Raw genomic sequence first — 72089 nt, 5'->3', positions numbered from 1 at the left:
GTTCTACTTTCTAGAATTTGGCAATATGTTACTTTACATGTTAAAAGAGATTTGGCAAGTGTGATTAAATTCAGGAAGTGAATTTTTCAAGTAAATCTCAAAGTGAGAAATTATCCCTGGATTATCCAGGTAGGTCCATTGTAATCACCAGTGGGAGGCTAGGGAAAAAAAAAAAAAAAGTGTGAGGATGGAAACAGAGGTTGGAGTGGTACACTTTGAAGATGGAGGGAAGGGACCACAAGCCTAAGAATGCAAGTGACCTCTGGAAACTGGAAAAGGCAAAGAAATGAATTCTCCCCTGAAAACTCCAGAAGGAATGCAGCACTAGTGACTCCTTGATTTTACACTTCAGTATTTGATTTTACCTCCAGTATTGCAAGAGAATAAATTTGTGTTGCTTTAAGTCACTAAATTTGTGGTAATTTATTATATCATTAATAGACATATGGTAGGGAAGGAGAATGCTGATATTTCAGAATTAGATGTGTTTATAAAATGTAAAGCCAGAAATTGTTTAATTCTTGCCCTACATTTAAAACAAAGCAAAATGTGAACATGCTCACACACATTCCTGTCGATGGCTTAAGCAACATATCTCATTTGTCCTATAAAAAAATGACCTTAGTTTTGCTGTGTTTAGCAGATACTATTTAACACAAAGAAATTGTTATATGATTCCCTCCAGGACACCAAATAAATTAAGGACAAATAAAATCCTTTTCCAGACTTCCCTAGAGGTCTAGTAGTTAATAGAATGAGCTTCCAATGCAGGGAGAGTGGGTTCAATTCCTGTTCAGGGAACAAAGATCCCATATGCCTTAGGGTTCAGCCAAAAAATAATAATAATAATTTTTTTAAAAAAGATTCTTTTCTACCCAGAATTGCACTCAGACAAACAAACGCGAAGGGAACGTTTACTAATACAAAGTCATTTTAGGGCTTGAGTGGAGACAAATAATGGTTTAAAAACCAGTTGGAGGTTCTGATCATTTATGTCCATAATTTTCTGCTCCAATTTTCAAATTTTCCACGTTTATCTCCATAATACATTCAGACTTCTCAGATACGGATTTCTGATTCAGAATAAAACCATTCTTAATTCTCTGAAAGTAAGCATTGAACTACCTCAGGAGTTTATAAAAGGGTGTATGGGAATAAATCTTCCTGAAAATTCGCTTAACATTTGTTTGAGCCAACCTCTGGCTTTGAGAGTGACCTCCTGCTCCATTGCCCTAAGCATGAGTTTCTTGGTCATTCCAGTCCTGTGTTAACAGACAGTGACATCATCCGCAGCCGAGAGATGGCTCTCAGGTTACCATACAGATTGACTTAAGCTCCAGAGAGGATTACAGGGCAGACCTTGGCTAAGTGTGCAGATGCTGTTACAGCTAAATCAAAGGTAACTGTGAGGTCTCTGGCAGCCACCTGTCAACAGGTAAGGGAAGGAGGAGCCCATAAAGGAACCTTGAGTCATGATGACATTCTCCAAGCTTTATTTTTATTTCAGGTTAAAGGGTCAGACAGAAAAGCCATTCGCAGTGGTCTTTATTTATGGTTCTCAGAGGCCTGGTTGGTGAAGCATCTTGAAGAAGAAGGATGGCTCAGGTGGGAGCCCTGTTTCCCCACCCACCTGATGACAGACTGGGGGCCTCGCACTTTGTGAAAGCCCAGCTTTTTATGAATGAGCATTAATGTTTGCAGGCACAACACGAGAGCCATCCTCTCTCCTGTGCAGAGAGCTGTGTTTTCCCTCTGTCCTCCCTTCCTGGCCACCTGAAAAGATGCATTCCTATCACCTGTCACTGGCCTTTGAAGGCCAGGTAAGGAGATACAAGCATCCCTGGCTGGCAAGCTTGGCTGGGGGAGATTCTCACATTCTTCTCCAATGCTCAAAAGCCAGTGCAAGACTTCCCTCATGGTCTGGTGCTTAAGAATACACGTGCAAATGCAGAGGACATGGGTTCGGATCCCTGGTTTGGGAAGATTCCACATGCTGTGGGGCAAATAGACTTGTGTGTTGCAACAACTGAGCCTGCACCCCCTAGAGCCTGTGTTCCACAAAAAGAAAGCCACCACAATAAGTCCTCACAGCACAACTAGAGACTAGCCCCTGCTCACCACAGCTAGAGAAAGCCTGTGTGCAGCAATGAAGACCCAGTGCAGACAAAAATAATTACATTAAAAAAAATACAGTGCAAATGTTTTATTTGTGCCTTCTCTTGATGCAAGAATAAGATTCCAATCTTTGCAGAGGTCATCTTCCCTGAGTAGGTGCAGCACTCAGAGAAAATGGCCAGAGAGAAGCAGAGAGGGAAGGAGACCCCTTACCCTGTTGCTCTGGGTCCCCTCTACCTCCTTCTCATCCTTTAAGGTTCAATTTGGACCTCTCCCCCACCTCCCAGTCTGATGGCATGGTCCTCTACACTGATGTCCAACTGACGCAGTGGGTTGGCAGACAGAAAGTGGAGGGGGCGGGGTGGGGCTGAATGTCTTCTTTGCCAACTGAAGGCTTCAGGACCTCAACTTCTGGGAGCTAGATTCGTCCTCTGTGAAGGAAATTTGATAAAGTCAGCCTCCAATGCAGTGTGTTGAAAAATACCTTTTCCTCAACTCATTGCCTGGCTGTCTCATTCTCATCCTTCAGCGAGAGGCCTACTCTTCACCTTCCCCCTCATCCACCCTTCCAGAAAAAGCGAAGGAACCTCTTCTGTATTGTTCCATAAACCTGGCCCACAGAAGCTGCTCAAAAAGTATTTGCTGAATGATGCAGGCTTAGCCAGCCTCATGGGCTGTATCATTCAAGACAGTCAAAAATGTGCCCATCACGGCTCATGTAACCCTCCCATCTAACATATTTTACCAAGAAAAGAAGAGCTGCCTTAATATTCAATTAATGGTAGGACTTCCCTAGTGGTTAAGAATCTGCCTTGCCCTGCCTGGGTTTGATCCCTGATTGAGAAACTAAGATCCCACACGCCAATGAACAATAAGCCCACTCACCACAACTAACATCTCATATAGCTACTTTAAAAATACTCAGTTAATGGCACTAAAGGGGTAGACTGACAGAAGAGTGATCTGCGATGGATCAAGTCTGGCAAATATATGAGGAATTGGGTCTGAAACATCTTTCTGCTTTTCTCAAGAGACCAAGAGCTGGCCAGGGGTGGGTGACGGCTTGTTCACCCCTGTATTCCTGCACCTGGCAAAATACCTGTATCCAGTTATTATTATCCTGTATCATTTAAGCAAAATGATAGGGAGATAAATGAATCAAAGATTTTTGAAATGTCTTTACATGCACGGACAAATACGAGATATAGTGTTCTCTTTGTTACCTCCACTGCAAGTAGAGCTTGTGCCTTCCCCACATGCGTGCCTTGACCCCTTCCTTGGTCACCTGGAAAGACTTGTTTCCATTGTCATAACTGGCCTGTCAAGGGCAGGTGAGTAGGTACAAGCACCCATGATTGACAATCTTGGGTCTGGGAGATTCTTATATATCATAAGGCAGCTAAACCCTGGTAACAGTATTAACTGATAACTGATATGTTAGTTAATAATAAAGTATACCCTTTCCAAAAGACACTGCCATTTAGTCTGATGATTCTCTTTCTTTCTGCAGCTTCTCTGGGTTTTCTGTTGCTGTGTGGGCTTTCTCTAGTTGTGCTGCTCTTCTTTGGTACTCTCTGGCTTCTCATTGTGGCGGCTTTTCTTTTTGCGGAGCACAGGCTCTAGGCACGTGGGCTTCAGTGTTTGCAGCGCATGGGTTCTAGAGCGTGGGCTCAGTAGTTGTAGCACGCGGGCTTAGCTGCTGTGCGGCATGTAGAATCTTCCCAGACCAGGTATTGATCCTGTGTCCCCTGCAACGGCAGGTGGATTCTTACCCACTGTACCATGAGAGAAGTCTTACTTTGATGATTCTTGAAAACAAGAGATTTTAGCACACAAAACAGCAAAGTTGTCACAGACAGATGAGTAGAAATGATACTTTGGAACACAGAACAGCCTCAAGACACCAGTTGAAACAATTTTCATCATTCCAAAAGAAATTCCATACCCATTAGCAGTCACTTCCATTTCCTGCCTCCCTCCACCTTATAAATGGAATCTTACAATATATGGTCTTTTGTAATTAACTTCTTAGCATCATGTTTTCAAGGTTGATCCATGTTGTAGCATGTATCAGTATCTCATTTCTTTTTATTGCCAAATATACGCCCTTGTATTGCTATCCAACTTTTCCACATCTACTCATCAGTTAATAGACCCCTGGGTTGTTTCCCATTTTTGGCTGTTTCTCCTGAAGACACTTCTATATTTCTCCAGTTATCCAGTTATCATTGCTATCTAATGCAATCCTTTGTGTGTGACTTTGGACTTTTACTGTCATAACTTTCAGAATATTCTCACCATTCCTAATGCAGAAATTTCATGATGATGTGCCTTGGTGGAATTTGAATTTATCATTCAATGCCCTGATCGCTCAATGGAACTTTTTAACTGAGATACCTGAGGCTTCAAAACTGGGAAGTTTTCTTGTATGATTTCTTTATACTTTGCTTTCTTCCATTTTCTTGACTATTTTTTTAATTCATATGACTGGATGTTGGATCTTCTGGCTTGATACTTTCTTATCCTCTCCTACTTTTCATTTCCTTTGTTTTAATTATAGTTTCTAGAACATTCTTTTAACTTCATTTTCTAACCTTTCTGTTAAAGTAGCATGTATGTGTGTTTTTATATAAAAATGGTCATCTAAATGACACATCTGAGTATTTTGTTCTAACAGAAAATGTGATCATTACTCACTCAGTAAGCTTCAAAATAAAATTTTAAAGGAAAATTAAAAGCTCATTTTCACATGTAAAGGATCTCTTATTGCATGTTATAGTGTAGGCACCTTCTGCTAAAAAACCCATCTCATGTGTAATCAGTTGCAATGTGTTTGTTCTTTTACACTTGGCTGTTTTATGGTTTGGGCTTCCCAGGTGGCGCTAGTGGTAAAGTTTCCACTTGCCAATTCAGGAGACTAAGAGACACAAGTTTGATCCCTGGGTCAGGAAGATACCTTGGAGGAGGGCATGGCAACTCACTCCAGTATTCTTGCCTGGAGAATTCCATGGACAGAGTTGCCTGGGCGGCTACAGTCCTTGAGGTCTCAAAAGAGTCAGACACAACTGAAGTGACCTAGCATGCACACATTTGTGATCTGGGTAAGTTGGTTCCTTGGGCAGAGGACAAAAGGATACCATGAGAAGGGGTCTTCATTTTTGTCTCGTCTTCTATGCTATTTTGTGGGAAATGATGGTAAAGCTATAGAGTAAAATGTCTTTTCGGGGTGACATGTGGCTCATATACCTTCCTCTTGCTGACCATCCCTGAAGCCTTTCACCTTCTTGGGAAACAAAAGAGTATGTGGTTTAGTACATACATTCTGAACCCCGAGAGACTCGCTTTAAAAACACTGACCTTGACCGTACAAGCCACAGGATCTTGGCTTTGAAATCCTTCTGTCTCAGTTTCTTCATCTGTAAAATGCAGTTAGTAATAACAGCCACTCATGGCGTGAGGGAGCTCTGTTGCTTTGTGGGAAGAAGCACTTAGAATAGAATCCAGCCGAGCAGTGCTTTTAACCCCTGTCCTCTGTATTGGTTTTCCATTGCTGCTGAGCGGCCTAAAAAACCACAGATTTGTGATCTTACAGTTCTGGGGGTCAGAAGTCCTAAAATCAAAGTCTCAACAGGGCTACATTCCTTTTAGAAGCGTCAGGGGAGAGTTTCACCCATTGCCTTGCCTGTTCCAGCTCACCTATGTTCCCTGGCTCATGGCTCCTTCCTTCATCTTCAAAGCACATCAATTCGGCTTCAGCTTCTGCTGTCACATCTCGGACTCTGATCTTCCTGCCTCCCTTTTATTTATGTTTATATTTATTTATTTGGCTGCTTTGGGTCTTCGTCACAACATGCGAGATCTTAGTTGTGGTGCATGGGCTCTGGAGCAGGAGATTCAGTAGTTGTGGTGTTCCAGCTTAGTTGCTGCATGGCATGTGAGATCTTAGTTCCCAGTGTGTGCGTGTGTGTTAATTTCTCAGTCATGTCTAACTCTTTGCAACCTCATGGACTGTAGGCCCCGCCAGGCTCCTCGGTCTACGGGACTTCCCAGGCAAGAATACTGGAGTGGTTGGCCATTCCCTTCTTCAGGGGACTTTCCTGACCCAGGGTCGAACCCAGGTCTCCTGCATGCCCATTCTGACTGTCTGAGCCACCAGGGAAGTCTTTTATTTCCCAGACCAGGGGTCCAACCAGCGCCCCCTGCAGTGGAAGCTCAGAGTCTTAACCACTGGACTGCCAGGGAATTCCTTGCAAAGTTCGTTTTACCGAGTGAGGAAACACAGTCACAGTTCCAGGTAATCTGGGGATATCTGTATCTTTGGAGCAGCATTCTTTTGCCTGCCACAGCTGTCTTGCAAGTTGGTGGAAACACTGTCCCTCTGTGTGTTATACAGGGCTTCCCTGGTGGCTCAGTAGGTAAAGAATCTGACTTCAAAGCAGGAGACTCAGGTTCGATCTCTGGGTTGGGAAGATCCCCTAGAGTAGGAAATGGCAACCCACTCCAATATTCTTGCCTGGAGAATCCTGGACAGAGGAGCCTGGTGGCTACAGTCCATGGGGTCGCAAAGAGTCAGACACAACTAAGCGCGGACCTCCACCACCAGGTATGAGTAAAGAGAGTAGCTCTGGCCTTGAGAAGAGGATTAGCGGGAATGGAAGGCCTGTGTTGTGAGAATGTATGTACAACAACAACAAGAAGAACAAATCCCACTTGTAGCTGTGGGCATGAGACTCCTTTCCTTCCCAAAATTAAAAGAATAAGGCTTTGGAGGCCAGGGGAACAGTGCCGTGAAAGCAAGGGATTCGGACCAGGCCAGGGGGGCCAGCTATAAGGAAGCAGCACTCAGCTGTTGTAAAGGATGGATTAGACACACACTCCAGGTGTTTTGAGATAACTCTCCCAAAGCACTCAGCTCTCTGCATTCCTTTCCACGACTCTCTAAGAAAAGTGTCTCTTCTGGCTTAGGAAGAATAAAAAAATTGCCACTCCGACACCCTCATCTTAATCCCTTGCCATTTGGAGAACAATAGAGAAAGCACACCTGACAAAGGTGCCGGGCTCCTGTCCAGGGCTGCTCTGCTTTGTGAAGGGCTCACAGGGAAGCTTCATCCCACGCTTCCTCCAAGGCTGGAGGCACAGACCAAGACAAGGCCCTGATTTCAGTTTCTTTAGGAAATGTGTTAAGGAAAGATTGGAAAGATGGCTTTGGGAGTCATCATCTGAGGCTGGTGCTTCTAGCCCTGGGGCTCCCAGACATTACCTCCACAATTTAAATTTGAAATTAGGGGGCCTTCCTGGTGGTCCAGTGATTAAGATGCTGTGTTCCCACTATAGGAGGCACAGGTTCAATCTCTGGTTGGGGACGATACCACGTGCCGTGGCACAGCTAAAAGAAAAAATCATAAACTCTTGTCAGACCTAACTTTTTCACCAGACAAGAATTAAAAATGTCAGGACACTGAGATGCATTTTCAAATGCTTGGTAGAAGGGACATCACCTACTGTAAAGCAGCTGCAATGTAAATGTTCTCCCAGCGACTACTCAGCAAACAGTACCAAAGCATCTCTGGATATTGTTGCTGTTCACTTGCTAAGTGGTGTCCGACTCTTTGTGACCCCATGGACTGCAGCATGCCAGGATTCCCTGTCCATCACCATCTCCCAGAGATTGCTCAGACTCATGTCCATTTAGCCAATGATGCCATCCAACCATCTTATCCTCTGCTGCCCCCTTCTCCTTTTGCCTTCAATCATTTCCAGCATCAGGTCTTTTCCAGTGAGACGGCTCTTCGCATCAGGTGGCCAAGGTATTGGAGCTTTAGCTTCAGCATCAGTCCTTCCAATGAATATTCAGGGTTGATTTCCTTTAGAATTGACTGATTTGATCTCGTTACTGTCTGAGGGACTCTTAAGAGTCTTCCTCAACACCACAATTGAAAAGCATATCACTGGATATAAGGAACATGAAAGTCTTTTTTCAAATGCCTTTCCTCCAAGTACTCTCCTTTAATACTGTCCACAATAAAAATGGACTAATTTCAGGCAATAAAACCAAGCAGATGTGTCATATGGGAAAGTCAGAATCATCTCTCTCTCTTCTAATAGTTTTTGCAGGAGCCATCGCTGCGTGGAGTGCAACAGAACAGACTGACAATTGAGGGGCTGCGATTCTTCTCTGCTGCTTTTCCCCCGCACTTCCTTGAAGCTGAGATCATCTGCAAGGAGCACACCTGAACAATGGGCAGGAAGGCGGTTTATTATAAAGTGCTTTCAGGGCTTCCCTGATGGCTCAGTGGTAAAGAGTCTGCCTGCCAATGCAGGACACATGGATTTGATCCCTGATCCAGGAAGATCCCTCATGCTACAGAGCAACTCAGCCCATGGACTACAACTACTGAGCCCACATGTCACAGCTGCTGAAGCCTGAACGCCCTAGAGCCTGGGCTCCACAATAAGAGAAGCTATTGCAATGAGAAGCTTGCACAACTCAGCTAGAGCAACCCCTACTCATTGCAACTAGAGAAAGCCTCCGTGCAGCAACGAAGACCCAGCCCAGTCAAAAATAAATAAATAAAATTATAGAAAAAAAAATGAAGTGCTTTCATATTTCAAAAATAAAGTGCAAAAATTCTTCATTGGTCATTAATAGATAGATCCCTGGATGTAGGGAGGCATTTTCACAGAGTAGGTTGCAACGGGCTCTGCACACTCCATGGTGATAGTGAGAGATGGAAATGAGACTAAGGAAGAGAAGATCAAGAAATTACCAGGCTTGGACTTCCCTGGTGGTCCAGTGGTTAAGACTCTGTGCTACCAATGCCAGGGGGTATGGGTTCAATCCCTGATCAGGGAACTAAGAGTACACATGCCCTGAGGCGAGGCCAAAAGATCTTTTTAAAAAGAGGAAAGAAAAAAAGAAACCACCATAGTATAACCCCAAACCTCTGATTCTCCAGAAGTCTTCTTGACTGCATGCCTCGCTGTTATTTTCCTGAGTCATCAAATGAGAAATTTCAAAAAGCAGAAGACTGAAAGTACACTTTTTCAGATTCTCTGTGGTTTCATTTTATAAGTGATTCAACATCAACTACCTTTATGGCATGCTTTCCAAGTGTTCCACTGGCTATAATATTTTTCATATTAATTAATTAATTAATCATTTAATTACTTTATTATTGAAGTGTAGTTGACTTATAATATTGTACTAGCATCAAGTGAATAGCAAAGCGATTTGGCTATACGTATATATATATATATATGTATCTATGTTCTTTTTTATGTTTCCTGCATTGGCAGGCAAGTTCTTTACCACTAGCGCCACCTGGGAAGCCCCCTCTATATTCTTTTTAAAAATTCTTTTCCATTATAGTTTATTATAAGATACTGAATGTGGTTCCCTGTGCTAGGCAGTCAACCTTTGCTGTTTTCTTCTTAATGTTTAATTAAAATATTTGCTCATAGAGGACTTACCATTCCTACAAAAGAGGCAGAAACTTTGAGTAATCTAGGTTTTAAAAAAAGATAGATACACAGATATATCATATGTAATGTAGCTCACATCTATATCTCAGAAGTTTAGTTTGATAGTCAATAGGCTATATACCTTTCTGACTAGGACACTTGTCAAATGTCAATAATAGCATCAAAAAGTATACCAACAATAGGAAACCATGGAATCCTAATTACCTTTGTTTTGCCACCACTCCTATTACAGATTTTCCTTAAATGTCAGTGTCGTGGGAGAAGGAAAGGGTGGGATGATTTGAGAGAATAGCATTGAAATATATACATTACTATATGTAAGATAGATGACTTCCCTGTAGCTCTTAAGTTAAAGAATCTGCCTGCAATGCAGGAGACCCAGGTTTGATCCCTGGGTTGGGAAGATCCCCTGGAGGAGGGCATGGCAACCCACTCCAGTATTCTTTCCTGGAGAATTCCAGGGACAGAGGAGCCTGGTGGCTACAGTCCATGTGGTCGTAAGGAGTCAGACACGACTGAGCAATTAACATTGCTACAACTTAATAAAATACATACCAGTGAGAGTTCGATGTATGACACAGAGCACCCAAAGCGGGTGCTCTGTGATGACTTGGAGGGATGGGGTGGGAAGGCAGGTGAGAGGAAGGGTTCAGGATGGAGGGGACACCTGTATGCCTACGGCAGAAGCCATCACAATATTGTAAACTAATATCTTCCAATTAAAATAAATAAATTTTTTTTTAAATTAAAAGGCAGAAAAGAAATGTCAGTGTCACTTTTGGACTAAATAGCCAATTGTATAAACGAGTCTCTGACTGAGAATTAAGCTTCCTTCCAAAAACAATGAATGAAGTTATAGAATAAGTAATTTTATTTCACAGAAAAGGCTAGGAAAATTCCCATACATAATGTTTTATTAATTCAACAGTTTTTAAGGGTCCAAGCCTCTGCTGGATGGAGGCACAGAAGCCTCAACCCTCGCACCAGAGTTGAGCAAGCATTTCTCATCAGCACTCACTTGCCGAGGAAGGGAGTTCACCTTCTCAGCCTTGCATGTGGACAATTTTGAACCAGAGTGCAGAACTGGAACTCATCAAACTGGTGACCGATAGGTTTGCCCCTTCCCCAAGTTCAGCCCTTCCCCTCTGCCAGGTCACTCATTACAAGATGTCAGCTACTTCTTTCTCTGCCTCCTTCCTCTCTCTCACAGCTCCACTGCCTTCCTCTCTCAACATTCATTCATTTATCCAGCAAATATTTATGGAGCTCCATCTCTGGAGGTGAGCGCAATAGATATGGCTCCTGCCCTGGGAAGTCCAGAGTCCAACACTGCAAGGACATATCAACCAAACAGTCACACAATTACACACTAGTTACCAGCTGTGAAAGTACTATGAATACAAGTAATATGAGCGCTTTCCTGGTGGCTCAGTGGTGAAGAATCCACCGGCCATTGCCGGAGATATGGGTTCAATCCCTGCTCTGGGAAGATCCCACATGGCTTGGAGCAACTAAGCCCGTGCACCACAACTATGGCGCCTGTGCTCAACAGCCCGGGAGCCGCAATTACTGAAGCCTGCATGCCTTACAGGGCATGATCCACAGCAAGAGAAGCCACCGCAATGAGAAGCCTGTGCACAGCAGCTAGAGAGTAGCTCCTGCCCATCACAGCTAGAGAAAAACCCGCGCAGCAACAAAGACCCAGCACAGCCAAAAACAAATAAATAAAATGGGAAAAAAAGTAACATGAGATGATTATAAAGGAGCCCTCACCTACATTGGGAGGGAGAGGGGGGAAGGAGCTAGAGCTGCTTTTCTGAGGATGAAGCTTTGAGCTGGCATCTGAAGAACAGGTAGCAATTAACTGGCTGAAAGACGGGAAAGTGGTCCAGGCCCAGGAAGGAGAATTTGCCAAGACCCTCAGGAGGCAAGGCGTATTATTTCTCTTTTCTTTTCCTAACTCTGAGTTACCTCTTATAATTATCCCCAACAAAAGAGCGTGGAGGTGGGGGGCAGGAGGTGGGGGGAACTACATCTATAAGAATTGAAATTCTTGCTGCTGAACAAAAGTTATCCAGAAGTAAGTTCAGGATGAAACTTAGTGGCTCAGTCATGTCCGACTCTTTGTGACCCCATGGACTATAGCCTGCCAGGCTCCTCTGTCCATGGGATTCCCTAGGTGAGAATACTGGAGTGGGTAGTTATTCCCTTCTCCAGGGGATCTTTCTGACCCAGGGATAGAACCCAGGTCTCCTACATTGCAGGCAGATTCTTTACCAGTGGGTTTAATGTATGAGGATGTAGGACTTGGGGAGGTGTGATCCTGACTACCAACTATACGCTGGTACCCTTTCCTTCTCTCTTTTTAGCACAAGAGCTATGCCCCTGCCCACTGGATCTGTTGTTTTAGCAGGGCACAGACCTCCCATAGACTACAGTTCCCAGCTTCCTTTGCAGCCATGGGGTGTCCATCTAAGTTCCAATGGGATTTCAGTGGAAATAGAAGTTGCTTCCTTTAAGGGAGATTGCTTGTTTTCCCTCCCCATGGCCACATTCTTAACCAGCGGATCACGAGGGAAGTAAGGTCTACCATGCTCTCTTCTGACAGAGAAAGTTCCTGGGTCACTGGGAAGGTTCTGGTGCATAGTCACACCCCAGGTCAGGACTGTTCCATGAGACAGAAGTTCACTGTAATATTGCATTTGGGGGTTTCCTTAAGTTAGCCTGTCCCCCAATTAACAGTGAAGTGGTTGTCTAACTTAATCATTTGGTCTTCATAATGCCAACCAAGACAAAAGTCATCACCAAAATCATGATGGAAAAGACGAAGAAATTTGATTATCTAAGAGTTTTGTAGGTTAGCAAACACAAGTCAAATCAAATGTCAAATGCCAAAACTGGAAAACAGTATTTGCAACACAGGATAGATGAAAGACTAACATCACATGCTTTTTGTTCTGGCTGCGCCTCTTGACTTGCAGGATCTTTAGTTCCCCGACCAGGGACTGAACCTAGGCCCTGGCAGTGAAAGTGCCAAGTCCTAACCACTGGACTGCCAGGGGTTTCCACATACATTTTATTAAGTATTAACTACTTATCAGGCATTGTGCTGAGTGCTTTATAAGGACTGTCCTGATTAAGACTAACTATAGGGACTTCCCTGGTGGCTCAGTAGCTAAGACTCCATGCTCCCAACTCAGGGGACCCACGTTCAACCCCTGGTCAGGGAATTAGATCTCACAGGCTGCAACTGAAGATCTCGAAAGCTGCAACAAAGATGAAAGTGCCACAACTAACACCTGGTGCACCTAAATAAATAAATATTAAAAAAAAAAAAGACTATAACCTGGCGTGAAGGTGCAATGCAACACAGTGATTAATCATGGACTCCAAATTCATCACCAACTTGCTGTGCGGCTTTGGGGAAGTGACCTAAAATGGGGATAATAATAGTACCTTCTTCCTAGGGTTTATGAAAATTAGATGCTACAACATTGCTATGAACAGTGGGGCGGGCAGGTGGTGCCCTGTATGAGGACAAACTAGTAAGGCAATAATTAGGTCTGATACCCAGTGCCTGCTCTCCAAGTCAGGTGCCTTAGTGCAGGGTGATGCCAGCCCCATAAAGGAGTGCCTTTTTCTAATTTTCACAAAGATGCCTTAAGGACTAGTGGCCCTGAAATGAGATGCTAGGAAATGCTCCCTGGGAAGACCAAGCAGTCAGCAGGGGAGCAGGGGCTGCTCGGGACAAGTTAACAACTATCACTAACATTGTTCTCATTCTTCTGATGAGAAAACAGGCTTAGGGAGGCTAAGTGATTTCTCTACCACAGAATTCAGACAGTCTTATAGATGCATAACAAAAAGACAAACAATCCAACAGAAATATGTAAAGGACACACCCTTCACAGAAAAAAATAATACACGTACGAAAAGACATACAAAATTACTCATAATTAAAGAACAGAAATTTGGACTTCCCTGGTGGTGCAGTGGATAAGAATCTGCCTGCCAAAGCAGGGGACACAGGTTTGATCTCTGGTCTGGGTTCCACACGCCTCAGAGCTACTCAAGCCTGTGTGCCAGCCACAGCTACTGAGCTCCCAGTGCTGCAGCTACTGAAGCCCGGCACCTAAAGCCTATCCTCCACAACAGGAGAAGCCACTGCAATGAGAAGCCCGAGAACTTCAATGAAGAGCAGCCATCGTTCACTGCAACTAGAGAAAGCCCGCACGCAGCAAGGCAGACCCAACCAGCAAGACCAGAAATGAATGAATAAAATAAAGGAGTGAAAGTTGAAACAGTAAACGAGACATTTTTCATCTCTTAGATTAGTAAACGTGGGTTACATTCAGTCTTGAATAAAACTGTGAGGAAACAGTCTCTTGCACCATTGATGGGCCCGTAAGTTATCCTGGGAGGCTTCTTTCTATCCCAAGTTTCATAACTAATCATTGAATTCCAATCCCTTAAATACTCAGGGTTTCTGATCTAGGATAATGGTCAGCTGATCCTGGACATGGGCAAGCTTTTGCTGGTCAGTGGCTCGTCACTACAAGGTTTTCTCCAAGGTTTTCATATTTAAGTTTAGAGACTGTGCTATGCCTAGTCGCTCAGTCGTGTCCAACTCTTTGCAACCCCATGGACTGCAGCCCGTCAGGCTCCTCTGTCCATGGGGATTCTCCAGGCAATGATACTGGAGTGGGTTGCCATGCCCTCCTCCAGGAAGTTTAGATACTAAGAAATTTTTATTGTTTCAGAGCTTTAAAAAAAGAATGCTTCAGGACTTCTCCGGTGGTTCAGTGGCTGAGACGCCTCAATTCCAAGGCAGGGGGCCCAAGTTTGACCCCTGGTCAGGGAACTAGATCCCATATGCCACAACTAGAGATCCTGTAAACTGAAACGAAGATCAAAGATCCTGAGTGCCAAAACTAAGACCTAGCAAAGCCAAATAAATAACTATTAAACAAAGTAGAGATTAAAATTTGTTTCCTTTTTTTTTAAAAAAAAAAAAGAGTGCTTCATTGTATACTTTGCACTGAATTTATCTTGGCTTTGGGTCAATAAGATGTAAACTTCTGAAATAATTGCCTTTGGAAAGGCAACAAAATGGGAATCCTCCGGTGGTCCAGTGGTTGGAAGTCTCTACATCTCCACTGGAGGAGACGTGGGTTCAACCGCTGGCCTGGGAACTAAGATGAGATGGTTGGCTATGCTCAGTCGCTTCCGTCATGTCCGACTCTTTGTGACCCCATGGACTGCAGCCCAACAGGCTCCTCTGTCCATAGGCTTCTCCAGGCAAGAATACTGGAGTGGGTTGTCATTTCCTACTCCAGGGGATCTTCTCTACCCAGGGACTGAACCAGCGTCTCTAATGTCTCTTGCATTGACAGGTGGGTTCTTTACCACTAGCGCCACCTGGGAAGCCCAAGATGGTGGAGGGGGAGGCAACAAAACAAAAAATGTTAACATGAGTGTTTACAATTATTCTGTATAAATCATTCCTCTTCTTGCCTCTTGACAGAGACTATACAATGTTATTCACTCTTTACTGAAGACTCAGGGTCATCATTATTGAAACTCAACATCAAACTGTTTTATATTTACCTACAGGCCCAAATAAATTAAGGGGAATATTCAATAAATGATGTTGGGACATCCAAGTGCCCTTCCGGAAAAAATAGAAGAAAAAATTATTTTGTATTCTCAGAATAGGGAAGAACTGACAGCTATGACATGAAATTTAGATGTCCTTAAAGAAGATATTGACATTCGATGACATAAAAATGACACCTGAATGGTAAAAGACAAAACAAAAATCAAAAAAATAACTGAAACAAAGTCAAAAGACAATATGAGAAAAAACACTGTAACTCATATTATAGACAAGGGGCTCAGGTTCCCCAAAACAAATGGAGTACTTAGAAATCAATAAGAAAGTTATTAATATCTTAGACGAAAGTATTATCACAACTCCCACAGATTCAACCTAATCACTTCCCTTTTTTTGCCTGTTTTTCTTAGCCAAGGGTAACTTGAGGGCAGAAACTCTATTTCTTATGCCTTGTCCAGACCCTGGCACATCTTTGTCAGTTCATTCAGTTCAGTTCAGTCGCTCAGTCGTGTCCGACTCTTTGCGACCCCATGAATCACAGCACACCAGGCCTGCCTGTCCATCACCAACTCCCAGAGGTCACTCAGACTCACGTCCATCGAGTCCGTGATGCCATCCAGCCATCTCATCCTCTGTCGTCCCCTTCTCCTCGGGCCCCCAATCCCTCCCAGCATCAGAGTCTTTTCCAATGAGTCAACTCTTCGCATGAGGTGGCTGACGTACTGGAGTTTGAGCTTTAGCATCATTCCTTCCAAAGAAATCCCAGGGCTGATCTCCTTCAGAATGGACTGGTTGAATCTCCTTGCAGTCCAAGGGACTCTCAAGAGTCTTCTCCAACACCACAGTTCAAAAGCATCAATTCTTCAGTGCTCAGCCTTCTTCACAGTCCAACTCTCACATCCATACATGACCACAGGTAAAACCATAGCCTTGACTAGACGGACCTTAGTCGGCAAAGAAATGTCACTTTATTAGGGTTTTGTTTTCCCCCTAAATTAAAAAGTTTCATAAGTTATATACTGTATTTGCCACCATTTGGCCAGATACTGTCTCCCCTAATAAAGTGAAACTGAAATTTGCTCAGTTATGTCTAACTCTTTGCAACCCATGGACTATATAAGTCCATGGAATTCTCCAGGCCAGAATATTAGAGTGGGTAGCCTTTCCCTTCTCCAAGGGATCTTCCCAACCCAGGGATTGAAACTAGGTCTCCTGCATTAAGATTGGTCCAAATAATGCTCTACAAGGGGGAAACCTCATATTGTAATTTTTCTAGGGGACTTCCCTGGTGCTCCACTAGCTAAGACTCCACGTACCCAATGCAGGGGACTCTAGTCAGGGAACTAGATCCCATATGCCACAACTAAGATCCAGCACAGCCAAATAAAAAAACAATATTAAAAAAATTTGTCCAGCAGGGAAGTGTCCATTGATCTTTACTTTGTATTTTTGAGCTGTGTCTTATCCATGATCAAAGGCAGTGCACTTCATTCCCAGATTTATCAATTCAGAAAATAAAAAAAAATAGGTAATGGTAAAAACTACCACTTATTGACTGCTTAGTATTTTACACACAATCCTTGGAAAGATTTTATTTAAAAAAATAATCTATGCATTTATTTATTTATTTTTGGTTGCACTGGGTCTTGGCTGCTGCACACAGGCTTTCTCTAGTTTCAGCTAGTGGGGGCTACTTTTCGTTTCGGTTCCTGGACTTCTCATTGCAGTGGCTTCTCTTCTTGCGGAGCACAGGCTCTCTTCTCTTGTTGTGGAGTGTCTGGGCTTCCAAAGTGGCAGCACTCGGACTCCGTAGTTGTGGTTTGTGGGCCCTAGAGCACAGAGGCTTCAGTAGTGGTGGCACATGGGCTTAGTTGTTCCACAGCATGTGAAATCTTCCCCGACCCTAGATCCAACCTGTGTCTCCTGCATTGGCAGGCAGATTCTTATCCACTGGACCACTAGGGAAGTCCTTGGAATGATTTTAGTATTGTCATCTACATCTTATACCTGGGAAACTCAAGATTCAGAGCTTCAAGTAGTTCTTTAACTGATGGTACCACTCTCTAAGCTTAATAAACTGCTAAGTTGAGACCAGAACTGAGGTCTCTCAGGCTACAGAAACCAGAGAGATGAAACATTCTGCTCTGTCACCAAAAAAGCTTCTGAGGCCCTTTATCAGAGGTTCTCGAGAGGCTCTGCCTTAGAGGGGCAGATGCAGCTAGCATCGCACCACGGCCATTGCCCTCGTATCCAAGTTCACTCCACTCTCACCTCTCAGGTCTATCTGGGAGATTTCCTTTCCTTCTGAGACCACCTCTTTCCCCTCACCCCAAATTTATGTAGAAATAGACCCATGCTGCTGCTGCTGCTGCTGCTAAGTCGCTTCAGTCGTGTCCGACTCTGTGCGACCCCATAGACAGCAGCCCACCAGGCTCCCCCGTCCCTGGGATTCTCCAGGCAAGAACACTGGAGTGGGTTGCCATGTCCTTCTCCAATGCATGAAAGTGAAGAGTGAAAGTGAAGTTGCTCAGTCGTGCCCAACTCTTAGCGACCCCATGGACTGCAGCCCACCAGGCTCCCCCACCCATGGGATTTTCCAGGCAAGAGTACTGGAGTGGGTCGCCATTGCCTTCTCCAAAATAGACCCATAGGCACAGAAAACAAACTTATAATTACCAAAGTGGAAGGTGAGGAGGGATAAATTAGGAGTTTGGTATTAAAATATACACACTACTATATATTCCTGGTGGCTCAGATGGTAAAGAATCTGCCTGCAATGCAGGAGACCCAGGTTCTATCCCTGGGTTGGAAAAATCTCCTGGAGGAGAGCACAGCAAGCCACTCCAGTATTCTTCTTTGGAGAATCCCACGGACAGAGGAGCCTAGTGGGCTATGACGGTCCATAGGGTCGTAAAGAGTTGAACACGACTGAAGCAATTTAGCACTCATATATAAAACAGATGACCAATAAAGACCTACTATATGTATATATATAGCTCAGAGACCTATACTCAATATCTTATAATAACCTATGATGGAAAAAGAGTCTAAAAACAAAGAGATATATTAATATATGTGTATATAGGTGTAACTGAATCACCTTGTTGTACATCTGAAACTAACACAACATTGTAAATCAACTATATTCAATAAATTTGTTTTTAGAAACCACTATATACATATATATAAACACATTCATATGAAATGCTCCTGATTGCCTGATTATTTCCATATCTTATATCCCAACTTTGTACCTCTGCTCCTCCACTTCTGAGGGATGATATAGGCATATGCTTGCTAGTTCCGGCTCTTCATGTCATCTCCAAATGGAGATAAGGTCAAGGATGCCTATAATTTGAAAAATAATTTGACTGATTCTGACAATTCTCTCTCATCTCCCCAACTTGAGAATCATTGCTTTATCACTTAAGTGTATCTACAAAGGAGTGTTTGGGACTTCCCTGGTGGTCCAGTGGTTAAGACTTTGAGCTTCCACCACAGAAGGCACAGGGTTCAGTCCCTGGTTGAGGAACTAAGATCTCACATGTTGTGTGGTGTGGCCAAAATGTTTGATTTTTTTTTTTAATATAAAGGAATGTTTGTCCTCATTTTTAAAGTATTGAACAGGTGAGTAGGCCCCCAAATTCCAGTGTGAGGATCAATAGGGGTGGGGGTTAAGAAGTATAGAGCCTGCAGGCACCCTACTATAGAAACTCAGTCTCCATGAGGTGGAGCCAAGGATCTCCATTTAACATACTTCCAGGGTGACTCTTCCACAGGACAAGGAAACACTGGATGGAAAAAGGTCAGAACAGCTTCTCCAATTCCAGCCCCAGGTGAGTGGATCTAGAGTCAAGAGGAAGCCAAAGGATCAAGGCAGTCACCGACATTTTCATCATCATCATCACCCTCCCAAACCATTCACAGAGTGCCTATTATATGAAAGACAATTGCTCAGATGCTAAGCTGTGTCTGCTGTGACCCCATGGACTGCAGCATCCCAGGCTCCTCTGACCTCCACTGTCTCAAGAGTTTGCTCAAACTCATATATATTGAGTCAGTGATGCTATCTAACCATCTCGTCCTCTGTCTTCCCCTTCTCCTCATGCCCTCAATCTTTCCCAGGAATAGGGTCTTTTCCAATGAGTTGGCTCTTTGTATCAGGTGGCCAAAGGAATGGAACTTCAGTTTCAACGTCAGTCCTTCCAATTAATATACAGAGTTGATTTCCTTTAGGATTGACTCATTTCAGTTCAGTCACTCAGTTGTGTCCTTGAAATCCCATGAACCACAGCACACCAGGCCTCTCTGTCCATCACCAACTGCTGGAGTCTACCTAAACCCATGTCCATAGAGTCGGTGATGCCATCCAACCATCTCATCCTCTGTCATCATCTTCTTCTCTTGCCCTCAATCTTTTCTAGCATCAGGGTCTTTTCAAATGAGTCAGCTCTTCGCATCAGGTGGCCAAAGTATTGGAGTTTCAGCTTCAACATCAGTCCTTTCAGTGAACACCCAAGACTGATCTCCTTTAGGATGGACTGGTTGGATCTCCTTGAAGTCCAAGGGACTCTCAAGAGTCTTCTCCAACACCACAGTTCAAAAGCATCAATTCTTCGGCACTCAGCTTTCTTCACAGTCCAACTCTCACATCCATACATGACTACTGGAAAACCATAGCCTTGACTAGATGGACCTTTGTTGACAAAGTAATGTCTCTGCTTTTTAATATGCTGTCTAGGTTGGTCATAACTTTCCTTCTAAAGAGTAAGTGCCTTTTAATTTCATGGCTGCAATCACCAAATGCAGTGATTTTGGAGCCCCTCAAAAATAAAGTCTGACACTGTTTCCACTGTTTCCCCATCTATTTCCCATGAAGTGATGGGACCAGATGCCATGATCTTCGGTTTCTGAATGTGGAGCTTTAAGCCAGCTTTTTCACTCTTCTCTTTCACTTTCATCAAGAAGCTCTTTAGTTCTTCTTCACTTTCTGCCATAAGGGTGGCGTCATCTGCATATCCGAGGTTATTGATATTTCTCCTGGCAATCTTGATTCCAGCTTGTGTTTCTTCCAGCCCAGCGTTTCTCATGATGTACTCTGCATATAAGTTAAATAAGCAGGGTGACAATATACAGCCTTGACGTACTCCTTTTCCTATTTGGAACCAGTCTGTTGTTCCATGTCCAGTTCTAACTGTTGCTTCCTGAACTGCATACACGTTTCTCAAGAGGCAGGTCAGGTGGTCTGGTATTCCCATCTCCTTCAGAATTTCACTCATTTCATATCCATGCAATCCCAGGGACTCTCAAGGGTCTTCTCCAGCACTACAATTGGAAAACATCAATTCTTCAGTCTGAGACTTCTTTATGGCAATTACCAACCTCAAAAGGTACAAGCAAAGCAAAGGGCCCTAGGATAGAAAGGATATGGGAACTGTAATTAGAAGAGTGAATCTGGGTTCGATTGGAGGCTGGTTAAGAGTGTAGTAAGTCAGTAAAATATATCCGATCCAAAGATTTTATACATAATGGAATTTAGCAAACTAAGGAAGCCACTGATATTACAAAACCAGCTCATCTTTGTATATTTGTCAGACACAGGCTGAATTAAGGCCATGGTTACATCTTGACCTGTCTACTCATACATCTAAAGAAGAGAACTGGGTTTTACATTTATTGACCAGGGACTTCCCTGGTGGTCCAGGGTAAAAAATCTGCCCTTCCACTACAGGGGACACAGGTTCGATCCCTCGTTGCTTGAGAAGATCCTGCATGCTGCACAGCGCAGCCAAAAAATAAATAAAATAAGATAAATATATTTAAATTTATTGGCCAGTTCATGGCAAACCATGATAAAGCTTGGGAGCAATACCTTGGGAAAAGCTTGGAGGGTTCTAGGAGCATGGCTGGTTAACAAGTGAATGGACTCCCTTCAGGTTGTCTCCCCAAACTCCCAAAATTATTCATCTTGTGTTCACTGGGGAACTCTCAGCCATAGGAAATAGGCAAGAAGATTCCAGGAGACAATTAAATTGCCAGATATATGAGGCACAGGCTTCCCTGGTGGCTCAGACAGTAAAGAATCCTCCTGCAATGCGGGAGACCTGGGTTCAATCCCTGGGTTGGGACTGGAGAAGGAAACAGCTACCCACTCTAGCATTTTGGCCTGGATAAATCCATGGACAGAGGAGCCTGGTGGGCTACAGACGACAGAGTTGCAAAGACTTGGACACGACTGAACAACTTTCAATTTTCATTAGACATAGATCACTACATTCTCAACCTTTTGAGACTGAAAGACACAGGCTAAAGCTCCACTCTTGCCTTTTTAAGATAGGAGAAGAATTAAGTCTTTCTAGAAGAAAATTCTATCTTCCTGGACATCATATGCATGATTGGGTGAGGAATTGCAAATTAGCATATCTTTAGATAAGTTTTCCTCATTTGAAAGCCTAATTTATCCTTAAAGGACAAGCTTGTTTCAGAATTCCCAAGCCAGATAAACTGACCTTAGGGATTATAAACTGGGTCCCCTGGGTCTCTGGGTCATCTGGGTGGGAAAATTCTCATCATTTGCAGCTACATGGAAGCAAAAATTTATAGTTTATAAAGTTTGTCTGGATCCAGAATCAGGATCTGTCATGCTCAGTAAGTATTTCTTGAATTCACAGATGAGCCTGTTTATAAACTTACCCAAAATACTTGCTGAAAGTATTTTGCAGGGATGAAGAAACATTTGTCGGTGTTGATAAGAAGGATTTTATAAGCATAATCCAACAGTGGTCAGAGCCCAAGAAATCGTTTCTCTATTCCTTTTTGGATTATGCCCTCACAAATTTATAATAGATTCTAACAATTACTTCAGATGGCTTCTTAAATTAAACATTTTTGAATATGTTAGCCAAACCTATCAAATGAGTCAATTAAATATCATTTTCCATTCCCATGCTAACACATGTAAGGTTCAATTCTTCATGCTGGTTAAAAAAATTTCAAAAACCAAAATTTGTTTTATTAATGTAAAACAAGTATGGTGTTGAACGTAGGGTGCTAGCACGCTTAGTGGTGTCTGACTCTTTGCAACCCTTTGGATTGTAGCCAACGAGGCTCCTCTGTCCATGGGATTTTTCAGGCAAGAATATTGGAGTGGGTTGCCATTTCCTCCTCTAAGGGCTCTTCCTGACTCAGGGATGGAACCCGAGTCTCCTGGTCTCCTGCATTGCAGGCAGATTATTTACCCACTGAGCCATCATATATGCTGCTGCTGCTGAGTCGCTTCAGTTGTGTCCGACTCTGTGCAACCCCACAGACGGCAGCCCACCAGGCTCCCCCGCCCCTGGGATTCTCCAGGCAAGAACACTGGAGTGGGCTGCCATGTCCTTCTCCAATGCATGAAAGTGAAAAGTCAAAGTGAAGTCGCTCAGTCCGTGCCCGACTCTTAGTGACCCCATGGACTGCAGCCCACCAGACTCCTCTGCCCATGGGATTTTCCAGGCAAGAGTACCGGAGTGGGTTGTCATTGCCTTCTCCTACTAATATATAATTTTGTCTGAATCTTATTTATTTTTAATTGGAAAATAATTGCTTTACAACGTTGTGTTAGTTTCTGCCATACAACAACACGAATCAGCCACAATCATATCTATCTATATATAGACAGATAGAGATATATAAATAGATATCTTTCCTCTTAAACCTCCCTCCCCTTAATTTCTTAAAGTTGAAGTATAGTTAATTTACAATGTTCCATTTATTCATTTATTTTACAATGTTGTTCTTAATCTTGATTTAAAAATAAACGTCATTAAACTGAACATCACTTTGTTATTAAACTGATCATAAGTCATGCCATTCTTTTTACTGAGGAATTTATTTTCAGGTTTCAATCTTTGCTAATGGAATTAAGTTTACAGTTACTTATATTACATTATTCATGTTTTTATTTTAAATCTTTTTGAAATTTAACATTATTGAAGGCAATTTTTTCAGCAATATTAATGAACAAAATTAATTTAAATTGTGTACCTTCTATCTATGGCAGTGATATATAAATCATACAATCATAATAATCATATGATTATATAATTAAGTATATATATGTATATGCTTAGTAATAATGCTATATGATTTTCCTTCCAAACAATGGACTTTAAAAGTTGAATCAATTAAAAGAAAATATTAATAATTAGCATAAGTGGGTTAGAATCATGAAGAGGACATCAGAAGGGCTAGATTTAGTGGAAACACAGAGCAGAGCCAGCATGGAGTAGAGGCTAGGCTGGCTAACAAGATGAGCTGCCTCTCCTGGGATCCCTTACACCATGCTATGGAGGTTACACTTTCTCCTAAGAGCAGTGGGAACCACTAAAGAGTTAAAATCAGTGTCATGATGACATCTGCTCTTCTATCAACATAAAATCATTATGGGGCTGAGAGAGGACTAGAAGTGACAAAAAGAGCCAGGGAGTTCAGTCAGGAGCCAACTGCAAAAATCCAAAGGAGGGAGGATGGTGGTCTGACTCTTGGTGTTGCCAGCAGGACAAAAAGAGTAAAGAACTGCCATGGCCTGACTTGGTCCTCAGCAGAAGAACCTCTGGTTCTTGGCTTAGACAACTGGGTCATGGGAATATGGAGAAGTGGATTTTAAGAGGATAATGATGAGATGCTTAGATATGTATTGAAGGTGACTTGTATGAAAATGAAGAGGAAATAAATATTCAGTAGGAGCTGGTGCCTGGGCCTCATATGAGTGAACTGGATGGGAGTTGCTGTTGTTCAGCTGCTAAGTCATGTCTAACTCTTTGCATCCCCATGGACTGCAGTACGCCGGGCCTCCTTGTCCCTCACAGGGAGTTTACCAGCACTTAATCTTTCTTTTGCAATGGATAAAATCCTACCTGTGTGTGTTTGCTAGGGTTGCCAAAGTACTGGGTTGGCCAAAAAGGTTGTTTGGGTTTTCCATATGATGGTACAGCAAAACCCAAATGAACTTTTTGGCCAACTCAATACAGACTGAGTGGTTTCAACCACAGAAATTTATTTCTTCATAGTTCTGGGTGTTAGACGTCCAAGACCAAAGTGGCAGTGGCATTAGTAACCTCTGAGGGCTTCTATCCTGGGCTTAGGTGACTGTCTTCTCCCTATCTTTCCATGGTCTTTCCTTTGCATGTGTGTGTCTGTGTCCTAATCTCTTCTTCTCCTAAAGGCTTTAGTCATTTTGGATTAGGGCTCCCTTGTCCTAAGAACCTAATTCACCTTAATTACTTCTGTAATGACCTTTTCTCCAAATAGTCACATTCTGAGGTGTAAAGAGGTAGAAAGTCAACATTGTGGTTTGGGGGGAATGCAGCGCAGCCCATAATGTCACATTCTAACTTGTTAAATCAAAATGGAAATCTGTTGGCTAATGAAAATAGGAAGTTCAAAAGGTTGAAGGAAGATTCTGAATAAAGGGATTCAAATCTTGGATCCAGGACATGTCTTCATTCCTGTCATTCAGCTTTACATGATGTCACCTGCAGCATCATGGAACCAACGATGACCATTTCAGGACCACATCCTCTATACAGGAACCAAGACTTGGGAAGAAAGGAACTTTTTCCTGATAATCCCAAGAGAAATTCTGAAGATGATCTTAAGTGACCTATCTCTTTTTTTTAACTTTTTATTTGGTATTAGAGTACAGCCGATTAACAATGTTGTGATAATTTCAGGTGAACAAGGAAGGGACTCAGCCATACATATACATGTATCCATTCTCCTGCAAACTCCCCCTCCCTTCCAGTCTGCCACAGAACACTGAGAAGAGTCCCATGTGCTATACAGTAGGTCCCTGCTGGTTATCCATTTTAAATATAGCAGTGTGTACATGTCCATCTCAAACTCCCTAATTATTCCTTCATCCCAACCTTCTGCCTGGCAACCATAAATTCATTCTCTATGTCCCTGAGTTTGTTTCTCTTTTGTCAATTCCTTTGTATCATTTCTTTTTAGATTTCACATATAAGAGATGTCATATGATATTTCTCTTTCTCTGACTTAAGTGACCTATCTTAAATCATTCACCCACCTCAAACAAATCACCGCTGTAGGAAAAAGTAACTCGGGGCAAGGGCCAAGTCTGAGTCTCCAGTTTTTCCCAGTCCATTGGCCAATCCCACACAATTCTTACAAGTTGGCAAGTATAGCTCTTCTTTACAGAGCTATTAAACAGGCAGTAACAACTGTAACGAACCTTTACAATGAAAGCCACAGGAGTGGGTATGGCAGCCCATGAAGAATGTGTGGGAGGAAGAGAAGAGGACTGAATTAGGAACCTGAGGGGGCAAAAAACAATATTCAAAGGATGAGATCAGAAATAGACAAACATCTTTTGAAAATGCAGGAGATAAAGTAAGAAAGCCAGGACACAGCATTATCATAGATGCCAAGAGAAGAGATAATTTTAACAAAGAAATCACCATTTGCAACACGTGGGGGTGAAAATTAATATCTTTAATCACAAAGAGCTAAAACACATACATTTTTTTAAAAAGAGAAAAATGGGCAAAAGCTCAGAACGGGAAGTTCACAAAATGAAAAAATTAACATGACGTGTGACTAGGTATTCATTCATCAAGGAAAACAAACTGAAACACGTTTGAGATATCCTTCTGTGCTTTTAAGATCAGTAAATAAAAAAACTTGAACACATCCAGCTTTAGCAAAAGGGAAGGAAAATAGGCATCCAACATGAACCTGCTAGTGGTATAAACTGGGGCATCCTCTTGAAGAACCATTTGTCAGAATCAAATGTTTAAAGGTATGTACTCTTTGACCCAGAAAATCCCAGCTAGAAATTTACCTGTCCCACACTTAGTGACCCCATGACTGCAGCACGCCAGGCTTCCCTGTCCTTCACTCTCCTGGAGTTTGCTCAAACTCATGTCCATTGAGTCGATCATGCCATCCAACCATCTCATCCTCTGTCTATCCCTTCTCCTTATGCCCTCAGTCTCTGTCAGCATCAGGGTCTTTTTAATGAGTTGGCTCTTCACACCAGCTGGCCAAAGTATTGGAGCTTCAGTCCTTCCAATGAATATTCAGGATGCATTTCCTTTAGGATTCATTGGTTTGATCTCCTTGCAGTCCAAGGGACTTTCAAGAGTCTTCTCCAGCACCACACACAATTCAAAAGCATCAATTCTTTGGTGCTCAATCTTCTTTATGGGCCAACTCTCACATCCGTACATGACTACTAGAAAAACCATAGCTTTGACTCTAAGGATCTTTGTTAGCAAAGTAATGCCTCTGCTTTTAAGCCATTTTCTTTAAAGGAGATAGTTGTAAGATCCATCTAAAGTAGGTTAAATTCAAAATACTGCCTAACAAATATGGAGGGACACCACCAAATTAAAACAGGGACAGGCTGTAAACCATTCTTACAAAACAGTACTGGTGGGTCCTCACTGAACATCTCATGAAGGGGAACACCAGGAGGACAGAATGAGGTAGACATTTGGACATATGGGCTGCTTTGGAAAGTTCTCCAAAACATATTAATGGAAGTAGAAGGTGCAGAGCTATGTGAATGGCATGGATTCTGCTTTAAAGGCATGTATCTGTGCAGGTTAAGTACCTCCAAACATTTTCTGGAGGAAAGCATAAGAAAGTGATAGGGGATAGGAGGTTGAAGGGGTGAGATGTTTTCAATTTTACATCATTTAATGCTTTTTAACTTTTCAATTTCTTTAAGCAACAAACAATAATTGAGCATGCACCGATGACAGGCACTGAACCAGCCACTGGGGATATACTGGAGGAGGCAATTAATGATGAGGCTTCCCTGGTGGCTCAGTTGGTAAAGAATCCCCCTGCAACACAGAAGACCCAGGTTCGATTCCTGGGTTGGGAGAAAGAAATGACAACTCACTCCAGTATTCTTGCCTGGAAAATCCCATGGACAAAGGAGTCTGGTGGGCTACAGTCCATGGGGTCACAGACTCAGAAACGACTGAGCGTCTGGGCAGAGCATATATAATTATTGCCGAGAGCTCCCAGCTTGGGCTTCGTGGCTTGATTGCCTGGCTCTGAATCAGCTTTGAATCTTGGCTGCACACTTAGAAATTACTTAACTTCTCTCTCTGAGACTTCATCTGTAGAATGCGGACTGACAGTTCTTATCTCACAGAACTGCTGTAAGAAGTAAATGAGATAATGCATGGAAGATGCTTAGCACAATGCCAGGCATTTAGTACATGTTTCCTTAATGGTAAGCACGCAAAAAAAGTGAGCCACAGAGTCACAGAGACACAGTCCCCAGACTCAAAGAACACTCAGTATAGTGAGTGGCTGAACTGGAGAGGAGGAACTGGTTATTAGAAATGAGGGTCCAGAGAATTGGATGAGCCTACCAAGCCAATGCTGAAGCCATCCAGCAAGACAGGAGGGCTGGAGGGCATTTGTGCCCTGAGGAGGGAGAAGTTGGGGGAAAAGTAGCCTCAGGGCACCATGGGAGGATCCCGGGGAGCCAGGATGCTTTCAGAGCACAGAAAGACACTATCAGGCAAGTCTTCTAGGAGAGCTGAAGACACTCTGGGAGCAGGTCTGGAGCACAAGGAAGGGTCTGACAAACTAGCTAAGGAAGCTCAAGAATGGGGCTAATCAGTTAGAGCCAGAGGCCAGTGAAGCATTCCAGAGGATTGGGGAGGGGAGAAGCGGCAGGCAGTGATGTATTAGTAACTTTGTTTAAAGGATCTGTTGGATCACCATGGTTTGGGCTGATAATTTTTTCTCTTATTCTTCTGGACTAAGTACACAGAACTTCGGTGGTATCCTCAGAGGCTTCAGCCCACAAGAATCCCAAGGAGTCATCCTTTTTGCTAGGCATCCTGTGCCTAATGTTGGCAGTGGGAAGAGCGCCATAAGCCATGGGGGTCAGCTGGCTTATGGCCAGGTAGTCCCTGCTTCTGAGCCTCCCTGCACTTGATTGTTGCACTCCGCCCCCGGTATTTGGGCTTCCCAGGTGGCAGCAGTTGTAAAGAATCCTCCTGCCAATACAGGAGATGTAGGAGATGTGGGTTTGATCCTTGGATTGAGAAGATCCTGGAGGAGGAAATGACCACTCACTCCAGCATTTCTGCATGGAAAATTCCATAAAGAGAGAAGCTAGCTGACCATGGTCCATGGGGTCACAAAGAGTCAGACCCGAGGAGTGACTGAGCGTACACACACCCCTGTATTTGCAGTTCACTCCAGTCTTCTTTGACTCCCACGTGGCTTAGTAAGGGGACCAGCAGGGGCAACTTGGCCAAGGTTAACATGAACAGGTAAATGTGTTCTTGGAAAAGAAAACAGATGCTAAGTTGGTGAAAAATCTGCTCTCCTAGTGGAAAAGAGCCACCTCAGTTTCCCATCAGCTCTTAGATTCAGTAAGTAGAGCCTAAATGTTTGTTAAAAACTGAAGGACAGCACCTCTGACTTCTGCTGCATCTGCAGTGATGGACTGGGAAGGGACAGAGGCTCTTCAGTGTGCTCCTTATTAATGACACTACCAGTTGCTATATGTGTGTGTGTGTGTGTGTATATATATGTGTGTATATATGTGTATATATATACATATGTATATAGGAGTGGTATCCAACTCCTTGCAACCCCATCATGATGGACTGTAGCCCATTATTCTCCTCTGTCCATGGGATTCTCCAGACAAGAATACTGGAGTGAAACAAAAAAACAGAATACTGGAGTGGGTCGCTGTTCCCTTCTCCAGGGATCTTCCCTACCTAGGGATCCAACACAGGTCTCTCGCATTGTGGCCAGATTTTTACAGACTGAGCCACCAGGGAAACCCCAAAATGAGAACCAATTAAGTGGTCAGTAGTTGGAAAAAGTAAGGAATGAGGCGGTGGGTCCAGCTCCCATAGATGCAACATCTTTCCTTCAAGAATCCATCCTTTCTTCACCAGAAAAATCTTACATATTTTAGCCTATGTGGTAGTTATTCTTACTTCATTTCCCCCGAAACTGTATTCTTTGATTACAATGAGTATTCCCACTTTCTTTTAGTTTTGTAATAACTGCTAAGTCTTTACTTGGGCTTCCCAGGTAGTTCAATGGTAAAGAACCCACCTGCCAATGCAGGAAACATGTGTTCAATCCCTGGGTCAGGAAGAAAGAAATGGCAATCCACTCCATTATTCTTGCCTGGGAAATCCCATGGACAGAGGGGCCCAGCAGGCTTCAGTCCATGGGGTCACCAAGAGTCAGACACAACAGAGTGACTGAACAACAACAATCAGACGTCTCTAATTACTTTTTGCATTAAAAATTGACAAGAATCAATAAGCCCTATTGATGAGCTACAAACAGTGTGTGTGTGCTTGGGTGTGTTTTCTTTTTTTCATTTAGGGTATAGTTGCTTTAAAACATTGTCTTAGTTTCTGCTGTATACATATAGCTGATTCAGTTCTTGCCTTCTCTTCTCACCTCCTCTTGTTCCTTTTTCATCTCTACTTGCACCAGAGTTTGGTTTTTATTTTACAGTGACTTCTTGTTTCATCAAGGCCAAATGTCTTACATCTTACTGAAGACAATAAAAGCGTGCATTTTCTAAAATATTTTCTATTACTCTAGTAAATCATTTTCAGAGTTGGACTTTTCTGTATACCTGAGTAATGCCTTTATTCTTTTTTGCTATAGAAAAATTTTTCAGGCCCCAGGGTTCCATTTTGGATGTTTAGTTTGTGTGTGTGCGTGCTTACTAATCCTTGAATGGGCTTATTTATATTCTAACATGACATTTGTAAATGGTCATTCCTTAATTTAAGAGGTATGAATTTTTCAAAAATTGATATTTGTTTACCTTCTGGGGGTTCTCTGGTGGCTGAGACGGTAAAGCGTCTGTCTACAATGCGGGAGACCCGGGTTCATTCCCGGGTTGGGAAGATCCCCTGGAGAAGGAAATGGCAATCCATTCCAGTACTATTGCCTGGAAAATCCCATGGACACAGGAGCCTGGTAGGCTACAGTCCATGGGGTCGCAAAGAGTTGGACACGACTGAGCGAATTCATTTCACTTCACTTCACTTTACCTTCTGGGGGCAAAGTGTTCCCAAAACTGAATTAAATATAATGATTGTCTTCAAAGGGCCTCTGATTTATGAGAAGTTAAGACAGGTATACTAACTATAGTGAAAGGCAGAAAGTCAGGTGGGGGACATGGGTAGAATTCATAATTTCTGCTTGTGGCCTTTTTCATAGATGATAGAAAGTAAACCATGATACTGAGATTGAGAAGGACTGTGCACAGTTCAATGTCGTTCTAAGTTGCAACTATGGGACTTCCCTGGTGGTCCAGTGGGTAAGACTCCAAGCTCCCAATGCAGGGGGCCTGGGTACAAGCCCTGGTCTGGGAACTAGGTCCCCCATGCATTCACAAGGAAGATCCTGTGAGCCACAACTAAGACCCAGCACAGCAAAAACACATATATAAGTTGCAGCTATCAGGAATTAAGAGCACTGAGGTTATTTCCAATTTATATTACCTTTTTCTTCCTCAGTAAATATGGAAATGGATAAGGAAATGGCAACCACTCTAGTATTCTTGCCTGGGAAATCCCATGGACAGAGAAGCCTTGCAAGTTACAGCCCGTAAGGTCACAAACTTAGATCTGACTAAACAACAACAAAAATATGGACAAATACTAGCAAATGCCATAGTGCCAACATTTCTATGCTATAAATCAATGAGTGTAAAGAATTTTACATGTTATTACAGTATTTGTTAAAAATTACTACATTCCATTGTAAATTACAGTTGTTGTGCAAGGAAGCATCAAGAATGTTACCAAATGTCAGTGGAAAATAAATGAGATTTTCTTCAGGTTGAAAGGTTTCCAAGAATGTTTTATTTTCCAGTGATGAAAACATGCAACATCCACCTTTGTTTTACACCATTTTACACTGGTATAGGTACATTGATCAATTGTCTCAATTATATTCTTTTGTGAAAAGGCAATTTAACAAAACATTATTACAGGGAACTTGCATTTTATGCCTAGGTTTTATTCTATTTGCTTTTCTGTTTTTTTTCAAGTGTACCAAATGTTTTAAAAATTTGTTTAAAATTCCATGTGGCTCAGTCAGTGGTAAAGAATCCACCTGCCAATGCAGTAGACACAGGAGACTCGGATTCCATCCCTGAGTTGGGAACATCCCTTGGAGGAGGAAACGGCAATCCTCTCCAGTATTCTTGCCTGAAAAATCCCATGGGCTGGGGAGCGTGGCGGGCTACAATCCATGGAGTCGCAAAGAATCAGACAGACTAAGAGAATGAGTACACACACACGAATTTAAGATATTATTTTAATTTCGACATTAAAAACCAAGACTGTGACCAGTGACAGTCTTAAGCTTAGCTAATTAATATGTAATTTAAAAACAAATAGAAAAAAGTATGGTATCCAAACCCTTAGCGGGGGTGAACTGTTCACAGGTCCCTATCTGGATATCTGCTGTAACAGAGCAAAGAGCCACTAGGTGGCTCCATTAATTTAATAAAATTAAAGTAGGGAAAAGATAATGTATAGTCAAGGAACAAAATATCTCTTGTAAGCGGAACCTTTAACCAAAGCAAGAAACAATGATCTTTAATCATAGCCTCTCACTCAGAATAATTTGGAATATAGGGTTAAGAGTTGAACTAAAAAAAATCTGCAAGACTGCAAAGTATGGATGGGTAATCAATTTGCTAAAGAAAATTATGTTCTTAAGGACATCAATTACTAAGGGAGACATGGTTTCAAATCTTTCCTAATTTATTACCATCTAGTTTGCCAGCTTTTCTTTTGAAATTTTTCCCTTTTTTTGTTTAAACTTTAGGAAAAAAATATTAAATTTGAGTATTTATTAAGTTACTAAAAATTGCTTTCCAATTTCTTGACTTACAGCTGTCATCCTTATTAACATCCCAAGAAAAATAACAAAACAACTTCGTCTGGGCTATTTGGGAAGGAAAACAAAAGCAGTGTGCTTACCTAAACTAACTCAAAATACAACTAAGGTAAACACTACTCCACTGTACACCATTTGCAAGGAGATTGAAAGAAACTGTGTGACAAAAATTCCTTGCCGGGTTCACAAAAGAAGAGAAAAAATGTTACATTTGAAGTGTGAGTTGCATTTTAGGTACCCAAGTTAGCTAAAGATCTCTGGATTTTATTTTTTAAGAAGTCTATAACAGAAGACGATCATTTTCCCGAAAGTACATAAGGAACTGTCACGAAAATAAATGCGGGGTGGTGGGGGAAGTGGGTTCCGAATTATTAGGTATTCTGAACTGTCCCCTCTCCCTTAAAAGAGAATCTCAGACCTGTCACCGCTTAAGAAAATATTTAGAACTCAATTTAACCTTAAAAAAAAAAACAAATTTCATACAGTTCGGAGTCAATAAATAATGATGGCGTGGCACTTGGAGTCTCCATGGTATTTTGCTGGTTTTGTTTGTTTTTCCAGACAGGAGCTGCATTAGAAAACTTAACAGAAGTAGAGGGCAAGTCTTCTGCCGTAATTCGTTGAGACCGTTTTTTGTAAACGAGCGCTTCTAGCACAGTTTAAATTACAGTTGGCTTTAAAATGCTAATTCCGAACCCGCTTATTTAAATGTCTTTGAAAACGTTTACCCTTCTGTTTTCGAAGACAACAAATCACACCAAAAGTCTGCGCAAACTGGACCTAAAATGCAAATCTGTTTCCCGGATAGGAACGAACCTATCGCTATGTTTAGAGAAATTAAAAAAACTGATTTCTGTCCTTCCCTTCAAAGAATTCCCTAGGATAAGGGGACGCACCAAGAATGCTCCTTAATATATACGGTGTACCTCCAAAGACTTGTAAATCGCGTCTATTATTCTCGACTGGGAGCCGACCAGTCGAGACCGGACGTGAATCCTGCAACTGATCACAAAAGATGCAGAGGCTCCAGGTCGAAATATCAAAGGTTGGGGCGGGGGCAGGCAGGTGGGCTGAGCGGCCACCCAGAGTTAACTCACAGACTTTTTAGAACAGTCGGACCGTCCTGGAGATTTTCTCTTTGTTTTGATATTCGTTATTTCGTTCTTGTGCTGAGGACACAATGGTTAGGAATGGGGAACAGGTTGCTTGAATATCGGAGGCGCCGGCCTCCCCCGGTTCTTCCCGACCGCCCTCCGTTCCACCCCGGCCCGGAGAGGAGGGGTGGCAGCGGCCGGGCAGGCGCGGCGGGCGGCCCGAGGTTTCCGCGCGCTGGGCCGGGATGCGTGCGCGGGCAGGTGGGGCGTGGCGGGGGCGTGGAGAGCCGGGGCCCGCGGGCCGCCGCCCAGCCCCGGGACCGGCCCGGGAGGAGCCGAGCCGCCGACGGTTATAAGAGGCTAGCTCGTCGGCGCTCCGCGCTCACCCCTCAGTCCCCGCCCCTCCTCGCCGAAGACTCGAGTCGCCGAGCCAGGGCCGCAGGGTTGGCCCCCAAAGGGATGCTCTTGCCCGAGCGGCGAGGTCAGCCCCGCTCGCCCCTCGCCGCCGCCGCCGCGCCGCGCCAGCCGACGGCCGCCGACATGGCTCTCTACTGCGGGGACAACTTCGGCGTGTACTCGCAGCCCGGCCTGCCCTCGGCCGCCGCCGCCGCCGCCGCCGCCCCGGGCGCCCCCGCACCCGCCCGGGCGCCCTACGGGCTCACCGACTACGCCGCGCCGCCGGCCGCCGCCGCCAACCCCTACCTGTGGCTCAACGGGCCGGCCGTGGGCGGCGCCCCCGCCGCCGCCGCCGCCGCGTACCTGGGCGCCCCGCCGCCGCCGCCGCCGCCGCCCCCGGGGGGCGCGCCGGGACCCTTCCTGCAGCCGCCGACCGCCGCCGGCACCTTCGCCTGCGCTCAGCGGCCCTTCGCGCAGCCCGCGCCCGCCGCGCCCGCCTCCCCCGCCGGGCCCGCGGCGCCAGGGGAGCTGGGCTGGCTGTCCATGGCCAGCCGCGAGGACCTGATGAAGATGGTGCGGCCGCCCTACTCGTACTCGGCGCTCATCGCCATGGCCATCCAGAGCGCGCCCGAACGCAAGCTCACGCTCAGCCACATCTACCAGTTCGTGGCCGACAGCTTCCCCTTCTACCAGCGCAGCAAGGCCGGCTGGCAGAACTCCATCCGCCACAACCTGTCTCTCAACGACTGCTTCAAGAAGGTGCCCCGCGACGAGGACGACCCAGGTGAGGGCGGACAGGTGCTTCCCGGCCGGTCCCGTACCCACACCCGCCCCCCACTACGCCCACCCCGCAACTCACGCACACGCAGAGGCAGGCCAGGGTGGGATAAGGGTAAAAAGCCTGAATCCTGAAGCCGAAAGTCACTCCTGAGTGGTGTTCCTTACGCGGCTGAAGGGAGGGTCGAGTTACTGGTAAACGGATTAGGAATAAGAACACAGGTGGGCTCTCAGATAAGGGATGGCTGTAAAGAGATTCAGGTGAGCCAAGAATCCCATCACATTTCAGGAGAGTGAGGTGGGGAGAGACCGGGAGTTGGTACCCTCTGTACGTAGATGCGTTTCGAACCTTATCTGTTTGGAAATGTAAAAATGTAAACCCCAAATGCGCTTCGTGCGGATCTAAGCCCTGGAGGTGAGGAGGGCTGGGTGATAGTGGCTTGTTAGTGGTTTCCCTCTTAGCTGAGGAATGAGGTGAAAAAAAGCTCAAAAGTTTCAGAAACAGATTCTTACTGGAGGTTTTCTGAAGGAGCTCAGGACTAGGTGTGGGGTGAGGATCAGGTTAGGGAAAAGAGAAAACTGTTTCCTTGCCTTCTACAGCAGGAGTCCCCAACCTCTGGGATCTAATGCCTGATGATCTGAGGGGGAGTCGATGTAGTAATAGAAATAAATTGCACAATAAAAGTAATGCACTCAAGACTACCCCCCACACACACCGCCCCCAACCATCCCTTAGCCCCCTGCGTTGGTGGAAAATATTGTCTTGCAGGAGACCAGCCCCTGGTGCAGAAATGGCTAAGGATCAGTGAGGGATACAGGATTCTTTGTAAATTATGTAAATGCTCTGAAGTAGTTGTGTTGTTATTCAGTTGCTCAGTCATGCCCAACTCTTTGCGACCCCATGGACTGCAGCACTCCAGGCCTCTCTGTCCTTGTCATCTCCCAGAGCTTGCTCAAACTCATGTCCAGTGAGTAGGTGGTGGCATCCAACCATCTCGTCCTCTGTCGTCCCGGTCCCCTTCTCCTTCTGCCTTCAATCTTTCCCAGCATCAGGGTCTTTTCTAATGAGTTGGCTCTTTGCATCAGGTGCCAAAGTATCAGAGCTTCAGCTTCAACATCAGTCCTTCCAACGAAGAGCAGTGCTTTCCAGTTGAAATGCTGTACAAACTACACGTGGTTGAAAAATTGTCTAGTAGCCATGTGAAAAAAAGTAAAAAGATGGTGAGAATTTATTTTTTAAAGTAACCCAAAATGTCATTTCAACATGTAAAACATATAAGAAATTATCTGTGAGCTAATTACATTATTCTTTTGGTACTAAGTCTTCAAAATCCTATGTATATGTTTTATACCATATTTCAGTTGTTACAAGCCACTTTTCACATGTCCAGCAGCCGCGTGTGGGTAGTGGTGACTTTACTGGACAAGGCACGCAGCTCTCCAAGATGCATCTGCCCACATTTGGCCTCTAAATCACCTGAGGTGATCATGTCAATTGTCACGTACACTCCTGGACTTTCTAAAAAGGTCAAGGATCTCGAGCCAGCGTCTTGTCAAAGCTTTTGGTAGCAAGGTGACACAATATAAATATTCTGGTAGGAGTAGGTATGGTTGTTTAGATGGTAGTTACGCGAATTGTTTTTGTTCTGCAGCTATTTGCAGAAAATGTGTTGGTGGAGGTAATAGATGTGGAGGGGTGTGTGGTAGTAGTTAAGAATGCTTGAGTCTAGAGACAACCTGCTTATATCCTGGCCCTACCACTGCTAACTGGGCTTCCCAGGTGGTGCAGTGGTAGAAGAATCAGTCTGCCAATGCAGTAGATAGACATGGGTTCGATCCCTGGGTCGGGAAGATCCCCTGGAGAAGGAAAAGGTGCTTCAGTATCCTTGCCTTGGAAATCCCATGCCCAGAGGAGCCTGGCGGGCTACAGTCCGCAGGGTCACAGAGTCAGACAGGACTGAGCAACTAAGCACGCACACACCGTTGCTAACGGGGAAAATGACAGGTTGCTTGCTAACCAGTCTGCACCTCAGTTTCCCCATCTGAAGAATGGAGGCGATGATATCACTGTCTCCAAAGAGCCGTGAGGAGTAACTAGAGTTATCAATGTGAAGAACTCACTACAAGATAAGTGCTTTACGGTATTTGCAAATGCCAAAGATTCTTTTTACCAGAAGTGATGAGAGCCGTTGGGAGAAAAAAATCCTCGAAGATGACAGATATTTTTTACGACTACTGTGCTGGATAGTGAGGGAGTTTTTCTAAGCAGAAGACTAGCATTGCTTGCATTAAATGGGGCCCTGGTCGCTGAGATCGGCCTGGTGGAGGAAAAGCTGGGAAGACATGCAAGGGTGCCTCTTGCCCAAGGCAAGGAATGGTTATGGAGCTTCCTTGTACTTCCAAATAGATGCCATCCAAGGTGTGTTTAGAACAGTCAATTGCTCAGTAATAACTTGTTGCTTCTGTTGGACAAGGCAGAGGGTTGGGTATTGGAGGTTGCATTTTTCCAGTGGAGTATTTTTTCGGGGCAAATATTATACCCTTTCAGCAAATGATAATGATAATAGATACCTTTTTCTTTTCACTGCTCACTGTGTATGGCTTCTTTGCGGAGATCTATCATTTACCCCTCACGGCCAACCTGTGAGGTGAGTACTGTTCTTATCCCTGTTTTTATAGATAAACAGAGGCTCAAGTTCAAGTAGTGCCATTTCCCCCAAAAGGACAACAGAGTGGATTGAGCATCTCTGTCAAGTTTCATGAGAGCCTGCCTCCCTCATCTCAAAGCTGGGTATGTGGGGCTTCCCTGGTGGCTCAGTGGTAAAGAATCCGCCAGCCGTTGCCAGAGGCGCGGGTTTGATCCCTGGGTCGGGAAGATCCCTTGGAGAAGGAAATGGCATCCCACTCCAGTATTCCTGCCTGGAGAATCCCATGGACAGAGGAGTCTGGCAGGGCTACAGTCCATGCAGTTGCCAAAGGACTGGACATGACTTAGTGACTAAACGATAACATGGGCATGTGCACCTCCTCCTCTAACCTATCTTTCTCATCTTTGCAGGGAAAGGCAATTACTGGACCCTGGATCCGAACTGTGAGAAGATGTTTGACAATGGGAACTTCCGTCGGAAGCGAAAGCGCCGCTCAGAAGCCAGCAGCACCCCCTCGGTGGCCGTGGGGACCTCGAAATCAGAAGAAGGGATCTCCCCGGGGCTGGGGTCTGGAGTGAGTGGAAAGCCAGATGGAGACAATGCCCCTGCCTCTTTGAGACCCTCCCAGTCCCCAGAGCCTCCTGAGGACACCAAGAGTACTGCCTCCTCACCGGGAGTGTCCATGCTTTCCTCCACCCCTTGCCTGAACAGCTTCTTCAGCAGCCTCAGCACCCTCAGCGTCGGTAGTAGCAGTGGGAGCACGCAGCGGGCACTCCCTGGCGGCCGCCCTCTAGGGATCCAGGGGCCCCAGGTGTCCTCAGGCAGCGTGTTTCCCCCCAGCTCCGTCCCGGAGCCCTCGTCAGACCCCTTGCAACTGAATCACAGCTCCAGCAGCAGCAGCAGCCAGAGATCTTCCTACTACGGCCCCTTCCCCGCCAGCACCAGTGGGGCCCCGAGCAGCCCCTTTGGCAGCCCTTTCTACAACTTCAGCATGGTCAACAGCCTCATCTACCCTCGGGAGGGCTCTGAAGTATAGAGCCCCAATTCCCAGACTCAGCCGTTGCACACCTGAGATCTCATGAAAATACAAATCTCCAGGCAGTAGATCTGGGGCAGGGCCTGAGATTGCATTTTCTCCAGAGTTCCTGGCAAGGTCCACTGACCACACTCGGAACAGCGTGTGGATGCAAACTTTTTCTTTACCCGACAAGCTTTCTCTGGATAAAGGGCCTCCCTGGAGAGAAATCCAGTCCAGTCTGTTCTGGGATGGTATCCGAGAGCCCTGTGATGGCAGGGACCATGTCTGTCTGTTCGTCACGGTGTATCAGGGTCACAGGGTCCAGTGGGCACAGACTTCAGCTGCAAAAACAAGTGAATGAAGTTACTGGGTCAGAAAAAGTAACAGTTGGCACTGGAAGCAGCAGGGAATGGTTGGGACTGACCAGCTGCAGGCTGCTGTGGGCAACTGGTCTTCTCTGCCTGGCAGCATTCTGTTTTTTCTAGAAAAGTCAAGAGACCTGCATTTTCCCAGGAAACCTCCATTTGTCCTCTTTGTTGCTAATGGAAAGTTTTTCAAATACTGTGCTAGAAAGCACCGCAAATCCTTGAGCTCTCTACCCAGCTCACAGATCAGCTCTACTTATGCTTAGTGTCAGGGATGTGTCAGACATTAATAGCGATAGAAGTGCCCAGATAATACCCTGTGTGCCAGGCATTGTTCTAGACACCGTATATTAGCTCATTTAATCCTCACAACAACTTTGGGACAAATGTATTGTTACTCCCCCTCGTTTTCTGTATGGTGGCAGTAAACTGCCAAGATGTTAGGTCCAAACAGTAAGTCATGAAGCCTGGGTCTAGTTTTTTGATTTTTTTGTTTGTGTGTGTGTGCGTTTAGTTTTTATGTTTTGTTTTGTTTTTTTTGGCTGCACTGTGTGCTTTGTGGGACCTCAGTTCCTGGATCAGCAATTGAACCCAGGCCACAGCAGAGAAAACACCAAATCCTAATCGTTAGACCACCAGGGAGCTCTCACCAGGATCCAGTTTTAACATACTCTGGCTCCTGAGTCTGTGCTTGTAACCTTGTGTTTTAGTCCCTGAAAAACAAAGGCATTAACAGGCAGACAGACTAAGTGGTGTCTAAGGAGTAGTAATGAGCTAGGTTTCATCTGACCAAAGATTCTGGCTGAAATCAGTATCTCTTGGGATATTCTGAGCAGCAAGGATGGACACCAGCTCTTCCTCACTTTTGCTGCCATATTTTCGAAATCTGTGGTGACCATCCTAGTTAACTGATATCCTGTCTTTTTTAGCATATGTCCTGGGTTTTTCATCTTTGAAACAAAGTTTTAGTATTTTATTAAAAATAGTTTTTAAATGGAATTTTTATTTTTAAAAGAAAACATTTGTGGTCAAAAAATTGTTTTTAATGTAATATATTTTAACACTCCCTTTTACTTCTCAGGAGGTGTCATTTGAATAGTTTTTATGGTCACCGTCTTGGTGCCCAATAGAATGTCTGTATGTGGCAGACACTCAGCCACAGTTTGAACTTATCCAAAAAGTGTTAGTGCAGATAGTGTGATTTTATTGGAATAGTGATGCATTAAGATGAAGTTAATGTCCTATGAATTACCCTTGTACCATGTTTGGTCTTTGATGGGAACATTACTAGTTTTTGATTTTTTTAGGAAAAGGAACACAAATTAATTGTAAAAAAATTGTTAACTTTTCCCTGTATATTATTTGAGATTCACAGCATTATTGTTAAATTGGAAGTTTGAAATAATACATATAGAAAATTATTTTTGTAAAAAATAGTCTATTGAGGTATAAATAATGTCAACATTACTTTTTAAATATTATACAGGAAGACAACCAAAGAAACTACCTACCCTCATACTATGTGTACAGAAACCCACTTTCTATGGATATTTTTGTATGTGAAAAATTGTATGGACTTTTATAAATATTGTTTCTAACACAATTCTATATTTGTAAATTAATTTATAATGTGAACTGGGACGATTTTTTTTTCCCCCAAGAAAGCACACTGCATGCTGGAAATCACATAAAATAAACTTGAAGTGGGATGACCTCTGGCTTCTTTTTAGGCATCTTGTTTTCCTATCTTTAACTTCTTTCTATAAAGGAATAGAGCTGTAGGCACAGAAATTGCTACCGGATTTTTGTGTGTTGAGAGAGCAAGCAATTGATTTTTTTTTTCTTTTATAAAATTTTATTTATTAATGCCAAAAGCATTTTGCATTGGGGTATAGCTGATTAACAATATTGTGATAATTTCAGGTGAACAGTGAAGGGACTCAATTATATATATATTCTCCACCCATCCCAATTTCTTTATTGGACTTATTCTACCTGCCCACATCCTAAGGGATTGGAATGAAACAGTTCAGGAGGATCTCTAGACATGAGCATCTTGTTTGTATTTTAACAGAGTAATGTTTCTGTCTAGCTCAGCTGGTGAAGAATCCTGGAATGCAGGAGACTCCTGGTTGATTCCTAGGTCAGGAAGATCCGCGGGAGAAGGGAATGGCAACCCACTCCAGTATTCTTGCTTGGAGAATCCCATGAAGGACAGAGGAGCCTGACAGGTTATAGTCCATGGGGTCGCAAAGAGTCAGGCACGACTGAGCAGCTAACACACAAAACCTCTCCAGCTGGCAACACTCCTCAGGGGGAACTCTGGCTTTCAATGCTGTGGTCCTCATGGAGGGTACAGGCAGCCCATCGTCTCCAAAGAAGTCAGCTAGAAAACGAATTTGGCCCCAACTAGAAAAAACTGAAAGATAAGGTTTCTAGCCTAGGGTTTCTCAACATGAGAGAGATATTTGGAGCTGGATAATCCATTGTAGAATCTGCCCTGTGCATCACAGAATGTTTAGTAGCAGGCTGGAAACACTTCCCCTCTTCCTTCCCCCGATACACACAGACCCAAACCCCCCAGCCCTTGCTCCCAGGCCCTGAGACATTGACAAATGTCCCAGGGTGGGTGGGGGGCTGCAAATTAGATCTGATTGAGAACCACTGATCTAGACCAGCACCCTCCTAATTTGCCAATAAGAAAATGGAACTCCCTCAGTCCCCCACACAGTCCTTAATAGTGGAGCTCAGAATGAATAAGGACTCTGGTACAAGATGGTTTCTGTCCTGTGAAATGGCTTTTCTCTCTTTTAAAAAAATTTTTATTTTGTATTGGGGTATAGCTGATTAACAATAATAGTTTCAGGTGAACAGTGAAGGGACTCAGCCATATATAAACATGTATCCACTGCTATATTTAAAATGAATAACCAACGAGGACCTGCTTACTGTATAGCACATGGAACTCTGCTCAATGCTATGTGGCAGTCTGGATGGGAGGGGAGTTTGGGGGAGAATGACTTTAAAATGAGTTGTGAGCAGGATTGGCCCAATCATTGAGGCATTTCTCAGAACTGAGGATTATCTGTTTGCCTGTCACACTGGAGGTAGACGCCTGCCATATTTCAGTTGCCTGTTATAGAAATGCTTATGGTAACCTCCTTCTTGGCATCTGATTATTTCTATTAATAGAGACCTAGATTAGGAATAATTCTGACCAAACAATAGTAAACTATCTGGGTTATTACTGTTTGATAGGGATGGTGGTGGGGAGGACAGGCTTAAGGATATCTTGGAAAGAAAGACATTAAAAGAATGTGATGAGCCTATATTTGGAAGCATCTAGATCTGGGTGTTTGATAGCTATAAAATGCCAGAAAGATGGCATTTATGAGAACAAAGGCAAAGAGAAGAATCCACTTCTGCTCTTCAAACAACCACAATGGGCAGCAGGGTGGCTCAGTCCTCACAGGAACCAAAGAAGCTGTGCTGGGGGGCAAGTTGTGCCTCCTGCTGGGCCTGGGATTAAAGGGAAGGAGACAGAGCTGCCTCTGCCTGTGATGTTTCCAGGTCAAAGTCTGTACCAGCACTCCAACTGGCACCAATTTCCTGCATCTGTGACATGTTCTCCCTGGGAAACAGGTCAGAAATTCTGGACCTGAGCTAGACTGTGATTTCCATTGTTTGAGACAGTACAGAGGAAAAGATGTCCCTCTCTCCCTACCCCCACCCCCACCTCATGAAGTTAAAGCAACCTTCTTTCTCCAGGGTTCTCCCAGAGACCAGAGCCTGATGTCAAGTTCCAGCCCAAGCTGAGGACCTCTGGGCACATGGCTAACTTAAAGCAGCTACCTTTCAGCTCTCTGGGCTTCCCTGGTGGCTCAGATGGTAAAGAATCTACCTGCAATGCAGGAGACCCAGGTTTGATCCCTGGGTCGGGAAGATCCCCTGGAAAAGGGAATGGCTACCCACTAAAGTATTCTTGCCTGGAGAATTCCAGGGACAGAGGAGCCTGGCGGGCTACAGTCCATGGGGTGCAAAGAGTCAGACACGACTCAGACACCACTGAACGACTAACACTTTCTGCCTTCTAGGACCTAGTGTATCTTTAAGAATAAGAAAGGGGCAAAGGAGAGTTTGAAAAACTAATAAGTAGGTTTCAGGTTTCCTTCTTGATACTTTTAGATCCTTCATCTCATTCTAGAGCTTACTGGGAAAAGACAGCCGGGGAACACAGAGGCTGGGTGCCTTTGCCCCCAACCCCTCCCCAAGCTCCTCCTTGCGCTCAGGGCAAAAAGGCAAGGCCAAACTTTGGCCCCCCTGAGGAAGTAAGACCGCCACTGACCTTCAGAGGAAGCTCCTCTACTGTGACTCTCTGCCTTCCTCAGACTTTCCCAAACTTGGAAAGAGCCTGAAGCTTTAGTATCTGTGGTTTTTTCCCCCTTTGTCTTCCTGAGCTGTCCCAGTAGCTAAAACCTTGAGGTTTTTAATGAAAAAGAAACCTGTGCCTGTTTCCTGAGGCAGGGATTTGCTGGTTCTGGGGTAGAGACCTGGGGGCCTGTGGCCTTGCCTTTTGTCATGGAAAGCAGTCAGCTGGGTTCGTGGCTGGGTGGCTGGCACCGCAGAAGGAAGAAGGAATTTCCTATTAGGTCTGAAAACAAAAAGAAACAAAAGGTCAAAAAAGACCTGATACCTACGGAATTCCTCCCAGCCTTTTAATTCATAATGTCTGGGGATCAACGCCAAACCCCTGGGAGGCCTGGAGGACAGTGCTTTATCATTTAAAAAAAAGTAAGCATTACAATAACTCAGGTGCCAGGCACAGCCCTAAAATGCACTGTGTGCTAATTCACTCTCATCATGTCCAACTCTTTACCTGTGGACTGTAGCACTCGAGGCTCTCTGTCTTTGGATTCTCCAGGCAAGAACACTGGAGTGGGTTGCCAAGCCCTCCTCCAGGGGATCTCCCTGACCCAGGAATCACACTTGTCTTTCCTCTCCTGCATTGGCAGGTGGGTTTTTTTTACCACTAGCACCACCTGGGAATCCTACATACACACACACACACACACACACACATATATACATATACTCTCTCTCTCTCTCTCTCTATATATATATATACACACTATAATACTATATATATAGTATATACTATATATATATATCAAGGAAGGCAATGGCAGCCCACTCCAGTACTCTTGCCTGGAAAATGCCGTGGACAGAGGAACCTGGTAGGCTGCAGTCCATGGGGTCACGAAGAGTCGGACATGACTGAGCACCTTCACTTTCACTTTTCACTTTCATGCATTGGAGAAGGAAATGGCAACCCACTCCAGTATTCTTGCCTGGAGAATCCCAGGGACGGGGGATCCTGAGTCTATGGGGTCGCACAGAGTTGGACACGACTGAAGCAACTTAGCAGCAGCGTACCCTCTTTCTCTCTCTCTCTCTCTCTCTCTCTCTATATATATATATATATATATATATATATATAATTTAAGATAGCAACTCTTTGAAGTAGACACTGTTACTCATTTTACTGTTGAGAATACTGAGACCCAGAAAGTTTGTATAACCGAGCCAAGGTCAAAAATTTAAACAGTTGCTGCAGGTAAGTGGTTGAAGTAAGATTCAAAATCAGGCCATCTGATGTCACAGCCTGCCTGCCCTTAATCTATAATACTGTAATACCTCTCCATTTTGAAGAGGAGAAACAGAGAAGTGACTTGCCCAAGGTCACACAGCTTTCTGGTTGCAGATGTGGGCTTAGAACCCAGGTTTCTGCCCTGCCACCTATACACTTCTCTTTAGGCACCTCATTTGGAAGATCCCTGAGGTTGGCTTTTGTGTTTGGAGCTCCTCTTCAGGGACATAGGAAGGTAAGCAGAGAGAAGTCACTTTTCCTTGAGATTTCCTCCTTTATAGGGTTGGCTTGCAGCAGATCAGAGGCCCAGGTCTCAGGCTTTGAAGCTGCCGAGGGAAGCCAGATGGAGATGCTGATTTGAAACCTCAGACTTTGGAAATAAAATTGGAAATTTACCCACAGACTCTCTAATTCTCTTTGGGCATCCGTGTGCTGAGCATTGAAGATACTAAGATGACTAGACCCACTCAGATCCTTAGCAAGTAGGGCAGGGGCTGAGAACAGATGTGCACAGGGTAGGGAGGATTAATCAATCCATCTTCATGGCAAATAGGTGGGGAAACAGCGGAAACAGTGGCAGACTTTATTTTGGGGGGGCTCCAAAATCACTGAAGATGGTGACTGCAGCCATGAAATTAAAAGATACTTACTCCTTGGAAGAAAAGTTATGACCATCCTAGACAGCATATTAAAAAGCAGAGACATTACTTCGCCAACAAAGGTTAGTCTAGTCAAGGCTATGGTTGTTCCAGTAGTCATGTATGGATGTGAGAATTGGACTGTAAAGAAAGCTGAGTGCTGAAGAATTGATGCATTTGAACTGTGGTGTTGGAGAAGACTCTTGAGAGTCCCTTGACTCCTTGAGAACTTCAAGGAGATCCAACCAATCCATCCTAAAGGAGATCAGTCTTGGGTGTTCACTGGAAGGACTGATACTGAAGCTGAAACTCCAGTATTTTGGCCACCTGATGTGAAGAACTGACTCATTTGAAAAGACCCTGATGCTGGGAAAGATTGAAGGCAGGAGGAGAAGGGGATGACAGAGGATGAGATGGTTAGATGGCATCACTGACTCAATGGACATGGGTTTGGGTGGACCTTGGGAGTTGGTGATGGGCAAGGAGGTCTGGCGTGCTATAGTCCATGAGGTCTATAAAGAGACGGACACGACTGAGTGACTAAACTGAACTGAAAGGAAATCAACCTTAACTAATCGTCAGAGGGACTGATGGTGAAGCTGAAGTTCTAATACTTTGGCCACCTGATTTGAAAAGCTGACTCGTTGGAGAAGACCATGATACTGGGAAAGATTGAAGGCAGGAGGAGAAAGTGACGACAGAGGATGACATGTTCAGATGGCATCACTGACTCAATGGACACGAATCTGAGCAAACTCTGGGAGATAGTGGAGGACAGAGGAGCCTCATGGGCTGCGGTCCACGGCGTCACAGAGTCAGACATGACTGAGCAACTGAGCAACAACAATAAGGAAGGATCCACAGGGTGGGGCTGAACTGCCCCCCACCCCCACCCCGCTGCCAGCCTCCGGTGAGGGACACAGAATGGCTTCACCTCCTGGAAGAGCAGCAGGTCATTCCCCAGTGCTGGGCTGAGAGGCTGCAGCCCCGCCCAGGGCTCCTTCACCCCTTCCCTCTGCTGTGCTCCTGCTGGGAGGAGTCAATGGAAGGAGTCAAGCACCTTGTTCAAAGCCCTGGTGCTTCTGGATTGACAGAAGAAACAGAAGCAGCCACCTTCAAGCAGAGCTGTCTTCAAGGCCTCAGGCCCTGGTGCGACTAGAGTCATTTCCTCCATGCCCTGGCCCTTCCAGCACTAGCCGTATTCCAGCCACGCCAACATCAACATCGATACTCATGGCTCCAGGTCCCCTGCTCTTCAAAGGAGGTTTGAGGCCACAAGCATGTTGGGGTTTCCTCCTTCCCAGTTTGTTGTTCAGCCGCCAAGTTGTGTGCGACTTTTTGCGACCCCATGGACTGTAGAACACCAGGATCCTCTGTCCTCCCCTATCTCCTGAAGTTTGAGAAATTCATGTCCATTGAGTCCAGAGTTCACTGTCTTGAAACGTATTAAGCAAACCACAAGGCAGGTGCCTCTGCTCCAGGTTGGGATCAGCAAGCCGGGCATTAATAAGCACAAGGACCTCTTCCCTCTCAGCCCCAAAGATGATGCCAACTCACCCCATCACATCACTGCTCACCTCCAACTCCCCCAACTTGGACTGACCCACAGGGACTGCAACTAGGGCCCAAATGTATTGATACAAAGTCCCTGGGTCTCAGTCTCCTGGATAAAATCGATAATAGCAACAGCTCCTTCATAGGGCTATTGAGAAGGTTAATGCATCTATTTTATATTGAATCTGTGTATCCAACTCTTCATGGATTGTAGCCCACCGGAATCCTCTCTTCATGGTATTCTCCAGCAAGAATACTGGAGTGTATAGCCATTCCCTTCTCCAGGGGATCTTCCCGACCCAGGGATTGAACCTGGGTCTCCTGCACTGCAGGCAGATTCTTTACCATCTGAGCCACCAGGGAAGCCCCAAGTTCCAGAAGGGCCTCAGCATCCACTCACAGAGGGTCCGCTTGTTTCTTCTCAGAAAGTCTGAGGTCAATGTTATCTATTTGTTTGCCCAACAGTTTTGGAGAGTATTATTAGCCTCATATTATAGAAAGGCAAAGGATTCCCAGGTGACGCTAGTGATAGAGAACCTACCTGCCCATTCAGGAGACGCAAGAGACCTGGGTCCTGAAGGGTCTCTTGCCATGCCCTGGAGGAGGGCATCATAATGCACTCCAGTATTCTTGCCTGGAGAATCTCATGGACAGAGGAGCCTGGTGGGCTACAGTCCTTGGGGTTGCAAAGAGTCGGATACAACTGAACACGTATGTATTAGCACACATGCACGCATAGAAAGGCAAAAACAGAGTGGGAATCTTGGCAAACAGTTGGCTGTTAGGGGCCGTAGAAGTCCCATAGGAAAGGGAAGTTCACTCATTCCCACCTCCAGTGAGCCGGTGAGTCAGTTAATAAATGTTCCAAACACCTACTAACTCTTACGTTGCTTCCTGTGTTCCCCTCGCACTCCACATTCTTCCCTGAAAAGGGGACTATTGGCTCTAGAATTCAAAATTAGTCTCCAGCCCACGACTTCCCACAGGCTCCTGGGCCAGCACCATGCCTCCTGCCTGGAGGTCACAGCAGCCCCAAACTGGCCTCCCAGCCTCCACTCCTGGCTCCCAACTCTGCACCTCATACCCATCCCTACCTTTCTGAGCTCCTTCTCTCTTTGGAACCCGGAGTAATCTTTTAAACAAGAGGTGTGAAAATATTGCCTTCCTGCTTAGAATCTTTGGGTAACTTTCCTTACCAGCAAACTCCAAAGGTCTTTTTGGTGTTGCTTAAACTATTTCCCACCCTTACCCCTCAATACTCTCTTTTCTTGGCTCCCTTTGCAGCCCCTCAAATATTCCAATCGCTTCTGTTTTCGGGTCTTTGCAGTTATTCTTTCTGCCACAAGAGCTCAGTTCCCCAGATCTCTTCAGGCTTTCTCTCAGAGGCTCATCTCTGGAGCAACTGTCCTTTGAGCATGTCACCCTCCCCTCCCCGCTTTCCACCAAGTCCCCTCGAGATGTCCTTTATAAATTGTTTTTTCCATCTTCACTGAACCTCTTATGTCTATCACTCCTATTTTATTTTTTATTTTTAGTTTTTGGCTAAGTCGTGCCACATGTAAGAATCTTAGTTCCCCGAACAGGGATCAAACTTTTGGCCCCTGCAGTGGAAGCACAGAGTCCTAACCACTAGACTTCCAGGAAAGTCCCTCTTCCTATTTAAAGTAAAACAATTGTCTTATTGATCTAAAAACAAAAGTATGTTTCCCCTCCTTCCTTTGTGGGGAAACTGAGTCACAGAGCATTCCTTTAGCCCAGACTTTGATGATACACCTCATTTGTCCATTTGGGGTATCACCACTCAGTACATAAAAAAAGAAAAGTTCTCTTTCTCCTCCAGTTTTAAGTGGGCAAAACCCCAAGAATTTTCGCTATGTTTAGCCTGGATTTAGAAGGCAGCCGTCCCCATCTCCCCACACACCGCTTCCTTCTTTCGCATTCATACCCCCTGTGCTGTCCTGGGGACCGGAGTATCAGCCAAACACCTGGAGTCTTTGATCATCTACCCATCAGCTACCCCCCAGCACTGCCTCAGCTAGAAGACTTTCAAGTTCTCCCCCTTCACTAGGTCTGGGAAAGGGGAAAAAAAAAAAAACCCGTAGCAGCTGTTACACGGCACCTTTCTTTGCCTACTGGTGGTAAGTGCCAAGGAATTGCTACTTCAGCAGAGATTTTAAAAAGCGTTCCTTCAATGGGATTAACTTCCGTGCAGCCGACACACGATGGCTGCCGCTCAGCAGAGTAATGTTAGCTGCGGAACCCCAGCCCCTCCACTGTCTTTCCAGGCTGTGTGCCCGATGTCCTGCTATGTCTAGTTTCTTGATTCAGGAACTACTGAGAATATACATGTCTTAATAATAGGACTGTTGCCATTGCTAAAGTAGACGTGGGGCTGACACTTGTGAGATAACGATCTTCCTTTCCAGCCTCTTACCTGCTAAGATTCCTCCAAAAGGGCAGCGTTGTAATTCATTCTGATACTCCCAAATCTAGCGGCACTTCATTCAGCGCTTTCTACTAACCACTTTCTTTTTTTCTTTATTTTGTTTTTCTGTTTTTGTTGTTTTGATTTTTATTTTACCAACCGTTTTCTATACCTACTCACTGTGTTTGCTCAGTGTGTGTGCTAAGTCGAGTTCAGTTGTGTCTGACTCTTTGCGATCCCATGGACTGCAGTCCGCCAGGCTCCTCTGTCCGTGGGATTTCCCAGGCAAGAATACTAGGGGGCATTGCCATTTCCTCCTCCAGGGGATCTTCCCAACCCAAAGATCGAAGACCTGGTGAAAATCAAGGTCCCTGTAAGGATGGTGCTTACATGCCAGGGAAGGAAGAGAAGATAAGAAGGGGTAACAGCACAGACAAAGTGCTTTGATGGGAAAGTGCAGGGTGCTGTGGAAATATCTGGGAGAGACGCCGCCCTTGACCAGAGTAAGAGCTGCTGAGGCCAAGAGGGCAGGAAGGAGGGAAGAGGTATGGGGAGGTGGAGGCTGAGGAAGTAGAATGGAGGTCTGAAAACCAGAGTTCATGGCTCCTGTGGGAACTGAGAAGCTGCCCCCAGAGGCAGGGCACATACAGCAGAGTTTTTAGGCAAGCAGGGCAGTGGAAGGGGTGGAAACCCTTCAATAGAATAGAACTGGGCAGGATAGAATGGAATAGAAATGAATCAGATTTCTATTTCATAGAGAGTTCTTCGTGGAGAATCCTTTGAGAGAACAAGATATTCTTAGAGAGACCTCTCTGAAGTTACTGTAGCAAGAAAGAAGTGATGTGAATCTGAAATGATGTTGGGATAATAAGGAAGAAAACAAGCGAAGGTTTGGGGGACATTTTATAGGGGACTGGAATGCAAAAGTAGGAAGTCAAGAAACACCTGGAGTAACAGGCAGATTTGGCCTTGGAATGCGGAATGAAGCAGGGCAAAGACTAATAGAGTTTTGCCAAGAAAATGCACTGGTCATAGCAAACACCCTCTTCCAACAACACAAGAGAAGACTCTACACATGGACATCACCAGATGATCAACACTGAAATCAGATTGATTTATTCTTTGCAGCCAAAGATGGAGAAGCTCTATACGGTCAACAAAAACAAGACCAGGAGCTGACTGTGGCTCAGATCATGAACTCCTTATTGCCAAATTCAGACATAAATTGAAGAAAGTAGGGCAAACCGCTAGACCATTCAGGTATGACCTAAATCAAATCCCTTATGATTATACAGTGGAAGTGAGAAATAGATTTAAGGGCCTAGATCTGATAGATAGAGTGCCTGATGAACTATGGAATGAGGTTCGTGACATTGTACAGGAGACAGGGATCAAGACCATCCCCATGGAAAAGAAATACAAAAAAGCAACATGGCTGTCTGGGGAGGCCTTAGAAATAGCTGTGAAAAGAAGAGAGGAGAAAAGCAAAGGAGAAAAGGAAAGATATTAGCATCTGAATGCAGAGTTCCAAAGAATAGCATGAAGAGATAAGAAAGCCTTCTTCAGCGATCAATGCAAAGAAATAGAGGAAAACAACAGAATGGGAAAGACTAGAGATCTCTTCAAGAAAATTAGAGATACCAAGGGAACATTTCATGCAAAGATGGGCTCGATAAAGACAGAAATGGTATGGACCTAACAGAAGCAGAAGATATTAAGAAGAGGTGGCAAGAATACACGGAAGAACTGTACAAAAAAGATCTTCATGACCCAGATAATCATGATGGTGTGATCACTAATCTAGAGCCAGACATCTTGGAATGTGAAGTCAAGTGGGCCTTAGGAAGCATCACTACGAACAAAGCTAGTCGAGGTATGGAATTCCAGTTGAGCTATTTCAAATCCTAAAAGATGATGCTGTGAAACTGCTGCACTCAATATGCCAGCAAATTTGGAAAACTCAGCAGTGGCCACAGGACTGGAAAAGGTCAGTTTTCATTCCAATCCCAAAGAAAGGCAATGCCAAAGAATGCTCAAACCACCGCACAATTGCACTCATCTCACATGCTAGTAAAGTGATATTCAAAATTCTCCAAGTCAGGCTTCAGCAATACGTGAACCCTGAACTCCCTGATGTTCAAGCTGGTTTTAGAAAAGGCAGAGGAACCAGAGATCAAATTACCAACTTCCGCTGGTCATGGAAAAAGCAAGAGAGTTCCAGAAAAACATCTATTTCTGCTTTATTGACTATGCCAAAGCCTTTGACTGTGTGGATCACAATAAACTGTGGACAATTCTGAAAGAGATGGAAATACCAGACCACCTAACCTGCCTCTTGAGAAATCTGTATGCAGGTCAGGAAGCAACAGTTAGAACTGGACATGGAACAACAGACTGGTTCCATACAGGAAAAGAAGTACGTCAAGGCTGTATATTGTCACCCTGCTTATTTAACTTCTATGCAGAGTACATCATGAGAAACGCTGGACTGGAAGAAACACAAGCTGGAATCCAGATTGCCAGGAGAAATATCAATCACCTCAGATATGCAGATGACACCACCCTTATGGCAGAAAGTGAATAGAAGCTAAAAAGCCTGTTGATGAAAGTGAAAGAGGAGAGTGAACAAGTTGGCTTAAAGCTCCACATTCAGAAAACGAAGATCATGGCATCTGGTCCCATCACTTCATGGGAAATAGATGGGAAACAGTGGAAACAGTGTCAGACTTTATTTTTCTGGGCTCCAAAATCACTGCAGATGGTGACTGCAGCCATGAAATTAAAAGACGCTTACTCCTTGGAAGAAAAGTTATGACCAATCTAAATAGCATATTCAAAAGCAGAGATATTACTTTGCCGACTAAGTTCCATCTAGTCAAGGCTATGGTTTTTCTTGTGGTCATGTATGGATGTGAGAGTTGGACTGTGAAGAAGGCTGAGCACCGAAGAATTGATGCATTTGAACTGTGGTGTTGGAGAAGACTCTTGAGAGTCCCTTGGACTGCAAGGAGATCCAACCAGTCCATTCTGAAGGAGATCAACCCTGGGATTTCTTTGGAAAGAATGATACTAAAGCTGAAACTCCAGTACTTTGGCCATCTCATGTGAAGAGATGACTCATTGGAAAAGACTCTGATGCTGGGAGGGATTGGGGGCAGGAGGAGAAGGCGACGACAGAGGATGAGATGGCTGGATGGCATCACTGACTCGATGGACGTGAGTCTGAGTGAACTCCGGGAGATGGTGATGGACAGGGAGGCCTGATGTGCTGCAATTCATGGGGTCGCAAAGAGTCGAACACGACTGAGCAACTGAACTGAACTGAACGAGGAGGTAGGAAGAGGCAGACTGTGAGTTCCGGAAAGTGGTGGTTAGCAAGAAGCAGGACTCCAAGACGACATCAGGGTTCTGCCCCAAGTCATGGTAAAGGATGATACCATTCACCAGAGCGAAACAATACAGAAGAGGGGGACTGTCTGTGGGTTCTCCAGGAGGAACTTTCCAGCAGGATCTGGAGTCCATAGATTGATTAGGAGGGAGGACCAGTTTCGCTACGTAAATCTGGGAAGTATCAGAATGGGGGTGAGAGATATAATTTAGTCATTTAATAAATATTTCTTAGCAGCTACTTTGTGCCGAGTCCTGGGCAGGCTGGAGGTTCAATGATGAGTAAATAGACTTGCTCCCCTCTCTCTTAGAGTTTATAGTCTAGTGGGGGAGACCAACAACAAGGAAATAATCTTGCTGGAAGTGAAAGTTGCTCAGTTGTGTCTTGTCTGGCTCTTTGCAACCCCATTGGCCTGTGGTAGCCATGTCCCACCTCCACCCCCCATGGGATTCTCCAGGCAAGGCATTGGGTAGCCACATCCCTTCTCCAGCAGATCTTCCTGACCCAGGGATTGAACCTGGGTCTCCCCCATTGCAGGCAGATTCTTTACTGTCTGACCCAGGGATTGAACCTGGGTCTACCCCATTGCAGGTAGATTCTTTACCGTCTGAGCCGTAAATAATTATGAAATGGCTTGAGCGCTGTGAAGGCACGCCCAGGCAGGGTGGGGAGGCAGGGTAAGTTCTGTGAGCATAAAAGGAAGGATGGCAATCTGAGCCTCGGGCATCAGGAAGGGTTTTCCTGAGTGCAAGAGGCTTGAATTGAGATCTGAGAAAGTGGGCAGGTGTGGACCAGGTGAGGAAAGCACATCTTAGACCAGGTGAGGAAGCAGGAAGGAAAGCACATCCTAGACAGAGAGAGCAGAACTAACAAAGCCTCTGCGATGAAGAGGACCCGGCACGCCTGATGTGCTGATCAGGGCTGGGGGCTGTGTAGAGCAGTATGTGAGGACATAATCAGATTTGCATCATGAATGGTTGTTTGAGGTCGTGGGTCTTCAGTAATGAAGCAGACAGAAGTAGGATATTATTGCAGTTCAGGCAAGCGACTTGAACCACTAGTGACAATAGAGGAAGAGACGAATTCTGCGTTGTTTTCTGTTTGTTTTAGTTGCTGCATGTGGGATCTAGTTCCCTGACCAAGGATGGAACCCAGACCCTCTGCACTGGGAGGGCAGAGTCTTCCCACTGGACTGCCAGGGAAGTCCAGAGACACGAATTCTTGTGAAAGGTATCTGGGAAATAAAATCAAGACTTGACGAGGCATTGGATGTGTAAGAGAGAAATGAGTCAAGGACGAGTTTTAGGTCTGTAGCCTGGGAAACTGGCTGGTAAGGGAACTCTTTTGGAGATGAGGAAAATCGAAAGATCAGCTGTTATTTGATATGTGTGTACATGCATGGGGGATCATAAATTTGGTAAAATATATTGAGTTGAGATGCCTCTGAGACATTCAACTGAGAATACATATGATTCTGGAGCTCAGAGAAGCCTAGGCTGGAAATTTAAATTATGAGTCATTGGTGTAGAACTATTAATTAAGGGAATTCTGAAATCTTTGACAAGCAAAGATCTTAGAAGTTATCAGTTCCATGCTCACACTAAGAAAAAGCTGAGCAAACTGAAAATCAACAACTTTTCTTAGATTCATCAGAGAATTGGTCCCCAGACTGGAAAGAATGATGAACACCGAGAATCACATTTTACTGGGAGCAAAGTTCACAAAGAATTGGACATGACTGAATGACTAACATTTTCACTTTTACTTCACACTGCTTACTATATACTAGGCACTATTTCAGAAGTGCTTTCAAAGTCAAAGTGTTAGTCACTCAGTCATGTCCGACTCTGTGTGACCCTATGCACCGTAGCCCACCAGGCTCCTCTGTCCTTGAGATTTCCCAGGCAAGAATACAGGAATGGGTTGCCATTCCTTTCTCCAGGGGGTCTTCCCAATCCAGGAATTGAACCCAGGTTTCCCACATTGCAGGCAGATTCTTAACCACCTAAACCAACAATGAGGCAGGTATAATTATTTATGAGATGGGTCCCTTCCCTTAGGTCCTGTAACAAGCAGCATCTTGGAGCACTACAGGCAGTCCTAACAGGCACCAAGGATTTGCCTTGCTCTTTGTTGCCTTGACCAAACTTCTTTGAGATTTGTTATCTCCATTGAAAATCTTCACTATCATTCTTTTATTAACAATAATTGTCTTGTACCCCAAATAAAACCTGTTGTCCTACCATAGTTATAAATAAAAATAGTCTTTAGGCAACTAATGGTATAAATAACTACAATTCCATGAAGGAAATAGATACAACAGAATAACCCTAGGTCTGGAGAATCTTTGAAGACTGTGTATGGCGGGGCTGGCCAAATGGATAAAGAGAAGACATTCCAGACAATAGAGAGAATATGAGTAGGCTGCCAAGGTGAGAAAGGACAGGGCGCAGATCACTGGGACTCGAATTCTTGAGTCAGGTGGAAAATGGGAAAGCAGAGGGAGGAAGGCCAGAGAGGTGAGCTGACCACAGGAGAGTCACTGTCCGCCAGGAAGAGGATTTTGAACATTGTTCTGTGAACACTGGGAAGCTGTTGAAGGGTTTTAAGTAGAGAAATGACATGACTAGCTTCCCGGGTGGCTCAGTGGTAAAGAATCTGGCTGCCAATACAGGAGCCACAGGAGAATCAGAAAGATCCCCTGGAGAAGGGAATGGCAACCCACTCCAGTATTCTTGCCTAGAGAATCCCATGGACAGAGGAGGCTGGCAGGCTTACAGTCCATGGGGTTGCAAAGAGTTGGACACAACTGAGCAACTGAGCATGAAGTATCATGTTTACAAGACCCTTTTTCATGCTGCAGTACAGAGACATGGGAAGATAATTCCATAAATCATTGGTTATGAAATCAATATAGAAAACATATTTCATTTCCATTGTATGGTATTAACAAGATAGAAAAGGAAACTGGAAAAACAAATCCTCCACACAATGGAAACTAAAGGTTTATAATATAAGGAGGAAACAGAAGAAGATAAACCAAAGTACTAACAGAAGGTTAAAAAAAAGACTAGAGTCTTTCTAGGTTTCATTATCTCCCATTTCATATTTCTTTTAACAATTAATTAGCTGATATTTATAATCTTCAGATGGAAGGAACTCACCCACTGCCAAGCAGGATTTTTGAGGGGGTGGGGTGGTGGGGAAAGACCTATGCATCAAACTACCGCACAACTGCACTCATCTCACATGCTAGTAAAGTAATGTTCAAAATTCTCCAAGCCAGGTTTCAGCAGTACGTGAAACGTGAACTTCCAGATGTTCAAGCTGGTTTTAGAAAAGGCAGAGGAACCAGAGATCAAATTGCCATCATCTACTGGATCATCAAAAAAGCAAGAGAGTTCCAGAAAAACATCTATTTCTGCTTTATTGACTATGCCAAAGCCTTTGACTGTGTGGATTACAATAAACTGTGGAAAATTCTGAAAGAGATGGGAATACCAGACCACCTGACCTGCCTCTTGAGAAACCTATATGCAAGTCAGGAAGCAATAGTTAGAACTGGACATGGAACAACAGACTGGTTCCAAATAGGAAAAGGAGTATGTCAAGGCTGTATATTATCACCCTGCTTATTTAACTTCTATGCAGATTACATCATGAGAAATGCTGGGCTGGATGAAGCACAAGCTGGAATCAAGATTGCTGGGAGAAATACCAATAACCTCAGATGATACCACCCTTATGGCAGAAAGTGAAGAAGAACTAAAGAGCCTTTTGATGAAAGTGAAAGAGGAGAGTGAAAAAGTTCATCATTTAGAAAACTAAGATCATGGCATCCAGTGTCATCACTTCATGGCAAATAGATGGGGAAACAGTGGAAACAGTGGCTGACTTTATTTTTGGGGGCCCCCAAATCACTGCAGATAGTGATTGCAGCCATGAAATGAAAAGACACTTACTCCTTGGAAGGAAAGTTATGCCCAACCTAGATAGCATATTAAAAAGCAGAGACATTACTTTGTCAACAAAGGTTTATCTAGTCAAGGCTATGGTTTTTCTAGTAGTCATGTACGGATGAGAGAGTTGGACTATAAAGAAAGCTGAGCACCAAAGAATTGATGCTTTGAAACTGTGGTGTTGGAGAAGACTCTTGAGAGTCCCGTGGACTGCAAGGAGATCCAACCCAGTCCATCCTAAAGGAGACTAGTCCTGGGTGTTCATTGGAAGGACTGATGTTGAAGCTGAAACTCCAATATTTTGGCCACCTGATGCGAGAGCTGACTCATTTGAAAAGACCCTGATGTTGGGAAAGATTGAAGGCAGGAGGAGAAGGGGATGACAGAGGATGAGATGGTTAGATGGCATCACTGACTCAATGAACATGAGTTTGTGTGAACTCTGGGAGTTGGTGATGGACAGGGAGGCCTGGGGTGCTGTGATTCATGGGGTCGCAAAGAGTCGGACACAACTGAGCGACTGAACTAACTGACTGGACACTCTGGTAAAACTAGAAATCCAAGGATAATACCTACTAAGGAAGGAGAATCAGATGGGCAGCAGACTTTCCCCCAACAACACCGCATCCTTTGAGGGCTTCTTGGTGGCACAAAGGACAGAAGGACAGATTGCAGCTAAGTGAGGCAAAGAAAAGGAATTGACTAGGAGGGTATGTGGTAATTCACAGAATCAAAGGAAACTCAAAAAACTGTCTTCGGGGGGGAGGGAACCATATTAGCTCTGATGGTCTCAGCAGGAGATGTCCTCTGGGCCCCATCATTGGGAGGAAGGAGCTGCAGCCAACTGTAGTATCTGTGTCACTCTGCATAAGGTGCAAATTCCAAGGGAAAGTTTCTGATTGACTTCTGGCTAGAGAGGGGAGTGGGACGTCTTGCAATGAGAGGATACAGTTACTAGAACAGTGAGGATGAATTTGCAGTCAAACCACACATTAATTCATACAGTCAGTGCATGTTTATTGAGTCCTTCTATGGGCCAGGCACTGTTCTGTGTGTTGGACAGAAACAGTGAACAAGACAGACAGAGATCCTATTCTCATGGAGCCTACATTCTGGTGTGGAGGGTGGGGATTGACGCCAAATAAAGTCAGCTCCTTGACCTCTTTTCTCCAGTAATGAAATAGAAAAAGTTCTGAAGAAGTAGTATCCTTGTCCTTAAGCAGTGTTCTTATTATTTTATAAAGACAATTTTTGTTTGCATGCCAAGTCATGTCCAACTCGCTCTGACCCTACGGACTGTAGCCCACCAGGCTCCTCTGTCCATGGGATTATCCAGGCAAGAATATTGGAGTGGGTGGCCGTTCCGTTTCTCCAGGGGATCTTCCCAACCCAGGGATCTGGGTCTCCTGCATAAATAAAAGGTGAATTCTTTACTGTTTAAGCCAACAGGGAAGCCCTCCTTTGGCCCCACACTCCTTTAATTCTTACTTGTAGAGAAGTCCACCATTTCCCCCTTGTACTTGAAAGAATATATTCAAGACATGGAAATCATGATTGACACGAGTTTCCCTCAACTATCTAAAGATGTTATTTCATATCTTCTGGCCCCTGTTATAAGCTGTCTGAATAACTCTCACTCCTCTGGAGAGGGTCTGTCTTTACTCTCTGGCTGCTAGTAACATGCTCTCTTTGCCTCTGGTATATGGGTATGGATTTGTTTTTGCTTACTCTGCTTGGTATATGCTATCCTTGTATCTGTAGATTCTTGTGTTTTATATGTCCTGGAAAATTCATGGTCATCATCACTTTATTTTATTTCAATTTTTTTTTTTTTTTTTGCCACACCACATGACATGCAGGGATCTTAGTTCCCCAGCTAGGGATCAAAACTCCTGCATTGAAAGCACTGAGTCTTAACCACTGGACCACCAAGGAAGTCCCTATATCTTTCTCTTTTATTCTTATTTATCTGTTGTTTTATTTGGCTGCAGTGGGTCTTAATTGTGACATATAGGATCTTTAGTTGAGGCATGTAGCATCTAGTTCCCTGACCAGAGATTGAACCTGGGCCGCCTACATTGGAAGTGCAGAGTCTTAGCCACTGGACCACCAGGGAAGCCCCCGTCTCTTTAAATGCTGTTTCTCCTTTATCTTCTCCATTTTCGGTTTCTGGGACTATGATTTAATGTATATCATATTTCTCATTCTACATATGCTACCTCTCTCCCTAACATATATTTCACCACCTTGTCTCTCTGGTTTGTATCCTCCATAATGTTATCAGTTCTATCTTCCAGGTTACTCAATCTTTCTTCGTTTCTCCCTGGACTTTGCTTAACTTTTCTGCTATTGATCTTTAAATTTGAATAATCACACTTTTCATTTCAAGAAGTCCAATTTGTTTCTTTTCCAAATGTACCCTAGCATTTCAGATAGTCTCTTGTGAATTGCTAGCTTTACAATCCATCTTTTGTTTTGTAAACATGTTGTAAATATATTTTTAAAATGTGTATTTTCTGTATATTATCTTCTGGATCTGATAATTTCAATATCTGAAGTCTTTAGATGTTTAAATCTATTGATTATTTCAGCTTACTCTCACTCAAGGCAGAAGAAATCCTGGAGAAAGTTCAAGAATATGAGTTAAGAAAAAATAACTTCTTAGATAGTGGAAACTCTGGGGATTCAAGAACAGATGAATCTGGGGATAAAATATGGCACAAGAATTGAAATCTATAGTCTGGGCTTCTACTTGGTGCTGGATAGGCTAGGTTTCAGCACCACAGGGCAGGCTGCATTAGGGCCAAACACAGAATCAGCCAAGAGGAGGCCACTTGCTGGTTCTAGCAGAAGTACAATAGGATCATTCTTCTTGGCAAAATAAATTCCCATTTCTATCCAAAAGGTCAATAAAAAGTTTTCAGTGAAATAAGAAAAAAAAAAGAAAACCTCACATTAGTAAATTCCTGCATTTTGGATGCTACACAACAGTAAATAATTATATATAGATGAAATGGAAATATTTCTAGGAATACTGTATATCAATTAATAAAAACTCACACATAATAGGAATAAGCCCTGAACAGATGATAACCACAGAAGAAATCTAAATGGCAGTAAAAAATCTACACCTAAAAAAGGCACTAGACAGAGAAAGACTTATGAGTAAGCTCTATTGGTGTTTCAAAGACCATATTACTCCAATGAGACCTTTAAACACATGTAAGTATAAAAACTGAATTCTTTTGTTCTATGAAGCCAGCAAAATCCAGACAGCTCTTGAACTGGCTAGCTCTCCAAAGAAAATTTCAGACAAATTTCACTTACAAATATATGCCAATATAGGACTTCCCTGGTGGTCTAGTGATTAAAACTTCATGTTTCCACTGCAGGGGGCACGTGTTTGATCCTTGGTAAGGGAACTTCCACACGCCATATAGTGCTGCCAAAAACAAATAAATGCCAATATACACAAAAGTTTATTGAGAGACAGGCTCTATGGAACTCTTGTGTTTCCACACATCTTACAAACAGAGGTAATAACTGCCCTTTTGTTCCAGGCTATGATTTCAAGGATGCTTGCATAGTCAAAACCCTGGAAGACAGTGATAGAACCTCCAGCTGGAATAGAAGAAAATTGCTTACTGTATGATAAAAATGATGTCTCTCTCCGGTGTCTTCTCTTGTTGTTGTTCAGTTGCTAAGTCATGTCTGACTCTGACTCCTTGAACTGTAGCACACTGAGCTGCTCTGCCCATGGGGTTCTCCAGGTAAGAATACTGGAGTGGGTTGCCATTTCCTTCTCCAGGGGATCTTCCCGGACCAGGAATTGAACCCATGTCTCCTGCATTGGTAGGCAGATTGTTTACCACTGAGCCACCAGGGAAGCTTGTCTTTGCTTACTTCTCTCTATAAAAGATTCAGGTTCCCAAACCTTGGAGTTCTTCAAATGTGATGTAATCCTGCTGGCTGTATAGTACCTGCCTGTATTGTGGGATTTACGGAGCAAGGGAAACCAATAGAAGCTTGATGCTTATGCTGTTTGTTGTGCTGTGAGTAATAAAGTTGTCTGTCTGTGAGCCAAGGTCTTGTGTGTTCTGTTAGTTTATATGATACTATGGTTAACTTCCTAGTTTGTAAGCAGGCAGAAAAAAAATCTCAGAACTTTCACAGTTCTCATAAAGTCTGAAACTATTATAACTATTATCAGGTTGAATTCAATGTGTGAAAAGATCATATATCATGGAAAACAGGCTTCATTCTAGTTGTTCAAAGATGATTCATCATTAGGAAATCTGTTAACATAATCGACTATATTAAAAGAACAAGAAAATGAAGCATGTGCTTAAAAATCGTTCATTAAAATTTATTACTTATTTCTTATTAAAATTAAATAAAACAATGAACATCAATAAAACCATTACTAAGCTAGGAATAGAAAAAAAACATGGCTTAATTTAAGAAAATGTTTTTATAAGGAACAAACAACAGTGCTTTCAAAGCATTCCCATTAAAGACAGGAACAAGGCAGAACTTTACACTATTTCCTGTACTTTTCAACACTGAGCTAGAGCTAACTAGGCAGTAAGAATAATGACCAAGAGGAATAAATAATTGAGAAAGAAGAGAGATTTGCCATTTTGCAGTTGGGTAATATTATCCTCTAAAAAATGCAAGAGAATCATCTAAAGAACTATAAAACTAATGAGATACTTCAGAAACACAATCATGATCAGATATACGATTTATACCCAAAAATCCATGGCTTTCCTTTATAGAATCAATAATCAATTAGAAAATATAAATGAAAAAATATTTCATGTTAAATAGCAATGCTGCTGCTGCTAAGTCGCTTCAGTTGTGTGCGACTCTGTGTGACCCCATAGACGGCAGCCCACCAGGCTCTCCCGTCCCTAGGATTCTTCAGGCAAGAACACTGGAGTGGGTTGCCATTTCCTTCTCCAATGCATGAAAGTGAAACGTGAAAGGGAAGTCGCACAGTCGTGTCCAACTCTTAGTGACCCCATGGACTGCAGCCCACCAGGCTCCTCCATCCATGGGATTTTCCAGGCAAGAGTACTGGAGTGGGGTGCCATTGCCTTCTCCAGCTAAATAGCAATAAAATCTATACAATTCCTAGGTATAAGTTTAACAAGGAAAAGGTAAGCTCCATATCACATATACAGATTGTTTTAACAATTCATAAAATCTCACTGAATGTCATAAAAAGAAAAACATGCTCTTGAATAGGAAAACTTAATACATAATGACGTCACTGTCCCCCCAAACAATTAGTAAATATAATTTAATACCACTTGATGTTCCCAAAGAATTTTTAATGTAACTAAAGAATTTTAGGGACTTCCCTGGCAGTCTAAGGGTTGACTGTCACACTTCCATCATAGGGGGCTTGGGTTCAATCCCTGACAGGCAATTAAGATCCCATATGCCAAGAAGCCAAAAAAACAAAGAAAGAAAGAAAAATTTCAGCACTTATCTGGAGCAGGAGGTAATGTATGAGACAATTCTGGAAAAAGAAAAAATATATATGTATACATCCTCCTCCCCTTATTAGCTATTAAGATATAGCATTTATAGAATTTAAAACAGCATGTATCAGTGCATGAAAATACAGTGGCTCAAGGAGATAGTCTTGAGATCCCATTAAGGAACCCACCTACATTTATTTTTTTATTTTTATTTTTTTTATTTTTTTATTTTTTAAATTTTAAAATCTTTAATTCTTACATGCGTTCCCAAACATGAACCCCCCTCCCACCTCCCTCCCCATAACATCTCTCTGGGTCATCCCCATGCACCAGCCCCAAGCATGCTGCATCCTGCGTCAGACATAGACTGGCGATTCAATTCTTACATGACAGCATACATGTTAGAATGCCATTCTCCCAAATCATCCCACCCTCTCCCTCTCCCTCTGAGTCCAAAAGTCCGTTATACACATCTGTGTCTTTTTTCCTGTCTTGCATACAGGGTCGTCATTGCCATCTTCCTAAATTCCATATATATGTGTTAGTATACTGTATTGGTGTTTTTCTTTCTGGCTTACTTCACTCTGTATAATCGGCTCCAGTTTCATCCATCTCATCAGAAAAAAATATGGAACGCTTCATGAATTTGCGTGTCATCCTTGCGCAGGTGCCATGCTAATCTTCTCTGTATCATTCCAATTTTAGTATATGTGCTGCCGAAGCGAGCACCCACCTACATTTAGAATATTCTGGAGGCATTTTAAATCAGTGGAAAAAGGAAAACATACTCAAAGAGTTAGAGCACTTGGAACCCATGAAGAAAATGTAAAATTAAACTCTTATTTGTTACATTTTATTGTAATTTTTCTTTTTTTCCCCTGCCCTTTCCTTATCCAGTCCTTTTGATTAACCTCTAGGTCTTTTTTGTCTTCTGCAAAATGAAAAGTTTAATATTTATTTACTCTCTCATGGGGTCTCATCTTTGCTCCCTGACAACTCGTTTGGAACCTGCTAAATTCGTCTGTCCATAAAATTTTCCAGGCAAGAATACTAAAGTTGATTGTTATTTCCTACTCCAGGGAATCTTTTCAACCCAGGGACTGAACCCAAGTCTCTTGGGTCTCCTGCCTTGGCAAGTGGATTTTCTACCAACTGCACCAGCTGGGAATCCCCAAGTAGGCTCAATTCTTTATCGGCTTCTGACTTCAACTCGTCAGTCTTCAAGGGAGAGAAGCCTCTTTTCTCTCTGGGCTTCTCTCTGCCCTCTGCTAACTGTTGGTAGCTGCTTCTTGTCAGAACAGTGAACTCCCAGCCCTGATTGCCTGCCAGGCTTTTGCTTGGAAAAACGAGTGCACAGTTTGGTTTGCTTTTGAAGCTTTAAACATTTCTACAACAGGAACAAGTAGACAACACCCAATCAACCAACTAAACAAAATCACTAACTTCTGGCAGAGCTAGGCAGAGAAGGCCACAGGGGTGATCACATCTTCAGAGCCTGAAGGAAACTGCTTCATTGTGAGCTCAGCCTCACCTGGGCCCACACATCAGTTCAGCCTCCTATGCAGGGCTGCCTTGATTCCCCTTCTCTCTCTCTTTTTTTTTTTTCAGTTTTTTATTTTTTTAATTTTAAAATCTTTAATTCTTACATGCGTTCCCAAACATGAACCCCCCTCCCACCTCCCTCCCCATAACATCTTTCTGGGTCATCCCCATGCACCAGCCCCAAGCATGCTGCATCCTGCGTCAGACATAGACTGGCGATTCAATTCTTACATGATAGTATACATGTTAGAATTCCCATTCTCCCAAATCATCCCACCCTCTCCCTCTCCCTCTGAGTCCAAAAGTCCGTTATACACATCTGTGTCTCTTTCCCTGTCTTGCATACAGGGTCGTCATTGCCATCTTCCTAAATTCCATATATATGTGTTAGTATACTGTATTGGTGTTTTTCTTTCTGGCTTACTTCACTCTGTATAATTGGCTCCAGTTTCATCCATCTCATCAGAACTGATTCAAATGCATTCTTTTTAACGGCTGAGTAATACTCCATTGTGTATATGTACCACAGCTTTTTTATCCATTCGTCTGCTGATGGACATCTAGGTTGTTTCCATGTCCTGGCTATTATAAACAGTGCTGCGATGAACATTGGGGTACATGTGTCTCTTTCAATTCTGGTTTCCTCGGTGTGTATGCCCAGCAGTGGGATTGCTGGGTCATAAGGTAGTTCTATTTGCAATTTTTTAAGGAATCTCCACACTGTTCTCCATAGTGGCTGTACTAGTTTGCATTCCCACCAACAGTGTAGGAGGGTTCCCTTTTCTCCACACCCTCTCCAGCATTTATTGCTTGCAGATTTTTGGATCGCAGCCATTCTGACTGGTGTGAAGTGGTACCTCATTGTGGTTTTGATTTGCATTTCTCTATTAATGAGTGATGTTGAGCATCTTTTCATGTGTTTGTTAGCCATCCGTATGTCTTCTTTGGAGAAATGTCTATTGAGTTCTTTGGCCCATTTTTTGATTGGGTCGTTTATTTTTCTGGAATTGAGCTGCAGAAGTTGCTTGTATATTTTTGAGATTAGTTGTTTGTCAGTTGCTTCATTTGCTATTATTTTCTCCCCATTCAGAAGGCTGTCTTTTCACCTTGCCAGAGGCACAAGTGTCCTAGCCTGCAGATAGAGACAGAATGTGCCCTTGAACTCCACCCTGAAGCACAGGAATTTGAGCTTGGGGCTAATGTCTCTGCTTTTTAAAATGCTGTCTAGGTTGGTCATGAAGATGACACCACCCTTATGGCAGGAAGTGAAGAGCTAAAAAGCCTCTTGATGAAAGTGAAAGAGGAGAGCGAAAAAGTTGGCTTAAATCTCAACATTCAGAAAATGAAGATCATGGCATCCGGTCCCATCACTTCATGGGAAGTAGATGGGAAACAGTGGAAACAGTGTCAGACTTTATTTTGGGGGGCTCCAAAATCACTGCAGATGGTGACTGCAGCCATGAAATTAAAAGATGCTTACTCCCTGGAAGACAAGTTATGACCAACCTAGATAGCATATTCAAAAGCAGAGACATTACTTTGCCGGCTAAGGTCCGTCTAGTCAAGGCTATGGTTTTTCCTGTGGTCATGCATGGATGTGAGTTGGACTGTGAAGAAGGCTGAGCACAGAAGAATTGATGCTTTTGAACTGTGGTGTTGGAGAAGACTCTTGAGAGTCCCTTGGACTACAAGGAGATCCAACCAGTCCATTCTGAAGGAGATCAACCCTGGGATTTCTTTGGAAGGAATGATGCTAAAGCTGAAACTCCAGTACTTTGGGCACCTCATGTGAAGAGTTGACTCACTGGAAAAAACTCTGATGCTGGGAGGGATTGGGGGCAGGAGGAGAAGGGGACGACTGAGGATGAGATGGCTGGATGGCATCACAGACTCGATGGATGTGAGTCTGAGTGAACTCCTGGAGATGGTGATGGACAGGGAGGCCTGGCGTGCTGCGATTCACAGGGTCACAAAGAGTCGGACACAACTGAGCGACTGAACTGAACTGAACTGAACTAGGTTGGTCATAACTTTCCTCCCAAGGAGTAAGCGTCTTTTCATTTCATGGCTGCAATCACTATCTGCAATGAGTTTGGAGCGCCCCCCCCCCCCCAATAAAGTCAGCCAGTTTCCCCATCTATTTGCCATGAAGTGATGGGACCAGATGCCATGATCTTTGTTTTCTGAATGTTGAGCTTTAAGCCAACCTTTTCACTCTCCTCTTTCACTTTCGTCAAGAGACTCTTTAGTTCTTCTTCACTTTCTGCCATAAGGGTGGTGTCATCTGCATATCTGAGGTTATTGATATTTCAAAAAGCAGAGACATTACTTTGCCGACAAAGGTCCAACTAGTCAAGGCTGTGGTTTTTCCAGTGGTCATGTATGGATGTGAGAGTTGGACTATAAAGAAAGCTGAGTGCCAAAGAATTGATACTTTGGAACTGTGGTGTTGGAGAAGACTCTTGAGAGTCCCGTGGACTGCAAGGAGATCCAACCAGTCCGTCCTAAAGGAGATCAGTCCTGGGTGTTCATTGGAAGGACTGATGTTGAAGCTGAAACTCCAATATTTTGGCCACTTGATGAGAAGTGCTGACTCATTTGAAAAGACCCTGATGCTGGGAAAGATTGAGGGCAGGAGAAGAAGGGGACGACAGAGTATGAGGTAGTTGGATGGAATCACCAACTCAATGGACAAGGGTTTGGGTAGACTCCGGGAGTTGGTGATGGACAGGAGGCCTGGCATGCTGCGAGTTCATGGGGTCTCAAAGAGTTGGACACAACTGAGCGACTGAACTGAACTGAACTCTAGAAGCAACTTCCAGTAAATCTGTGTCCTCTTTGTTTGGGAGGAAGCCCTATCACTGATGCTTTCTGGGCTTTGTCACTGTATTTGTTCCCTCTCCTAGACCCTCAATCTCTTTGTTGTTGTTCACTCACTAAGTCTTACCCAAATCTATATGATCCCATGGACTGCAGCACGCCAGGCCTCCCTGTCCTCCACTATCTCCTGGAGTTTGCTCAAACTCATGTCCATTGAGTAGGTGGTGCCAACCAACCATCTCATCCTCTGTCACCTCCTTCTCCTCCCGCCCTCAGTCTTTCCCAGCATCAGGGTGGAAGCTCTTTTTTATTCACTCTATCCAGAGCCTTCTTGTCATTGATGGTGTCACTCCCAGATGAGGCAAAATTCTCTCTTCTTTTTCTAGTTTGGCCCTCAAGTGTACAGTAAAGGCTGCTGCTAGCCCAGACACCCCAAGATTGGAGCTATATCTCCTCTAAGTACCAGGGCTGAATCTCTAGGACTTGGTTGGAATTTCCTAAGATTTGCAAAACTTTCCCTGTAGAAAACTCCACTCTCTGACATTGAAGGTATGTTTTCTGGCATCTCGTTTGGAGGACTGCCCGAGCAGATAAAAATCTATTTCCAAAGTACCCTACAGCAGTGTTTCATTCCAACCACACGAAGTCCCTGATAAAGAGGGTAAGGGGCTTTCATTCCTCAGTGCTCTCGGGCTGGAGAAAAGACTTCCCTCAGCCTGACCTCTCCAAGCATGTTTTCAGGGCATCCCCACCCTGTGTAAGATGTGGGTTGGCACTATCCAGTGTAGAGCCAGTATAGACACCCCTTGAGAGATCTGGTGTTGGGAAACAATTTCAAGGTCCAGATTTTAAAGCTGCCTTGTAAGCTACCTTTAAATCTGTGTTCTGTTTTATCCATTATTGGAAAGTATAATCACTGAAAAAGAGAGTAAGTGAAGTGTCAGTCGCTCAGTCATGTCTCTTTGTGACCCCATGAACTGTAGCCCACCAGGCTCCTCTGTCCATGGGATTTCCCAGGCAAGAATACTGGAGTGGCTTGCTATTTCCTTCTCAAGGGGATCTTACCAACCCAGGGATCAAACCCTTGTCTCTCACATCTCCTGCATTGCAGGCATATTATTTCATCACTGTGGCACCTGGAAAACACATTCTTGGTAACAGTAATCACTGAGTAAGACAGAATCCTAGCAAAAGAGTTCAAGTAACATTGAAAACGGGCATCTGATTGTCAGAGTCCAAATACTGGAATAGAAGCTCAGAATATTTGGAAGAAAGGATTTGTGACCTGGCAAGTTGGGACAAGGGCTTCTCTGAGGCTCAACGGTGAAGAATCCACATGCCAATGCATGAGACATGGGTTCAGTCTCCCACAGGAGGAAATGGCAACCCACTCCAGTATTCTTGCCTGGGAAATCCCATGGACAGAGGAGCCTGGTAGGCTACAGTCCATGGGTTCACAAAGAGTCGGACATGACTTCCCAACTAACCAAGAGCAAGTTGGGACACGGACCCCCATACAGATCTGGGGAGTTCTCATCTTCCTCACTCTAAAAGGTTGTCTCCAAAAAAGATTAAGGGGCAGAATAGACCTAGATCAAGAGTCAGCAACCTACAGGCCTTGGACTAAATCCCACCTAAAGCCTGCTTTTGTGCAGACCCTGAAAGGTTTTATTATTGTTAAATATTGCGGAAAATCAGAAGAATCCTCTTTTATGACACACGAAAATTATATGAAATTCAAATTTCGGCATAAATAAAGTTTTATTGGAACACAGCCCCTCCCATTCATTTGCATATTATCCCAGGCTGCTTTTAGGCAGCCACTGCAGAGCTGAGGAGTGGACATAGACCATGTGACCCTCCAAGCCTAACATGTTTACTCTCTGACACGTTACAGAAAAAGTGTGCTCACTACTAGTTAAGATCATAGACAAATAAAGCCCTTGATTTGACATTGCTGTTGCTGTTGTTTGGTCATTAAGTCACATCCAACTTTGTGATTCTATAGACTGTAGCCTGCCAGGCTCCTTTATCCATGGAATTCTCCAGGCTGCAATCCTGGAATGGGTTGCCACTTCCTTCTCCAGAGGATATTTCTGATCCAGAGACTGAACCCCTGTCTCCTGCGCTAGCAGGCAGATTCTTTACCGCTCAGCCAAACTGAAGAGTAGTAGTTTTACTCAATTCTTTGTCAGTTAAAATCAATGTCTTCTTTTCCTCTTTCTCCTTTTTCTCTTTCTTCTTATTTTGGGGAATATGATAATGAAGTGGCCAGAGCAGCCACGCTCAAGGGTAGTCTTTGCTTTTGAGCATTTTTTTGCCATTTCAGCCACTTTTAAAATTTTTTGGAAATGCTCTTAGTTACTTTTTTCCCCCCAGAAAGTTTTCTTTAATTTCTATGTTAAATAAATAGCATTTACACACAAGACAAAGCCACCAAAGACTTTTGCAAGACTTTAAAGTGTACGAAATTCAAGGTAAACGTACAGAGGTGCATCAACTATTTCAAATTCTAAAATCAAGCATCTGCATGTAAGTCGTTACCTGTTACTTTTGTTATTTTCATTTTTTTTCATATGCCAAAACTTTAATGTATCTCAAAGTGTAAGAAATTAAAGTACAACTCATTAATCCCAGAGCTAACCTTCTGGTGGCTCAGATGGTAAAGAATCTGCCTGCAATGCAGGAGACTTGGGTTCGATCCCTGGTCAGGAAGATCCCCTGGAGAAAGAAATGGCAACCCACTCCAGCATTCTTGCCTGAAGAATCCCATGGACAAAGGCTGGTGGGCTAGAACCCTTGGGATCGCAAATAGTCAGACATGACTGAGCAGCTAACACGACTCCTACTACCTCCTAAGAGCTGGATATTGTGCTGGCGTTCAGATTCAATGGCCATTGTCACTGGTCCTTCTCCTCAAGGACTTTAAGAAAAGACAGGTCAGTGAATGAGCATTGGCAAATTCACCATCTATTTTTAATTTTTAAAAACATTTATTTTGTTTATTTGGTTGCACCAGGTCTGAGTTTTGGCACGCAGGATCTTTTTTTTTTTTTTTTCTTCAGTTGTGGCACTCGAACTCTTAGTTGCAGCATGTGGGATCTATTTTCCTGACCAAGGATCGAACCCAGGCCTCCTGCATGGGGAGTCCAGAGTCTTAGCCACTGGACCAGCAGGGAAGTCCCTATCATGTCAGTTACTGTTAAAAGGAAAATGTGAAGCCTGTGAAACAGTGACAGAGGCAGCACTCAGGGACTCGCCCAGTTCCCCTTGCAGGCACCAGTGCCACCTAATCGTTTGCCCCACACAAAAGGTGGATCAGAGAAAAATCACTTCTTTATTCTTCTCCTTTACATCATCTCCCCCGCACCTGGGGAGTCTGGATGCAGGGAGACCGAGTACAACACGCATCTGATGATGGGTTGCACCAAAGCACACCAAGATCTAAATCCTTCCCAGATTTATGAGATTTTCCATAGCTTAACTAGATTTCTAATTGTCCTGCCACCTGTACTGAAATGTACAGTGTGTGTTAATCTCAAATTCTTTTCTGTTTCCATAATCTTGATAAAGTTTCCTGCTCTCAAACAGTAAATCCAATTTGGTCCAGGGATTTTAAAGAGGGAGTCAAATTCACTTTTATGCTTTTCAGCATAAAGGCTTCACTGGAGGTATTTGGGCAACAAAAAGGCCTGCACAGTTTCTCCTTTTTGTGTTCCCTATGCTATGCTTCCAGACTGAAAGCCTGAGTTCATGTGTCTGTTGTCTCATTGCAAGGTTCCTATCATTTCAGAGGAGTTTAGAAAAAAATGGTGAAGGGTTTCCATATATTCAGCACACTAAAGGCTCCTCTGCCTACAAACTGTTTTTTTGGAGATGACAGTTCCCAAACGCCTTTGTTTATTTCCCATGGACACTGGGGATATAGAATAAAAAGACAAGGACTTGTTTACACAACCATTCTTCTGGTTGTGTAATTTTTTTATTATTAATTTTTTGCTGAAGCTGAAGCTCCAATACTTTGGCCATTTGATGCAAAAAGCCAACTCATTAGAAAAGACTCTGAGGCTGGTAAAGATTGACGGCAGAAAGAGAAGGGGGCAACAGATGATGAGATAGTTGGATGGCATCACCGACTTAATGGACATGAGTTTGCTCAAACTCTAGGAGATAGTGAACGACAGGGAAGCCTGGCATGCTGCAGTCCATAGGGTCACAAAGAGTCGGACATGACTGAGCAATTGAACAACGAGGTGTTTTTTGCTGCACTGGGTCTTTGTTGCTAGGCACAGGCTTTCTCTAGCTGAGGGAGCAGGGGCTATTCTCTAATTGTGGTGCTTGGGCTTCTCATTGCAGTGGCTTCTGCTGTTTCAGAGCACAGGCTCTAGGGCGTGTGGCTTAGGTGCCCTGTAGCAGGCAGACTCTTCCTAGATCAGGGATCAAACCTGCGTTCCCTGCACTGGCAGGCAGACACTTAACCACTGGACCACCAGCGAAGTCCTAGACATTTTTTAATGTTTGCCCTGTGTCTAGCGAAATCCTAGAGATTTTTAAAAATTTGCCCATATCTGAGTTTGTCCTGTGACTTTAGGCAAATTCGTTTAACAGCTCTTTCCTCAAATGTGAAATTAGAATAAGATTGTCTCTGCCCTGCTACCTCCTAGGGCTGTTTTCAAGAAGAAAATGGGATGAAATCTGTCAACTGTCTCTGAAAAGTGAAGCACTGTATGGGAGTGTTCAATCCACTTCAAAAGAAGAAATCTGATTTTCCGAATGTCCCTTCTTTGTCCTGAATTACCCATACACAAAATCAAGGGCCGTTTTTTGTTTTTTTTTTTTTTCCTTTAATTGAAGACCTTGAGTTCTGTCCTTTGGTAAGCTGTTTGACCTAGCTTCAGTTTCTTCATCCGGAAAGTTTCATCTTAAAAAACAAAATTATATGCATGGATACGGAAAATAATCTGCTTGTCATGCAGGAGACAAGGGTTCAATCCCTGAGTCAGTAAGATCCCCTGGAGAAGGGAATGGCTACCCACTCAGGGATTCTTGCCTGGAGAAGTCCATGAACAGAGGAGCCTGGTGGGCTATATAGTTCATGGGATTGCAGAGAGTTGGACACGACTGGACAACTAACACTTTCATTAAGATGTTACTGTTAGAGGAAGCTGAGGGCAAGGTACATGGATCTCTCTGCACCATTTTCCCAACTTTCTGTGAGTCTAAATTACTACCCCCCCCATTAAATTATATATAAAGCTCTTGACACAATGCCTGACATATTTTAGAAACTTATATATGGTAGGTTAAAAAATTAAGTGGACAGGTCAAAGTTTTTTGTGCCATAAGAATTATATAAACTTGAACTTTGCTATTAGTAGTATTATTTGATATTATTATCTAACATCATAATAACTAATAATATTTGTAGAACATTTACTATGTACTGGACATTTATCTTAATATTATATTATTTAATTCTGACAATATCCTTAAGTGGTAGTTACAATTACCACCCCCAGTTTTACAGATGAGAAACCTGGGGCATAGAGAGGTTAGGTAATTGATCTAAACTCATAGTGTTTAGAAACTGAGGAGTCAAAATGCAAACTCAAGCAGTATGATTGTACAATTCTTATTCAAAGAAAATATCATTATTTAGGCATCTGGGAAACTTCAGCCAAGACAAAGGCCCAGGTGGGAAGTCTCCACCCTTGTGCTTTCATTTCTCTCTTTTCTTCCAGGGTGCTCCCTGGAGGATTGTGTTAGGTGAAATTGGAAATATTCCCAGGAGGTTTATGGCAACCCACTCCAGTATTCTTGCCTGGAGAATCCCATGGACAGAGGAGCCTGTCGGGCTACAGTCCACAGGGTAGCAAAGAGTTAGTCATGATTGAAGTAACTTAGCACGCATGCAAGAACTCCCCTACCTCCAATAACTTACTTCTCCCAATTCTCTAGCTGGTAGAAATTCCACTGATGGGGAATTGTCTGAATTATAATGGCCATTTGCAAATAGGCTTGCCCGATTAAAAATGCACCTTCTCTACCACAGGACCCAGTGCCCACACCTGGGCATCTATCTAGAAAAAACCATAATTCCCAAAGATACCTGCACCCCAGTGTTCATCACAACATTATTCACAATAGCCAAGGTATAGAAGCAAACTAAACGTCCATCAAAAGAGG

The 72089-nt window shown here is 43.8% G+C and overlaps 1 protein-coding gene and 1 non-coding gene across 2 annotated transcripts; one reads left to right on the top strand and one right to left on the bottom strand.

Moving 5' to 3' along the window:
* Positions 1 to 33777: 33777 nt before the first annotated feature.
* On the top strand, positions 33778 to 40105 carry FOXI3 (forkhead box I3). Its single transcript, XM_027965783.2, has 2 exons — positions 33778 to 34417; positions 37469 to 40105. The coding sequence occupies exons 1-2, from the start codon at positions 33778 to 33780 to the stop codon at positions 38092 to 38094; spliced, it is 1266 nt and encodes a 421-aa protein (XP_027821584.1). The 3' UTR covers positions 38095 to 40105.
* A 22058-nt stretch (positions 40106 to 62163) lies between these two features.
* LOC114114148 (U6 spliceosomal RNA) lies at positions 62164 to 62270 on the bottom strand. Its single transcript, XR_003588987.1, has one exon. It is a non-coding gene; the product is annotated as a U6 spliceosomal RNA (small nuclear RNA).
* Between the last annotated feature and the right edge of the window lie 9819 nt (positions 62271 to 72089).

Source organism: Ovis aries, chromosome 3, assembly GCF_016772045.2.
Source record: "Ovis aries strain OAR_USU_Benz2616 breed Rambouillet chromosome 3, ARS-UI_Ramb_v3.0, whole genome shotgun sequence".
Lineage (NCBI taxonomy): Eukaryota > Metazoa > Chordata > Mammalia > Artiodactyla > Bovidae > Ovis > Ovis aries.
Note: the sequence above shows the minus strand (reverse complement) of the source record. Positions and strands in the feature narration are given on the sequence as shown.

Bases quoted from the DNA above. Each gene is read 5' to 3' on its own strand.
- FOXI3 (XM_027965783.2), top strand. From the start codon at position 33,778: ATGGCTCTCTACTGCGGGGACAACTTCGGCGTGTACTCGCAGCCCGGC. The intron at 34,418-37,468 runs GTGAGGGCGGAC...TCATCTTTGCAG, and splicing joins CCGCGACGAGGACGACCCAG to GGAAAGGCAATTACTGGACC.